Consider the following 60948-nt stretch of genomic DNA (forward strand, 5'->3'; position numbering starts at 1 on the left):
TTTTATACTTTATTTGGAAACAGGGTCTCATTAAGTTGCTTAGAGCCTCACTAAGTAAGTAGCTGAGGCTGGCTTCGAACTCTGCCATCCTATTGTCTCAGCCTCCCAAGCGCTGGGATTACAAGCATGCACCACCACGCCGACTATTCTTTATTTTGAAACAGGGTCTCTCTGAGTTGCAAAGGGCTTCATTAAGTAGCCGAGGCAGGCCGTGAACGGCCGTGAACAGTGATCCTCCTGTTTCAGCCTCCCAAATGCTGAGATTAAATCTTTTGAAATTCAGCTCCGATTCCCCTCCTTTAGAATGCCTGGTCCCGAGACATGATTCCTTTTTTTTTCGGTACTGGAGATGGAATCCAGGGGCATTTCTACCTTTGAGCTCCACCCCCAACCCTATGTTTTATTCTTTATTTAGAAACAGGGTCTCACTGAGTTGCAAAGGGTCTCATTAAGTAGCTGAAGCTGTCCGCGAACCGCGATTCCCCTGTCTCAGTCTCCCAAATGCTGGGATTACAAACGTGCGCCACGACGCCAGGCGCACGATTCTATTTTTTATCCCCAGTACCTAAGTCGCTGAAAAGCTGCGGGACGAGTATCCAACGACCTACAGGAGTGAGTTTCCACCAGGAGGCGCAAGGACATCATTACCATTCAGTGTCCACCTGGGGGCGCTGCCGCCCGCATCTAGCTGTCCCGGGGTCAACCTCGTAGATTAGCCCCGCCTGATTGGGAGAGGCACCGCGAAACTATTTGCATAACATTGAAAGGGCCTCACTGAATGGTTAGGATATAGAAGCCAAAGATGAAACGGTGCTTCTGATTGGCTAAAATTTCGCCCCTCGTTCTGTGCTCCCCCATCCTCACCAGACTGGACCCTGAGGTCAGTCGGAAGCTGAGGGTTAGTGGCGAGAGAGGACTCGGGTGTCCCGGCAGTGGGATCCTCGGGGTGAGTGCCGGGTCGGGGTGCGGGGGACCAGGGTAGGAGGCTGTTCGCCCCGCCCTGACTCCTCGCTCGCCTATTCACTTGTCCAGGAATTGGAGATGTGGACCTAGAGAGGCGCATCTGGGGACGGAATCTGGCCCTGCGACCCTTGCCATCTGCCTCTCCACCCACCCTGGCCCCAGTCATGCTGCCTTGAGGTAGGAAAAGGAGTTTCCTCAGCTGTAACTTCTGACCTCTTTGGGTACCTTTCAGAGCCTTAATAAAGACCTTAGTTCTGTTCCTCTGGGAAGTGAACCGGTGGTGCCACCATGGACCCCGACTTGCTCACCCACAGGCTTATTCTTGCAGAGTCGCTCCAAAGTGGCGCCCCAGGAAGAAGCATGGGCACCGAGAATGAAAGCCCAGAGCCGGACTGCCAGAAACAGTTCCAAGCTGCAGTCAGCGTCATTCAGAATCTGCCCAAGAATGGTGAGGCTGCCGGGACCCACGATTTGATTCCAGATGCTGGAGTCAGGCTTCAAGAAGTGGCCCTGATGCCCGCAGTGTTTGCAGACGAGCCCCTGTGTGGGCTGTCCTGGGGGTTCCCTGCACCTCCTGTCACCGTCCAGATGTCCTGGGTGGGACCCCTCACCATCTCTGCCCTTCCGGAGGGTGGTTCATCCCTCACTCCATCCCCCTGGAGCTGGGGGTGATGCTGTGCCCTCCGCTTCCCAAACCTCTGTCCAGGCTCTTATCGCCCTTCCTACGAAGAGATGTTGCGGTTCTACAGCTACTACAAGCAAGCCACCATGGGGCCCTGCCAGGTCCCCCGGCCCGGGTTCTGGGACCCCATTGGACGATATAAGTGGTGAGCGCCCCCTAGCGGGCAACCATGCCTCCGCTGCTAACCAGCCTCCTGACAGCCCCTGCCTCCTCCCCAGGGACGCCTGGAACAGCCTGGGCAAGATGAGTAGGGAGGAGGCCATGTCCGCCTACATCACTGAGATGAAGCTGGTGGCACAGAAGGTAGACAGGGCTATGGTTCTCTGTCCCCACACCTCAGCCAGATGGCCGGTCCCTCACCCTCCCAGCGCTGACCTCCACCATGTTTCATACACAGTGCTACTCCCTTGGGAATCACCTCCTTCCCGTTGCCCCTAACCCTGCCCTCTGGTCCCTAGCGGGGTGCAGGATCCCTGGGGCCAGGCCTAACTCAGCCCTGCTCCATTAGAGCCCCTTCCGCGCAGGTGATCGACACCGTGCCTCTGGGCAAGGTGGCAGAGGACATGTTTGGTTACTTCGAGCCCCTGTACCAGGTGATCCCTGACATGCCGAAGCCCCCAGAAAGCTTCCTGAGGAGGGTCACAGGTCAGATGCCCCAAGGGGAGCTCTGAAAGTTCAGGGGATCCGTTGAAGGTCTAGCTGAGGGGGCTGCTCAGTCGGGGAGGGGTGCAGGGGCGAAGGGCCCTCCGTAGGTGGGGTGTTGGACGGTGTCTGTGGCTAATGGGGACAAGGCACTTGATGTCATGGGAGCTGTCGGGCTCGTCCCAGCCCCACCTCTAGGTTGTGTCTTGACAGGCTGGAAAGAGCAGGTACTGAATGGAGATGACCAGGCTGTACCCGAGGCTCCCTGCCTCCCCAAGGAACCAGCACCCCCAAGCTCAGGTTGGTGCTTGAGCAAGACGGACAGAGGACCAAACCCAGGCTGGTGAGGGGCGCCTGCAGGAGGGGTGGAGGAGAGAAGGCTGGAGACCATGCTGTGCCCTGTACGCCGCTGTCCACGGATGCCAAGACCCCCAGAGGCCAGGGGCAGGCTCTGGGATCCCCGGGGCCTGTGGTGGCAGCCTTTCTACTGTCTCCTGAACAGGTGCTTCTGCCAGCTGCACCACCTTCCCCTCCAGGGCTTCCCCTTGACAGTAGCCCTACCTCCCCCTCCCCAGAGTCCCAGCCACCCCGAGACCTGGACTTGGAGATTTTCTGCGATTCCTTGGAGCAGCTAGAGCCGGAGACCAAGCTGATGAGACCACCCTCCATTCCCTCCCCTCCCGCGCCCCAACGTGCCCCGGTGGTCCCACCCCCACCTTGGACCTGTGACTCAACTCAGCAGGTTTGGGCAGAGCAGCAGGGAGCAGATGGAGGAGAAGCTGACAGCAGGAAGAGCCCTGAGCCCCCGGGAGAGAAAGGTGAGCTTCCCCGACCTTTCCCCCCTGGCCCTCCCGGGTTTTGGCACCCCGGCTTCCCTTGGCCACCCTCTTAGGGCAAAGGGGAAAGTCTAGTGCGGGCACCGTGAGCAGGAAGGGTTGTCACAGCCAGACACCTGCCCTGCCTCCTCTCCCGAGGGCCACCGGGAGTCCACACCCTCTGCCGGTGCTGAGTAAGGCAGCTCTGTAACCCAACTGCATGGTTTTGGGAAGTCAGCCTTTCTCTCTCAATAATGAATTCTGTGCTATACCCTTCTAGAACTTAGAAGGGACTTAATGAACTTCTAGAACTCCCTTCTAGAACTTCCATTCCCTTCTACAACTCCCTACTGCCAAGTCTCCAAAGGGTATGCTTTCTTAAGTATTATCTTGGAATAAGCTACTATTTATTTATTTATTTATTTATTTTGTGGTGCTGGGGTGGAGGGTGACCCAGGGGTATGTTACCTTCAAGCTACACACCCAGCCCTATTTCATTTTATTTACTTATTTTTGGAAACAGTATCATAAAGTTACTGAGAGCCTCACTAAATTGCCAAGGTTGGCTTTGAACCTGTAATCCTCCTGTCTCAGCCTCCCAAGTACTGGGATTGCAGACATGGGCCACCACGCCTGGCTAACAAGCAGCCCTTTGAGGAAGATAACATCTTCCTTTAATTTTAATTGTATTTATTTATTTATTTATTTATTCAATCATTCATACTGGGAATTGAATCTAGAGGCATTTTCCCTCCCAGCTACACCCCTAGTCTGATTGTGTGTGTGTGTGTGTGTGTGTGTGTGTGTGTGTGTGTGTGTGTGTTACTAGGGATGAAATCCAGGGGCCTTCTACCTCCAGGCTACACTCTCAGACCTATTTTATATTTTTTTGGGGAATGCCGTCAGCCTCAGCAGCTGAGACTGGCTTTGAACCTGCGTGATTCTCCTGTCTCAGGCTCCCACATACTGGAATTACAAGTGTGTACAACCATGCCCAGCTTCCTAGCCTGATTTTTTATCTCTGATTTGGAAACAGGGTCTCGCTAGGTTGTTACAAGTCTCACGAAGTTGCCAAGGCTGGCTTCAAGCCTGCCACACACCTGGCTCCTTTATGTATTTTTGTGGTGCTGGGGCTGGAACCCAGGGCCTGGTGCCTGCTAGGGGAACACTGTACTACAGAGCTAAACGGTTAGCCTTTTCCCTAATTTTCAGATGACAAAATAAGGTTCTGAAAAGTTAATGATTTGCCCAAAGTCATACAGCCAATCGGTGGTGAAACTGGGATTCAACCCCCACCCCCGGCCATTACTCAGCCTTGGTGGTGGACCAGCAAGAGTCACCCTTGAGACTAGGGGTCGAGCTCTACTTCACGGCCCTGGACCTGTACCAGCCTGTGCCTGGAGCTGAATTGCTTTCTGAGTGCCCTTCCCTGTGTGTCTGTGCTCTGCAGAGGGGTTGGGGGGCAGCCTGCTGGGGCCCCAGGAGCTGGATGCGTGGCTGAGGGGGACGGTACGGGCCCTGCAGGAGAACATGCGCGATGTCCAGGGGCGGTTGCGGAGCCTGGAGAGCAAGCCCCAGCCCCCTGAGCAGGTGAGTCCCCTCTCCCCCACTGCAGGGTCAGGCCAGGACTCTGTCTATACTATCCTCATCTATCCTCCTTTGTCTGTGCACAGCTCCGTGCAGAGAATGGTGTGGTGTCTATAGCAGGCAGGGAGGTCAGGGGCTCTGAAGTGCCTCCCCCTGGAGGGAGTAGGATAGGCCCTGCAAGAAAGGAGACCCTTTCCCGGCTCACACCCCTCTGCTGCCAAGAAACCCGCATGAGGCTGATCCCAAGAGTTAGAAGCACCTGGAGGTATCTGTTCCCTGCTGCCCCCTCATCCAGGACTCTGTTTCTGGAGTTAGGGTTTACTCCCAAGCAACCTAGCCCCGTGTTCTTTATCTGTCTTGGCTTGTGCAGAATAAATAACTGGAGCTCCGGCAGCTAAACACTTACATTCTCAGTGACCCTATGAAATAGGCTTTCTTTTCCTCTCCCTTTTTAAAAAAATTTTTTTGGTGGTACTGGGGATGGAAACCAGGGACTTTCTACCTCGGGCTACACTCCCAGACCTATTTCATATTTTATTTGGAAACAGGGTCTCTTAAGCCAGTTGAGGATGGCTTCGAACCTGCACGATCCTCCTGTCTCAGCCTCCCAAGTGCGGGGATTACAAGCGTGTGCCACCACGCACGGCTTCTTTTTCCTCTCCCTTTTACAGATGGGGAAACTAAGGCCCGGAGAGGTTGAGTAACTTGTATGCGGGCACACAGCCTGGGAGAACCTCATTGAGCTGCTCATGGGCACGTCTGTGTGCCCAGCAAGACCTCCCTCAATGAAGTCTGCTCGAATAATAATTACAATTATTAAGACTAAGGGATGGGGTTGGGTGTGGCCTTTGGCCGTCTTCCCTCTGTGTGAGTACCCACTGTCCTGCGTGGTCTGTTTTTGAGAAGCCTGAGGTGTCCAGAGCGGGAGAGGGCTGGTTGCAGTATTTGGGGATTTCTGGGGTGACCCCTAACCCACTGAGCTCGACGGGTCTGAGCCATGACAGGATTTCAACATCCCCTCCTCTCAGCACCACCTCCTCTACCCCCCACAGGGCATTCTTTCTTCTTTTTTTTTTAAATGCCAAGGACTTTATAGGCACAAGCTTGCAATCCCAGTACTTGGGAGGCTGAGACAGGAGGATCTGGGTTCACAACCAGCCTCAGCTACTTACTGAGCCCCCCCTGCAACTTAGTGAGACCCTGTTTCAAAACAAAGAATAAAAAATGGAGCTGGGGGTGTAGCTCAGAGGTAGAATGGCCCTGGGTTCCATCCCCAGCACCACACACACACACACACACACACACACACACACACATTAGAGGACACATGGTATCTAGATGTTCACAACTAGTGATTCTAACATGGACTGCTGGCATAAATGAAGGGTGATTTGATCCCCTCCATAGAGTTTTCCTTAGGAAATATCCAGCTGGGCGTGGTGGTGCACACTTGTAATCCCAGCATTTGGGAAGCTGAGACAGGAGGATGGTGGTTCGAGGACAGCCTCAGCTACTTAGTGAGGCCCGTTGCAACTCAGTGAGACCCTGTTTCAAAATAAAGAATAGCCGAGCGTGGTGGCGCACACTTGTAATCCCCGTGCTTGGGAGGCTGAGACAGGAGGATCGCACAGGTTTGAAGCTGGCCTCTGCTGGCTTAAGAGACCCTGTTTCCAAATAAATATAAAATAGGTCTAGGAGTATAACCTGGAGGTAGAAGGCCCCTTGGTTCCACCCCCAGTACCACCAAAAAAAAAAAAAGGAATAAAAAAATTAGGGCTGGGCGTGTAGCTTGGAGGTAGAATGCCCCTGGGTTCCATCCCCAGTACTGAAAAAAAAAAAAAAAAACAGTTCCTCATCCCCATTTGCCATACAGTTTTTAACAACAATTGATAATCTTTGCTTGAATCAGTTGTTTAATGATTGCAAAAAATTTAAATTTTAAACCCTAATAGTCCTATAATATGTGTGGGTGTATATGTACACACACACGCACACACACGCACACACACACACACACACATGTTGTGTGTGTATGGCAGTGTACTGGAGATGGAACCTGGAACCCAGGGGCATTCTACCTCAGAGCTATACCCTCAGCCTTTTTTTTTTTTTTTTTGCGGGTCTGGGGATGGAACCCAGGGGCATTCGACCTCTGAGCTACATACCCTGCCATATTTTTTTTATTATTTATTTCAAAACAGGGTGTTATTAACTCATTAAGTTGCAGAGGGCCTAAGTAGCTGAGGCTGTCCACGAATCGTAATCCTCTGGTCTCCACCTCCCGAATGCTAGGATTACACCACTCATCCTTATTTTTTATTCTTTGTTTTGAAACAGGGTCTCACTAAGTTTCGGAGGGCCTCACTAAGTAGCTGGGGCTGCTGTGAACCTGTGATCTTCCTGTCTCAGCCTCCCAAGTACTGGGATTACAGGTTTGCGCCACCACACCCAGCTCCTATAATATTAGCTAAGATTTTCCTTTAGAATTTCCCTGATCACCTTGAGTTGCCCTGTAATACAGTCTCTTATGAAAAAGCAGGATAAGTGCTTCTTTCTCTTTAATTATTAGTGTGTGAAGCCGGGCGTGGTGGTGCACACTTGTAATCCCAGCATTCAGGAGGCTGAGAACTGGAGGATCGCGGTTCGCGGACAGCCTCAGCTACTTAGTGATGCCCTTTGCAAATCAGTGAGACCCGGTTTCAAAATATTGGGCAGGGGGTGTAGCTCGGAGGTCAAATGCCCCTGGGTTCCATCCCCAGACACGCAAAAAAAAAAAAAAAAAAAAAATGAGTGTGTGTGTTGCTGGTGATGGAGCCCAGGTCCTTGTGGGTTTCTTTGCACGATTCTGCCATTGAGCTACATCCCCAGCCCTTAATTACCTATTTTTATTTTGGTACTGGGAATTGAATCCAGGGGCATTCTTCCTCCAAGCTATACTACCAGCCCTATTTTTATTTTGAAATGGGGTCTTGCTAGGTTGATGAGAGTCTTACTACTTGCTGAGGTTGTCCTCGAACCTGCCATCTTCCTGTCTCAGACTTCCAAGTACTTGGATTCCAGGGTTGCACCACCATGCCCAGCTCTTTATTTTATTATGTTTTTTGGTACTGAGGATGAAACACAGAGGCATTCTACCTCCCAGATATACCCCCAACCCAATCTTTTATTTAGAAACAGAGTCTCACTCTGTTTGCAGAAAGCCTTGCTAAGTTTCTGAGACTGGCTTTGAACCTGTGATCCTCCTTTCTCAACCTCCAAGTACTGGAATTACAAGTGTGTACCGCCATACCCGGCTCCTCTCTTTTTTTTTTTTTTTTTTTTTTTTTGTGGGTCTGGGGATGGAACCAAGAGGCATTTGACCTCTGAGCTATACCCCCTGCCCAATTTTTTATTCTTTATTTTGAAACAGGGTCTCACTGAGTTGCAGAGGGCCTAAATAGCTGAAGCTGTTCGCAAACCGTGATCCTCTGGTCTCAGCCTCCCAAATGCTGGGATTACAAGCGTGCGCCACCACGCCTGGCTCCTCTCTACCTATTTTTAAAGTAAGGAATTGACTTAAAAGCTTCAGTGGTGACAATCAGTTTTCTTTTTTGGATGTAATACAGGGGATTGAACCCAGCAGCGCTCCACTAAAGAGCTACATCCCCAGCTCATTTTATTTTATTTTTTGTGATACAGAGGATTAAACCCAAAGGCATGCTCCTCCAAGCTATACCCCAGCCCTTTAAAAGAAGTATTTATTATTTATTTATTTATTTATTTGTGATACTGGAGATTGAACCCAGGGGCATCTTACCTCTGAGCTACATCCTATTTTTATTATTTATTTATTTATTTATTTATTTATTTATTTATTTTGTGTGGTACTGGGGGGGGGTGGAACCCAAAGGCTTTCTACCTCTGGGCTACACCCCAGCCCTATTTTATAATTTATTTGGAAACAGGGTCTCACTAAGTTCCTGAGAGCCTCACTAAGTAGCTGAGGCTGGCTTTGAACCTGTGTGAGACTTCTGTCTCAGCCTCCCAACCACTGGAATTATAAGTGTGTGCCACCATGCCTGGCTGTTATTCTTTATTTTGAAACATGGTCTCACTAAATTGGTTTCAAACTTGTAGTCCTCCTGTCAGCCTCCCAAGTAATGGGATTAGAAGTGTGTGCCACCATGCCTGGCTCATTTTTGAGACAAAAGTTGTCAAGGCTGGTCTCAAATTTGCAGTACTGTCTCAGCCTCCACAGTAGGTGGGATAACAGCCTCTGTGCCTGACTAGTTTTTCTTTCTTTCTTCCTTTCCTTCTTCTTTTTTGAGTATCATTATGGACTCTTTTTTTTTAGACGATACTGAGGATGGAACCCATGGGCATTCTACCTCTGAGCTACACCCCCAGTCCTATTTTTTATCCTTTATTTTGAAACAGGGTCTCACTGAACTGCAAAGGGCCTAAGTAGCTGAGCCTGTCCAGGAACCGCAATCCTGTCTCAGCCTCCTGAATGCTGGGATTACAAGTGTGCACCACCATGCCAGGCTGGACTCATGAATTTTAAAGATGCAGTGTTCTCATTAGCTGTAATTCTTTTTTTTTTTTTTTTTTTTGGTATTGGGGATTGAACTCAGGGACGTTCTGCCTCTGGTGTGCCACCATGCCCTTTGATCATTCTTTTTGGTGCCCAGATTGTTATAACTTTGGCCACTGGAGACCCTTTCTTTCTTTTTTCTTTTTCTGCAGGTCTGGGGATGGAACCCAGGGGCATTCAACCTCTGAGCTACACTCCCTGCCCTAATTTTTATTCTTTTATTTTGAAACCGGGTCTCACTGAGTTGCAGAGGGCCTCACTAAGTGGCAGAGGCTGTCCATGAACCGAGATCCTCTGGTCTCAGCCTCCCGAATGCTGGGATTACACGCGTGCGCCACCACGCCAGGCACTGGAGACCCTTTCAAGCCAGGCCTTATGTTCTGACAATGTGATCACATTCATCTTTAGAAGCTACCTTGCTTTCTGGTACAGATGTTCCACATTCCCCATCCAAGGCCCCAGCCCTGGAATGAGCCACTCCTCCAAGAAACCCTGGCTCTTCCTAGAGGAAAATGATATTTAGAAACTAACATCTGGCTGGGCGTGGTGGCGCACGCTTGTAATCCCCATGCTTGGGAGGCGAAGACAGGAGGATCGCACAGGTTTGAAACCAGCCTCACTGGCTTAAGAGACCCTATTTCCAAATAAAAATATAAAATTGGGTCTGGTCTGGGAGTGTAGCCCAGAGGTAGAAGGGTTTCCAGGAACCCCAGTACCACCAAGAAATAAAGAAAGAAAGGAAGAAAGAAAGAAAGAAGAAAGATCAGGGTACCCAGGGTCCTCATTTGAAATATGTGGCATAGCAGGCATGGGGGCGTGCGCACTTGTAATCCTAGTACTTAGGAGGCTGGGACCGGAGGATCGAAGTTCACAACCAACCTCAGCTACTTAGTGAGGCCCTCTGCAACTTAGTGAGACCCTGTTTCAAAATAAAGAGTTAAAAATTGGGCTGAGGGTGTAGCTAGGAGGTAGAAGGACTCTGGATTCAGAGTGACATGTTCTTTACAACACAGGGGCTTCTGGCCCTTCTAACTAGAGTCATTGCTGTGTGGCCCAGAGAGCTCAGTGCCTCTTGGAACCTAGGATTGGAATTGTGGGAGGGCGTTGGGTTCAGTGTCAGGGGCACTACAGTAGGACAGAACCGGGAGGACCCTCCCAGTCTGGGGGAGGCGGGCTCCCTGAAGTTCTGGAAGCAGATTCCTGAGGAGGGCTGGCTGAGCTTGGGCAGGCCCCTGACTCCTTCCGTCTTGGCAGCAGCAGAGGCCCCGGCCTTGGCCTCTCGGGCTCTCGGCCCCCGCGCTGCTCTTCCTCCTCCTGTGGCCCTTCGCTGTCCAGTGGCTCTTCAGACAACTTCGGACCCAGAAGAGGTGACTCTCCGGGAAGGAGACTGCAGTCAGCCCAGGAGGCCAGGAGTCCCTGTCCTGCTGCCTTGAGCCTTACTGCGGTTTCAGAACAGCATTAGCACCCCGCTCCTCGCCTGCCCGGGCACCCCCTCCCCTGCGGGGCCCTTAAGACCCCACCCTTCCTGCAGCTCACTCGGCCAGTCCCGCTGGCCAGCCCGCCCGGGTTGGCTGCTCGGGAGGGGAGGCTGCGGCGGGGCCTGGCCTTCTGGCCCCACCCTCCGGGTCACTTGACTTTCCTCTCACCCCAGCTTCTCCCCGGGGAGGCTCTGCTCCTGGGCAAGTTGGGACCTGGCCGGGGCCTGGAGGGCCAATCGGCTGGGGGCGCGGACTCTGCTGCCCCCCCCCCCACGGCAGCCCGGCCCAGCACACACTCAGGACGTCTTCGCCGAAGATTCACTGAAAATGAATGTTTCACTAAATAAAATGAAGCCTCGATCTTCTGCCGCCTGGGCCCCACCCGGGGGGCCGCCAGCGAGTAGGGGGCGTGAGACTGTCCCTGTCCCCTCCCCAGTGCCCCGGGGACGCCCTCGGAGGCGGTGGTCAAAGTTTCTGAATGAGGAGTATTTTCCTTCCTCCCTGGCCAACCCAGAGAAAACAGCCCCCAGGCGGGAGACGGGAGAGGGGGCCGGCCCCGGATTCGGGGCTGGGGTCCCAGAGCCCGCAGAGGTGGAGGGGGCGGCGGGGGGTGGGCGAAGGCTGCGCTCCTGCCCCAGGGGAGGGCTCTGGCCTGGGGACGTGGGGCTGAGCCCCAAGCCCTCTGGGGCTCTCCCAACGTGCCCGCCCACCGCTCCCTTTAGCCGCTCTTCCCAAGGCTAACTCACCAGTGCCTCTGGGGGCCGGCGCCTTAGCCTTGCCCTGCTCCGCTGAGGGGGATGGCCCCGCGTGGCAGGGAGCCCAAGTCGGGGGACCAGAGCCTGCCTCGGCCTCGTGTGCTCCTTACTTCTGAACTTTTTTGCTAACTGCCCTGGCAGTCTTAGCCTCCCCTGGTCAGTGCCAGCCCTGTCGTCCCTGTGGGGCCTTCCTGGCTCCAGCCAGGAGACCAGCCTGTATTCAGCGTTAAACTGGCCACTCCTAGTGCCTTCTGGTGCCTGGTTAGGGTTCTGGGTGAGCCGAGGAGAAGAGCTGTGCAGAGGCAGGGAGCCCCTGCAGCGACCCACACACACAGGACCTTCCCTCCCTGCAGTCCGGGCTGGGGAGAGACCCTTCGCCTTCTGAGTTGCACCACCAGACCCTGGCTTTGTCCACCGCCCCGGGACTGGCCATCAGTTACCCCATGGAAGCCAGTCACTCTTTGGCCTTCAGTCTTCCGGAGGCAGGGAGGGCAGCTCTTAGGATAGACAGGGCATAGGTCCTGCAGCTTCAGGACACAAGCAGAGAAGCTGAATGAACGTCTTGTGATAAAGATGGACAGTAGCACCATTTTTGAAGTAGTAGACGCCCCAAATTGGTGCCCAGAAGCCAGGCCTGGTGGCGGACACTGGTAATCCCAGTACTTGGGTCATTGAGACAGGAGGGTCACAGCCAACCTCAGCAATTAAGTGAGGCCTCTGCAACTTAGTGAGATCCTATTTAAAAATCTTAAAAAAGAACAAAATGGGATTGGAGGTGTAGCTCTGAGATAGAATTTACTGGGTTCCATCTCCAACCAGGAAAAAATAAAAAGAAGAAATTGGTTTCTGTATTCAGAGAGGAGCTGAAGCCCTCTCCGGGTCCTGGATGCTGGCTGTGTAAGCCTGAGGGAGATTCTCAACTGCTCTGAGCTTGGGGTTTTTGTTTATGGAACAGGAATGATCACTTCATCATAAGGCATTTAATGCCGGGCGTGGTGGTGCACGCTTATAATCCCAGCACTCTGGGAGGCTGAGACCTGGAGGATCGCGGTTCGCAGACAGCCTCAACTACTTAGTGAGGCCCTCTGCAACTCAGTGAGACCTGGTTTCAAAATAAAGAATAAAAAATAGGGCAGGGGGTGTAGCTCGGAGGTCGAATGCCCGTGGGTTCTATCCCCAGACCCGCAAAAAAAAAAAAATTTAAAAAGGCATTTAACAATGATCGGAGCATGTAAAATGGCAGGTAGAGTGTTGGAACTCCAGCCAGGTGTGGTGACGCATGCCTGCAATCCCAGAATTTGGTTGAGACAGGAGGATCACAGGTTGGGGGCCAACCTCAGCTACTTAGGCCCTCCAAAACTTAATGATATTCCGTTTCAAAAATAAGCCGGGGCGTGGTGGTGCACGCTTGTAAGTAATCTCAGCATTTGCGAGGCTGAGAGAGGAAGATCAAGGTTCAAGGACAGCCTCAGCTACTCAGTGAGGTCCTTTGCAACTCAGTGAGACCCTGCTTCAAAATAAATAAAAAATAGGACTGGAGGTGTAGCTCGGAGGTAGAATGCTCCTGGGTTCCATCACTAGTACCGCAAAAACAAATAAAAAATAAAGCTGGGTGTGGTGGCACATGGTTGTAATCTCAGCATTTGGGAGGCTGAGACAGGAGGATTGTGGTTCCGGGACAGCCTCAGCTACTTAGTGAGGCTCTTTGCAAATCAGTGAGACCCTGTTTCAAAATAAAAAATAGGGGCTGGGGGGTGTCTCTTGGAGATAGAATGTCCCTGGGTTCCATCTCCAGTATAATAAATAAATAAATAAATAAATAAATAAATAAATAAATACGGCTGGGGGTGTAAGCTGAGGCTCCTGGCCCCTTGATGGCTAGAATTCTAGAATTTCCTACCCCATCAATCTGACCACCCTCACCCAATAAGACAAATGGGATCCTACAGCTGAGCCCTATCTAGGAAACTAAGGCTGGTTTCAGCCTTGGCATCCTAATCTCCTGACTGGGTCAGGAACTCGAGACTCCCCTGAAGCCTGGAAACAGGAAGAGACTGAAGGCTTGCAATCCCCAGTCCAGTTCTGCAATGACCCTCTTCCTCTGGTTCTTGCTCTCTGGAAGCTTCCTAAGGAATGGATGAAGAATCAGAGAGGGGCCAGGTATGATGGTGCACGCTTGTAATCCTAGAATTTGGGAGGCTGAGACAGAAGGATCACAGGTTCATGGCCAACCTCAGCAATTTAGTGAGACTGTTAAAAAAAAAAAAAGTATATATATACATGGCTGGGGCTGGTTATGGTGACACACACTTGTAATCCCAGCATTCAGGAGGCTGAGACAGGATTGCAGTTCAAGGACAGCCTCAGCTACTATTTAGTGAGGCCCTTTGCAACTCAGTGAGACCCTGTTTAAAGTATAAAAATAGGGCTGGGGGTGTAGCTAAGAGGTAGAATTTCCCTGGGTTTCATCCCCAGTACCACAAAAACAAAAACAGAGAGGAGGGGTTGTGTGTGTGTAGTACTGGGGATGGGGACATTCTATAACCCCAGAACTATATATTTTTAATATTTTATTTATGTATTTGTGGTATTCAGGATGAAACCCAGGGGTATTGTATCTCCGAGCTACATCCCCAGCCCTATTTTTTTAGTCCTTTTAATTTTTTGTGGGTCTGGGGATGGAACTCAGGGACATTCGACCTCCAAGCTACACCTCTTGCCCTATTTTTTTTTTTTTCTTGTACTGGAGGTGGAACCCAGAGGCTTTCTACCTCCAGGCTATACTCCCAGACCTATTTTATACTTTATTTGGAAACAGGGTCTCACTAAGTTGCTGAGAGCCTCACTAAGTAGCTGAGGCTGGCTTCAAACCTGTGCGATCCTCTCCCAAATGCTGGGATTACAAGCGTATGCCACCACGCCCGGCTCTTGCCCTATTTTTTATTCTTTATTTTGAAACAGGGTCTCACTAAGTTGCGGAGGGCCTCACTAAGTAGCTGAGGTTGTATGCGAACCACTATCCTCCTGTCTCAGCCTCCTAAGTACTGGGATTACAAGACTGCGCCACCATGCCAGGCTCCCTTTTATTTAATTAATTAATTAATTAATTTTTTGCAGTACTGGAAGACAGGGGCTTTCTATCTCTGGGCTACACTCCCAGACCTATTTTATATTATATTTAGAAACAGGGTCTCACTAAGTTGCTGAGAGCCTCACTAAATAGCTGAGGCTGGCTTCCAACCTGCCCGAGATCCTCTTATCTCAGCCTTCCAAGTGCTGGAATTACAAGCCTGTGCCACCACGCCTGGCTCTCGTCCTTTTATTTTTGAAACAGGGACTCACTGAGTTGCGAAGGGCCTCCCTAAGTAGCTGAGGCTGTCCATGAATGCTAGGATTACAAGTGTGCAACACCACACCTGGCCCAACTTTTTATTCTTTATTTTGAAACACAGTCTCACTGAATTGCAAAGAACCTCACTAAGTAGTAGTTGAGGCAAACTGCAATCCTCCCATCTAAGCCTCCCAAATGCCGGGATTAAAAGCGTGTGCCACCATGCCCGGCTTTATATTTTACTTTGAAAGAGGGTCTCACTAAATTGCGGAGGGCCTCACTGAGTAGCTGAGGCTGCCCATGAACCGGAGATCCTCCTGTCTCAGCCCCCCAAGTACTGGGATTACAAGCGGGGGGGCTTTTCACATACACATGAAGGCCCACGGAAAACAAGTGAGGGTAGTCATTTCCGAAGCACCTGGATGTGCCTCAGGAGCACTCCTGCTTGCTTTCCCTTTGGTCAATGGGATAGTGGCAATGAGCATGCGCGGTGCAGACCATTACCAATTTCCTTGCTTCTCACACGATACCTACTCCTCTAAAAATGCCTCTTTGCCAGGTATAGTGGCGAGCACCATAGGCCCAGCTACTCAGAGGGAGGATCACTTGAGTGCCGGAGTTTGAGGCCACCCGGGAAACATAGCAAGACTCATGCTCAAAACAAATTAAAGTGGTTGGCCTGAGGTATAGCTCCAAGATAGACTGTCCCTGAGTTCAATCCCCAATACCAAAAAGAAATAAAGCGAAATGTCCTTCTTCATGCCACTTTGCCTGAAAAGTCTCCTTCACAGCCAGCCAGGAATTAATTTCTCCATGAATCCCCAACTCCCAAGCAGCTTGGCTCACAAACTCCTACTGGGGTTTTCTTCACTTGCCATTTTGGTTCATCATGGTTTGGTGCTGTCCATGAGCAACTGAGGCAAGAATGACATTTCTCTTTGTGTCCTCCTAACAAATGGCTACCAGTGATAAAATAAGGGTCTGCATTAAGTGGAAGCTGTTTGAAGTAAAAAGGCACTCAAATCAGAGTTGTTCAGGAAAAAAGAGGATTTTGTGGCAGAGAGCCAGGCATGTTGGTGCAGGCTTGTAATCCCAGCATTTGGGAGGCTGAGACTGGAGAATTGCAGTTTGTGGATAGTCTCAGCTACTTAGTAAGGCCCTTTGCAACTCAGTGAGACTCTGATTCAAAAAGAAAGAATAAGAGCCAGGCACGGTGGTGCACGCTTGTAATCCCAGCATTGGGAAGGCTGAGACTGGAGGATCGCAGTTCGTGGACACCCTCAGCTACTTAGTAAAGCCCTCTGCAACTCAGTGAGACCCTGTTTCAAAATAAAGAAAAAAAATAGGGCTGGAGGTATAAGTCGGAGGTAGAATGCCCCTGGATTCCATCTCCAGTACAGAAAAAAATAAAATAAAAAAGAAGGCATTGGGGTCACAAAGACCTGAGATCCAGGCAGAACTGCCACTTAGTTGTCATGTGATCTTGGGTAAGTCACTTAGTGTTCAAGAATCAGATTTCTTACCTCTAAAATGGAAGCAGCAATTCCTACCCTACTTACCTCACTGGGCTGAGGTGAGGGGCAAAAGGTTCTGTGTGAAAGAACCTCCTAACAGTGCACAGGGGGCTGGAATGTAAGGAATTGCTATTACAGGAGGATGGGGCAGAAAATGGTTAGTGGTGATTGCCAAAGTGATCTGAGTGGAGGTTTTTTGGGTGGGGGCTTGGAGTCTGGAGAATTCCTCTAGGGCAAGAACCCCCCCACCCCCAGCATGAATAGATTCCGGAGTACCGGGCAAGAATCCCCCTACCCTCATTTCAGGACAAGGCCCTCCTCGGGAAGCCCCTGGCCCTGCTTCCCTCCCAGTCTCACCCAAGGCCCGCTGATGAGATAGGGTCTTTGTGGCCGATACCCGCTTCTCTTCCGGAAACCCACGATTTGTTTATTTGAACTCATTAATCTTCAACCTTCCCAAGAAAGACGTTCATCAGCTGGCCCGGCGTCCCTATCCTGGCTGGGGAAAGTGCCCCCCCCTCCGTGGAAGTGAAGGATCACGTCGGCCCCAGGAGGCCATTTTCTTAGAAGCCCAGGCTGGGGGCAAGTCCTTCACCCCCACCCCCTGCTTTCCACCTGGCCCAGGCTAGAGGTTCGGTCGCGGATCACCATTTTACGATAGGCCCTGAGGCAGAGACGGCTTTCAGAGACCAGGCAGGGGCTGTAACTCGCCACCTTCACCCAAGGATCCTGAGGGTAGTGGGCGATCAACGTCACCCGGGACTCGAACCCGCCCTCCGGTCTCCCGCGGCCTACTCGAAGGCTGCTCACAAAATGCGGTCACTGTCCCTTTAAGGCGGCACTTCTTGGTCTTCATTTGTTTACTTCTTCATGCGCTTTTCAGCTTTTGCAAAATTATGTTCACAATATCCTTCCGCAAATGTCGGCCCCAAGCTTTAACAACTCGCCTTGAAGCCATGACTGTAATCTTAGGAATCGAATGTTAGCAGCTCCGGCTAACATCTCTCTTTAGAGGATTTAATCCTCTTTTACACCTTAGGGACTACTTTTTAGGAATAAACCATTTTTGCTTTAGTTAAATGTTTGTGACCGTCAGAATCTTTCCGCCGAAGACACAATGCAGTAAAAATCTTTAAAACGCACCTTCTCATAAAAATATTCTGTGTGGGCTCTGTAGCCATGGAATCTTCTCGTATTCCTGAAGCAGAATGGTATGGTCCAGAACCCTCCCATCCTCCCTGCGATTGGCCTTCCTTCCTCAGCGAGACAAGTGACTCTTGACCAATGACCACTTACGTTTCTCCAGCGAGGGCTAAGCGGTGGAAGGCGACGACCTGGGAGACGCCCCCCACGCGGCCTGGGATTGGCTACGTCGCACGGCGCGCAAGGACGGCGGTCCTAGAAGATGGAAACTACGACTCCCGACATGCAGCGACAGGGACCTCATTACGCATGCGCATGGGCGGAGCGAACAAGCTTCTATATAAAAGGGGCAGCAGAGGGCTGGGAGGCAGCAGTTGGAAGTTGGCAGGTGGAGAGGCAGGTTGGGAGGGGAGCTCGGGGAAGGAGGCGGAAGAGGAGTCGTCTGAAAGGGGAGGAGGGAGGGAGGAAAAGAGGAGGCGGAGGAGAATTGAGCAGAGCTTCGAGCCAAAGGGGAGATGAGTTTGTCTGTCCTCGGCTAAGGCTCCGGCCGGGCCTAGGGAACTGGGAGCGCGGGTTGGAGCGACACTCGTGGAAGTGGGAGGAGGCGGCTCTGGGACTTTAACCCCTTGTGGGCTCTGCGGCAGGGGATTTAACCCTTTGTGGATTCGGCCCCTCGGAGGCAGCGTCATCGGGTAGTTTTAACTCCTTCGGGGTAGGGTTTAACCCATTGGACTTAACCTCATCTTGTCCACCAACTCCTCGACCTGGGGGCGCTCGGCGGGGAGGCTTGAAGCCCCCCCACTCTTGCACACTACGTCCTGTTCCTGCCGCTGCACCCCCCCCCCCGGACTTGCTAGCTGGCCGCGCTGTGGTCACTTAACCCTTTACTGACTCGAGCTCCCGAAGTTGCAACTGAAGTTTGCTGACAGAAGGCTAAAGGCGTCATTGCAGAAATTACAGACCGAAGAGGACTCTCTTGGGCATTTTTTAAAAGAAGAAAATCTCTCTCTTTTTCTTTCTCCTAAGGACTTATAGCCAAAATTCCTCAAACTTCGAGAAGAGGACTCTTCTAGCCATGGCCGAGCCACTCTTGTCAGAATATCAACACCAGCCTCAAACTAGCAACTGTACAGGTGCTGCTGTAGTCCACGAAGAACCGAACCCTGAGCGCCCCCCTGGCGCGGAGGAGCGGGTGCCCGAGGAGGACAGTAGGTGGCAATCGAGAGCGTCCCCCCAGGCGGGTGGCCGTCCGGGGCCCGAGGGGGAAGGGAGCCCGGACCCCCAGCCGCTTCCCATGCAGACCCAGGCCTGTCCAGAGTCTAGCTGCCTGGAAGCGGTGGAGATGGGCCAGAACGGGGACGACTTGTCCGCCGGCGGCCTCTCCCCGCCGGCGGGAGGAGAACCGACGTCCGAACCGCCCGCCCAGCCGTGTCAGGACTCCGAGGCCAACAAGTTGGGGGCTCCTGCCGCCGGGGGCGGGGAGGCGTGGGGACCTCAGCAGAGACAGCTGGGCAAGAAAAAACATAGGCGACGCCCCTCCAAGAAGAAGCGGCATTGGAAACCGTACTACAAGCTGACCTGGGAGGAGAAGAAAAAGTTCGACGAGAAGCAGAGCCTGCGAGCTTCACGGATTCGAGCCGAGATGTTCGCCAAGGGCCAGCCGGTCGCACCCTACAACACCACGCAGTTTCTCATGGATGATCACGACCAGGAGGAGCCGGACCTCAAAACTGGCCTCTACCCTAGGAGGGCCGCCGCCAAATCCGACGACACTAGCGATGAGGACTTTATGGAAGAAGCGGGCGAGGAAGACGGGGGCAGCGATGGGATGGGAGGGGACGGCAGCGAGTTTCTGCAGCGGGACTTCTCGGAGACCTACGAGCGGTACCACGCGGAGAGCCTGCAGAACATGAGTAAGCAGGAGCTCATCAAGGAGTACCTGGAGCTGGAGAAGTGCCTGTCGCGCCTGGAGGACGAGAACAACCGGCTGCGGCTGGAAAGCAAGCGGCTGGGTGGCGAGGACGCGCGCGTGCGGGAGCTGGAGCTGGAGCTGGACCGGCTGCGCGCCGAGAACCTCCAGCTGCTGACTGAGAAGGAACTGCATCGGCAGCAGGAGCGAGCGCCGCTTTCCAAGTTTGGAGACTAGCGAACTTTGGGGGGGAGGGGGCAAAAGGGGACTTTTTACAGTGCTGGAATGTAACATTATATACAGGTGTATATAAGACAGTGGACCTTTTTATGACACATAATCAGAAGAGAAAATCCCCTCCCGGCTTTGGTTGGTTCGGTAAATTTAGCTATGATGTAGCTTGCGTGCTTTTTCCTGTTCTTTAATTATGTAAAAAATGAAGAGTTGCTTTACTTGTTTTCATTTTTAGAAGCTTTTTTTCATGTGTGTGTAATCTGACCAAGTTATAATGCATTTTTGTTAGAAAAAAAATTCCCTTCTTTAAACGGAGCTATAAGGTGGCCAAATCTGAGAACCATTAAATTCATTCTAGTTATAATAAATTTAATGTTTGTAAATGTAACATAGTTTCAGTGTGATTTCTAGAGCTAATCCAAGATAGTATTGATTTGTGTAATGGCATTTGGAGGAGGGATGATGAAATTGTTAAATTTGTCAGTTTGAAAAAAGAAATTAATGGAAGAATTTCCAATTTGCCATTTTTTTTTTTCCTTGAATGGGTTTTAGTATGCTATATACATTTCAGGCAAAATATAAAGGTTTAATTATCTTCAATACTTAAGTGTGCTTGCTTTCTAGTGCCTTTTCTTTCTTGATATGGAGAAATAAACCAGTGTTGGGTATTTTGGGCAGTAGAGAGTGGCCATAATCAAAAGCTTAAGTTTTAATTCTGCTTGATGGCTATTCAAAAGTCTACTAACAAAAGTATAAATATACTTGGCAGTTCATTAGGATAACTGACAGCCTTACTTCATTTCCTACAAATCAGTTTTCTGTAATTCTCCTTTTCCTTGCCTTCCCTCCAATAAAGCTAGGAGCTCCTGGGTGCAGCTCTTGGTAAAAGCTAGGAGTTCCTGGGTGCAGCTCTTCGTAAACCTTGGTTTCTTAGTGCAAGCAGTGGTTTAGTTAAACTTGTGAGGCCAGCTCCTTATTTTTAAGATATTTAGAGGTAGGGAATACTGGACTTAAAAAATGGCTGGGGGATTCCAAGAACTTACTCTGTCCAGTATTTAAGTGTGCTATATACAGAGGGAAAGAAAAAAAAGTTGTCCATCTTTCCATGAGGGTCAAGCTAAAATTAGAAATGTGCCTCACTGCAAATCAAATGTATAGCTTCTGGTTCAGGAGCTAGATGAAGCCCTTATGCGTTGAATGAGGAACCCTGCAGCCTCTATTCTATTTTCAGTCTCAATTGTTTGATAGCCGCTTAGGGTAACATGGAGCCTTAGGAATCATGGGGCTTTATCCATGGACCCTGTAAGATTACATGTAGTCTGGTGTTATATGCAAATTTACTGGGGAGAGGGTTCAAGAGAAGCGTGAGACTGTCAAACTCCTTCAAGGTTTGGAATTTTACAGGAAGAGGAAGACGCCCCCTCCCATTGGAAAGCCTGCTTTTGCAGCTGTCAGTGGTGGAAACTTTTAAGAGTGACAAGTATCTTCTGATGCATAAGAGGGATACACCAATCAATAACCAAGGGAAATTATCCCAAGACTAGAATCAGGGCCTTCAACACTGGACTGTACCGGTCCTGTTCTGGCAGGTGGTCCACTGGAGACACTGTATGATCAGTTTTTTTTTTTTTTTCCTTTGGCCTAAATATTATATTAAATGTCTATTTTCAAAGTTTTCTTCGTGGTTTTTTCCCCCTGCTATGATGTAATGCAGCAGCCCTAGTAAAACTCCTGTTTTGTTGAAAAATGGCAGCAACAGTGCCCTCTGGCTTTACCATGCAGAGCCGTGCCTCATTTTGACTGCGCTACAGGATGCAGTAGTGATAACCTCTGATTTTAGATCCTCTTCCTAAGAATTCAACCAGAAAGAAACATTTCCTCTACTATTAGAAATGGGAGATTTCCAAAAATGAATCTGGGAAAGAGTATAAATACATCAGAAGAAGAAAAGTACATGTCTTATTTCAGAGGCAAATTCAGTCATCTTAAAAAATACAAATATTTAGTGCTAAAGTAACCCAAATTACTTTGATTTACCTTGAGTTATGCAACTTAGTCTAAATCTTGCTTTTAAAAGCACTGACATTTTACTATATTTGCTGAATTTATGTTCTCAGAATTTATGCAAAGCCCCAGTTTTCTATCAATACCTTCTACACTGAGCCAGCCTACTGCTCTCCCAAGCAGAGAAGACGCTGAGTTGCCTATAGTAACCAGGTTGTGATGACAAACGATCTCCAAGCCCCAGCTAGCCTTTCACTACCATCCTCTGCCAAACATTTCAACTGTGTTGCTCAAAAAAATGGGTTTAGGAATTAGCAATTTTGTTTTTTCTTTTATTTTTGCGGTTCTAGAGATTGAACCCAGGGGCACTCTTAACAATGAGCTACACCCCCAGCCCTTATTTTGAGATGATCTTTTTTTTGTGTGTGTGTGGTACTAGAGATTGAACCCAAGGGCATTCGACTTCCAAGCTACACCCCCAGCCCTATTTTTTATTCTTTATTTTGAAACAGGGTCTCACTAAGTTGTGGAGGGCCTCACTAAGTAGCTCAGGCTGACCAAGAATCTGTGATCCTCCTGTCTCAGCCTCCCACTACTGGGATTACAAGCATGTGCCACCGTGCCCAGCTTTGAGATGATCTTACTAAGTTGCCATGGCTGGCCTCAAACTTGCAATCTTACTATTTTAACATCCGTAGTAAATTAGATTACAGGCATGCAATTTCAGCTTTTTGCCTTTTTCATACTGAGGTTTAGTATCCAATCAGGGAAACTACTTCTCCACAGCACATTAGCTGGACAGTCCTTCATCCTTCTTTGAGTAAGGATAGCTTTTCCTGGGTAGCCTATAACATAGGCCCCAGGAAATACAGGTCCTTTATATTTTAGTTATTGGGGGACAGGGAACTCCAAATTGACTTAGTTCGAAAAAATAGACCAGGTATCTCTAAAGAGAGAAAATATAAGACTAGATGAAACTAGGAGTCAAAAAACCAGGGTGTTAGCCAAATCTCTGATAGGATTAGTGGAACTCCTGGGCACATCTCAAAAAAAAATTTTTATTTGAGGTATTAGGAACGGATTCTACCTCGGTGCTACACCCCCAGCCCTAGTTTTTATTCTTTATTTTGAAACAGGGTCTCACTGAGTTGCAAAGGACCTCACTAAGTAGCTGAGGCTGGCCGCGAACCGTGATCCTCCTGTCTCAGCTTCCCAAATGCTGGTATTACAAACGTGCCACCACGCCCGGGTACATCTCAAAAAATCTGAGTCTCATTTTTATCAGCAAAATAAAATACCTGCCATGTCTACTTCCCATAATTGCTAAAATTAAGAGATCCTGAAAATGTGTTAAACAAAAGTAAGGTGCTAGCTGGGCATGGTGGTACACACTTATAATCCCAGTACTTTCAAGGCTGAGACAGGAGGATTGCAGGCTGAAAGCCAGCCTCGGCAATTTAGCAAGGCCCTCCGCATCTTAAACCCTTTTATTTTTGCAGTAAATAAAATCAGGTTGGAGTCAGAATGCCCCTGAATTCAATCCCCAGTAGCCAAAAACAAAAACAAAAAACAAACAAAAAACCCACACAAAAAAACCTCCTTTTTCACACAAAATGTAATGGTTGTTAGAAATTCTGAGAGATGCCAGGTGTAATCCCCGCACTTGGGAGGCAGAGACAGGAGGATCGTGCAGGTTCGAAGCCAGCAGTGCTGGCTTAAGAGACCCTGTTTCCAAAAATAAAAAGAGGTCTGGGAGTTTAGCCTGCAGGCAGAAGGGCTTCCAGAAACCCCAGGACCACCAAAAAAAAAAAAAAAAAAATCAGTGAGACTTTTTTCAAAATGAAAAATAGGGCTGGGGAATAGCTTGAAGGTACAATGAATGCCCCTAGGTTCAATACCAAGTATCAAAATATAAAAAATAAAATTTTAAAACTTTGTGCTGGGCACAGTAGCACACACTTGTAATCTCAGTACTTGGGAGGATGAAGACAACAGGATCACAGGTTTGCAGCCAGCCTCACAATTTAGCGAAACCCTCTGCAACTTAGTGAGGCTGGCTGCAAATAAGAAATAAAATTGGGCTGAGTGTGTAGCTCAGAGGTAGAGTGCCTCTGGGTTCAATTCCCAGTGCCCCCCCCCCAAAATTGTATTTATTTATTTTTTGCAGCAGTCCTGTTTTTTTCTTTTCTTTCTTTCTTCCTTCCTTCCTTCCTTCCTTCCTTCCTTCCTTTCTTTCTTTTTCTTTTTTGGCGGTACTGGGGTTCCTGGAAGCCCTTCTATCTCTGGGCTACACTTCCAGGCCTATTTTATATTTTTTATTTGGAAACAGGGTCTCTTAAGCCAGAGCAAGCAGCTGGCTTCTAACCAGCGCGATCCCCTCCTGTCTCCGCCTCCCAAGCGCGGGGATTACAAGTGTGCACCACCACGCCCGGCCTTTTATTCTTTATTTTGAAACAGGGTCTCACTGAGTTGCAGAGGGCCTCACTAAGTAGCTGAGGCTGTCTGGGAACCATGATCCTCCTGTTTCAGCCACCCAAATGCTGGGATTACAAGCGTGCACCACCAAGCCTGGCTTGTATTTATTTTAAATTTTAGTTATATCACTGAGAGTTAAATCTCTAACCAGAAAAGTAATTTTTTATTTTTGGTATGGTACTGGGAATTGAGCTCAGGCACATTCTACCTCTGAGATACACCCCCCAGCCAAATTTTTATTTTTTATTGTTTGAAACAGTCTTTTTAGGTTACTGACAGGGATTACAGAAGTGTGCCACCAGTCCTGGCAGAAAAGTTTTTTGTTTTTGTTTTTGTACTAAGGATTTAATTGAGGGGCACTCTACCTCTGAGCTATACCCCCAACCATATTTTTAGGTTTTATTTTGAAACTGGTTCTCACTAAATTGTGGAGCTGAGGCTGGCCTGGAACCCGACTGTCCTGTCTTGGCCTTCCAAGTACTGGGATTACATGTGTGCAACACCACACCCAGCTAAAAAAAAGTAATTTTAAAAGAAAAAATAGGGCCTGGACATGGTATTGCATGCCTGTAATCACTGTACTTGGAAGGCTGAGACAAGAAGATAGCAAGTTCCTGGACATTCTCAGGAAGATGAGACCCATATCAATCTAGCAAGTCCATTTCCAGATAAATGAAATTGGGCTGGGGGGTGTAGCTCAAAGGGAGAATGCCTCTGGGTTCAATCCCCAGTACCACAATAAATAAATAAATAAATAGCCAGGCGTGGTAGTACATGCTTGTCAGCTACTTAGTGAGGCCCTCTGCAACTTACAGAGACCCTGTTTCAAAAAAATAAAAAAATAAAAACCAGGCGTGGTGGCACACACTTGTAATCTCAGCATTTGGGAGGCGGAGACCGGAGGATCACGGTTTGGATCACGGTTTGGTTTGTAGACAGCCTCAGCTACTTAGCGAGGCCTTCACAACTCAGTGAGACCCTGTTTCAAAAACTAAAAAAACTAAAAAAAAAGGGCTTGGGGATGTAGCTCAGAGGTAGAATGCCCCTGGGTTCCATCCCCAGTACCGCAAAATAAATAAATAAATAAATAAATAAATAAATAAATAAATAAATAAATAAATATAGGGCTGGGAGTGTAGCTCGCAAGTAGAATGCCCCTGGGGTTCAATCCCCAGTACTGCAAAAGATACATACATACATGATTGGACATGGTGGCACATACTTGTAATCCCAGTACTCAGGAGGCTGAGAAAGGAGGATATTATGTTCAAGAATAGCCTCGAAATTTAGCAAGACTCTCAACAACTTGGTGAGAGACCCTGACTCAAAATAAAAAATGAAAGCCTGGCGTGGTGGTGCATGCTTGTAAACCCAGCATTAGGGAGGCTGAGAGGAGGATGGCGGTTCAAGAACAGCCTCGGCTACTTAGTGAGGCCCTCTGCAACTCAGTGAGACCCTGTTTCCAAATAAAGAATAAAAAAAGTAGGGCTGGGTGTGTAGCTCGAGGTAGAATGTCCCTGGGTTCCCAAGTACCGCAAAAAAAACAAAACAACAACAAAAAAATGAACAGGTCAGTATGGTGGAACACACCTGTAAACAGGAAGATCAATGATTCAAGGACAGCTTCAGTAAGACTCTCATCAACCCAACAAGACCCTGTTTCAAAATAAAAATAGGGCCTGGCATGGTGGTGTATGCTTGTAATTCCTGCCCTTGGGAGGTGGAGACAGGAGGATCATGCTGGTTCAAAGCCAGCCTCGCTGGCTTAAGAGACCCTGTTTCCAAATAAAAATATAAAATAGGTCTGAGAGTGAAGCCCGGAGGTAGAAGGGTTTCCAGGAACCCCAGTACCACCAAAAAATTTTAAAAAAAAATTAGGGTTGAGAGTATAGCTCAGAGGTATTAAAAAAAAAAAAAAAAAGAAATTGAAATGTCAAATTCAGCAAGGCATAGTGGCTCACACCTATAATTCCAGTACTTGGGAGGCTGAGAAAGAAAGATGGCAAGTTTAAGGCCAGCCTCAGAAATTTAGCAAAGCCTGCAGCAACTTAACAGATCCTTTTTTTTTTTTTTTTTTTGCGGTACTGGGGATGGAACACAGAGGCATACTACTACACTCCCAGCCCTATTTTTTATTCTCTATTTTGAAACAGGGTCTCAATGAGTTGCAAAGACCTCACTAAGTAGTTGAGGCTATCGTGAACTGCCATCCTCCTGTCTCTGCCTCCCAAATGCTGGGATTACAAGCGTGCACCAACATGCCCGGCTGACCTTATTTCAAAACAAAAAATAGGGCTGAGGTAGCTCAGAGGTAGAATGTTCCTGGGTTCAGACACCAAGAATACAAAAAAAAAAAAAAAGTAGAGAAAACCCCTGGGTGTATAGTAAGCAAAAAGAAAAATGTGGGAGGCTCCGTACACAAGAATTTGTGAAAATGGTAGTATAACCTCTCTCATAAACTACTCTGCAACTTAGTGAGACCGCTTCAAAATAAAGAACGAAAAGTAGGGCCGGTGATGTAGCTTAGAGGTAGAATGCCCCTGGTTTCAATCCCTAGTACTGAAAAAAAAAAAAAAAGAAAAGAGAAAGAAAAAAAGAAAAAGGTCTAGGGGGTTTTGCCCAGAGATAAAATGCCCCTGGGTTCAATCTTCTGTACTCAAAACAAAAACAACACAGGAGTGTAAAGAACAGGCTCCATGCCTGTTATCTCAGTTACTTGGGAGGCTAAGGCAGGAAATCACAAGTTGAAGGCAAACTCAGGAAATTTAGGAAGACCCTGTCTAGGTGTGTAGCTCAATGGTAAGTAGAAAGCTTGCCTAGCATGGGGGGGGGGCAAGTTCAATCCCAAGTACCATATAAAAAAGAAAAGGAGAGATGGAAAAAAGAGAGGAACTGTGAACTGTTAAAAACATACTTCAAGCTGAGCGTGGTGGTGTACGCTTGTAATCCCCGCCCTTGGGAGGCAGAGACAGGAGGATGGCACAGGTTCGAAGCCAGCCTCACTGGCTTAAGAGACGGTTTCCAAATAAAAAATATAAAATAGGTCTGGGAGTATAGACTGGAGGTAGAAGGATTTCATCCCCAGTACCACCAAACAAACATACAAACAAAAAAAAATAGTTCAGAGCCGGGCGTGGTGGCGCATGCTTGTAATCCCAGCATTTGGGAGGCTGAGACCGGAGGATCGCTGTTCGCGGACAGCCTCAGCTACTTAGTGAGGCCCTCTGCAATTCAGTGAGACCCGGTTTCAAAATAAAAAACATAGGGTAGGGGGTGTAACTCGGAGATCAAATGCCCCTGGGTTTTCATCCCCAGACCTGCAAAAAAAAAAAAAAAGAAGAAGAAACAAACAAACAAAAACAAATAGTTCAGATCCTGAAGATGAATGCTGTAAAGACTCACTCCTACCCATCCATGAATGCTGCTCACACAGGACCACTGGTCTTCAGGGGTGGCCACTGGGCAAATATAAAGCATCCAGCAGCACTGGATATGGAACCCAGGGGCCTTCTACCTTCGACCTACACACCCAGCCCTATTTCTTTCTTTTTTCTTTTCTGTTTTTTTTTTGCAGGTCTGGGGATGGAATCCAGAGGCATTTGACCTCCTAGCTACATCCCCTGTCCAATTTTTCTTCCTTCCTTTCTTTCTTTCATGGTTCTGGGGATGGAACCCTTCTCCGGGCTATACTCCCAGACCTATTTTATATTTTTATTTGGAAACAGGGTCTCTTAAGCCTCAAGGCTGGGCGATACTGTCTCTGCCTCCCAAGTGCAGGGATTACAAAGCGTGCACCACCGTGCTCAGCTTTTTTCTTTATTTTGAAACAGGGTCTCACTGTGTTGCAGAGGGCCTAAGTAGCTGAGGCTGTCCATGAACCACAATCCTTCAGTCTCAGCCTCCCAAAATGCTAGGATTACAAGTCTGCACCACCAGCCCTGATCTATTTTTTATTCTTGATTTTGAAACAGAGTCTCACTGAGTTGCAGAGAGCCTAAGTAGCTGAGGCTGTCAGTGAACCTGGATCCTCCTGTCAGCCTCCTGAATGCTGGGATTACAAGCATGTGCCACCATGCCCAGCTCCCTTAATAACTTAAAACTGTGAAGTTCTCAAATAGCAAAGTTAGGAGGAATAGATGTTTACATAGCTACAGAAGAGCAGTTACTCTCAAGGTTTTTTTTTTTTTTTTGTAGTACTGGGGGTGGAACCCAGGGGCTTTTCTACCTCCGGGCTATACTCCCAGATGTATTTTATACTTTATTTGGAAACAGGGGTCTCACTAAGTTGCTGAGGGCCTAAGTAGCTGAGGTTGGCTTCAAACCTGTGTGAACCTCCTGTCTCAGCCTCCCCAGCACAGGGAATACAAATTTAGGGATTACAAACTTGCGCCACCATGCCCGGCTTCAAGGTATTTTTGTGTGTGTGTGTGTGTGTGTGTGTGTGTGTGTGTGTGTATGTGCGCGCGCGCGTGTGAGCGCGCGCGGGACTGGGTTTGAACTCAGGGGCATTCTACCACTGAGCTACAAACTCCAGCCCTTTTTTTTTTTTTTTTTTTAGTACTGGGGATGGAACCCAGAGGCATTCGACCTCCGAGCTATACCCCCAGCCCTATTTTTTAGTCCTTTTTATTTTTGTTTATTTGTTTGGTGGTACTAAGGGTGGAACCCAGGGGCTTTTCTACCTCTGGGCTATACTACCAGACCTATTTTTATATTTTATTGGAAACAGGGGTCTTACTAAGTTCCTGAGAGCCTAAGTAGCTGAGGCTAGCTTCGAACTTGTGTGATCCTCCTGTCTCAGTCTCCCAAGCTCGGGGATTACAAGCGTGCGCCACCATGCCTGGCTAGTCCTTTTATTTTTGAAACGGTCTCACTGAGTTGCAAAATGCCCTGCTAAGCAGCTGAGGCTGTCTGTGAACCACAATCCGATCGGGTCTCAACCTCCCGAATGCTGGGATTACAGGCACCACTAAGCCTCACTAAGCAGCTGAGGCTGTACTCAAATTGCGATCCTCCATCTCAGTCTCCAAAACGCTGGTATTACAGTGTGCACCACCATGTCTGGTTCTCCCGGCCTTATTTTGAAACGGGGTCTCACTAGTTTGATGAGTCTCACTACTTGCTGAGGCTGTCCTCAAACTTGCGATTCTCCTGTGTCAGCCTCCCAAGTACAGGCATACATATGCCCTCATGCCCAGCGTCTCAAGGTCTTTCTGAAAGAGGCAGCATTGATATAATTTTCACATTAGGAAACTGAGGCACAGTTTATAGAATTTAAGAACACGAAGGAACTCATCCAGCGGGGAGTGGGGGCTGAAGAGGAAACTAAGGGTCTGGTCAGACATTCGATGAACAGTAGACTCAAGTGATCAGTCTGGCCTGTCATCAGGATCTGGCCACTAGCCAAGCAGACCAAGTTGGAGGCACATACACGAAACACAACTTTGTTGTTGTGCGGAGTGAACCCAGGTGCATTCTACCTCCGCGTTGCACTCCCAGCCCTATTTTCTCTCTTTTTTTTTTTTCCGGCACTGGGGATGGAACCCAGAGGCATTCTACCTCCAAGCTACACAACCAGCCCTATTTTTTCTTCTTTATTTTGAACCAGGGTGTCACTGAGTAGCAAAGGGCCTCACTAGAGTAGTAGCTGAGGCTGGCTGAGAAAAGCGATCCTCCTGTCTCAGCCTCCCAAATGCAGAGATTACAAGCTTGCGCCACCACACCCAGTTTATTTCTTACTCTTTATTTGGAAACAGGATCTCACTAAATTGCAGAGGGAATCAAAAGTTGCTGAAGCTGGCCTTGAACCTTCAATCCTCCTATCTCAGCCTCCCAAATAATGGGATTACAAGCGTGTCCCATCTTGCCCGGCTCGAAATAGAGCTTCTGGGTTCATAATCTTCAATTCTCTGCTTTGCTCAGAAAACCAGGAAACCATCAATGAACTGTTGCTGTTTTTCCTTCTGAGCAAGGGTCTCACTATATTGCTGAATGCTACTGAACTCACAATACTACCACTGAAGTTTCTCAAACGCCTGCAATTATGGGCATATAGTGATGAACACCTGTAATCTCAGCAAGTTGAGAAACTGTAAAACCTCATAAATTTGAGGTTAGCCTCTGAAATGGAAGAAAACCTTGTGTCAAAATAAAAAAATGAAAAGGTCTGAGGATGCAGCTCAGTGGTAAAGCGCCTCTGAGTTCAACACCCAGTGTGGAGGTAAAAAAAGGCAGGAATGGTGGTAGTTTTTTTTTTTTTTTTTTGTGGTATTTCAAATGGAACCCAGGAAGAGGCCTTCTACATCTGGGGTACACTCCAGTCCTATTTTTTTTGGGGGGGTGGTGGTACTGGGGCTCCTGGAAACCATTTCTACCTCAGGGCTATACTCCCAGACCTATTTTTATACTTTTTTAATTTGGAAACAGGGTCTCTTAAGCCAGCGCGGCTGGCTTCGAACCTGCACGATCCTCCTGTCTCCATCTCCCAAGCACGGGGATTACAAGCGTGCGCCACCACACCGGGCTATTTTTTTTTTTTTTTAACTTGGAAACAGTCTCACTAAGTTGCTGAGAGCCTCACTAAATTCCTGAGGCTGACTTAACACCTGTGATACTTCCATTTCAGCCTTCCAAGTACTGGGATTACAATTGTGCATCACCACACCCAACTGGTGGTACAGGTTTATAATCCCAGTATTGGGAGGCTGAGACAGGAGGATGGCTGCTTTGAGGACAGCCTCAGCAATTTAGCAAGACCTTGTTTCAAAACAACAAGCTGGGTATGGTGACACACATTTGTAATCCAAGTTCTTGGGAAGCTGAGACAAGATCAAAGGTTTGAGGACAGTCCCAGCAAACAGTGAGACTCTCAGCAATGCAGCAAAAGACCCTGTTTCAAAAATCCAAAAATCAGCCGGGCGTGGTGGCGCACACTTGTGATCCCAGCATTCAGGAGGCTGAGACCGGAGGATCGCGGTTCACAGACTACCTCAGCTACTTAGTGAGGCCCTCCGCAACTTAGTGAGACCCTGTTTCAAAATAAAGAATAAAAAATAGAGCAGGGGTGTAGCCCAGAGGTCAAATGCCCCTAGGTTTCACCCCCAGACCTGCAAAATAAACAAATAAATAAACAAACAAAAATAAAAAGGGCTGGGGGTGTAGCTTAGAGATAGAATATCCCTAAATTGAATCCCCAGTACCAAAAAAGACAGGGGGCTTGTGGTAAATTTTTTTTTTTTTTTTTTGGTGGTACTGAGGGTGGAACCCAGAGGCCTTCTACCTCTGGGCTATATCTTAGACCTATTTTCTACTTTTATTTGGAAACAGGGTATCACTAAGTTGCTGAGGCTGGCTTCAAACCTGTGCGATCCTCCTGTCTCAGCCTCCCAAGCGCGGGGATTACAAGCGTGCGCCACCACGCCCGGCTGGTGCTAATAGTTTGGAGGTAGAATGATCCTGGGTTCAATCCCCAGTACCAGAAAAAAAGAACCTTAGTCAAAGGTGAACCTATTTTTGCAATTCAGTTTTAAGATTTTCTTTGAGAACATATATGGGGTGAAGGGAGAAAAGAGAAAAGCTATGGAGCTGTCATTCACACCACTAAGAACAACTTTTTTTTTTTTTTTGGTGGTGGTGGTACTGGGGTTCCTGGAAGCCCTTCTACCTCCGGACTACACTTCCAGACCTATTTTATTTTTGGAAACAGGGTCTCTTGCACAATCCTCCTGTCTCCACCTCCCAAGCGCAGGGATTACAAGCGTGTGTCACCACCACGCCCGGCCTAAGAACTACTTTATTGATAGGAGAGCAGCACTTTGGTTCTGAAGAAACTTTCAGAGTTCTTATTATTAAGACCAAAGGCCTGAGAATGAGTTGACCATCTATAATTTGTTTTTTGGGGTTTTTTTTTTTTGGTGGTACTGGGGTTCCTGGAAGCCCTTCTACCTCCGGGCTACGCTCCCAGACCTATTTTTACATTTTTATTTGGAAACAGGGTCTCCTAAGCCAGCACTGGCGGCTGGCTTTGTACCTGGGCGACCCTCCTGTCTCTGCTTTCCAAGCGCGGGGATTACAAGCGTGCGCCACCACGCCCGGCGACCATCTGTAATTTGTAATGAGATTCATCACAAGGTATCCATCCACAAAGGTAAAGTTCATGCCCATTTTCCTTCCTACTTCAAGGCCTACCTAGGAATATTTTTTTCTTTTTTGTGATACTGGGGATTGAACCCAGGGCCATTCTATCTCTGAGCTACACCCCCAACCCTATATTTTATTCTTTATTTTAAAACGGGGTCTAAGTTGCTGAGAAGCTCATTAAGTTGCTGAGGCTGGCTTTGAGCCTGCAATTCTCCTGTCTCTGCCTCCCAAGTACTGGGGTCAAAAGCATATGCCACTGTACCTGGCTTATAATTTTTCTTTTTCCCCACTATTGGGGATTGAACCCGGGGACATTCTACCTCTGAGCCCCACTACCAGCCTTACTTTATTTTGAAACAGGGTCTCACTAAGTTGCTAACAGCATCAGTAAGTTGCTGAGTCTGACTTGAGAACTGTGATAATTCTAACTCAGCCTACCAAGTACTGGAATTACAAGTTGGCACCACTATGCCCACCTTACACATAACTTTAGCATTTTAACACAAAACTGTCATCTGAAGATCTCCCTGTGGCACAAATCTCTCTGAAATTTAGATTCCAAGCAGAAGAAAACAAGATGGTTTAATCTACAACTCGGTAAGAGAGCTTCACATCAAACTTCAGTCTTTAAGAAACTGGTACAGCTGTAATTTAAGAGTTGAGTTTATTCTTTCAAAGCAGGTCTCTCCTAGCTTCTAAACACCAAATATATGAAATAGAAAAACTGTCATTTCTATTTTGGTAGCTACTAGATTCCCTGGTTAACAGTCACCAGTGGCATGCAAAAGGTTCTCCCATTTTGGTTAGTTTGGGAAACAATATACTTTAAGCTGGTTACGATGTTGTAGTCTTACAGAGATTACATTGGAATTAGTTTTCACTCTAGGAGGGCAGCCATTTCTCCAAATTTTGCTAAAAGTTAACAGCCCAGATTTCAAAATGCTAACAGATGTTTTGAAGCGGTTGAAATGGGCCACTCCACTTCTATTCTGGGACGTGGCTAACTCTGAATTATTTTGTGTTCCAACCCTGCAAGGGCCAGAACCCCATCCCTTTGGTATAAACTTTCAAGAGAAGTGGGACAGCATACTTTAAAAGAAAAAGAAAAAAAAATTCCAAAAAGTGTTGTGGCGGGAACCCGGGCTGGATGAGCGAAATCTTGAGGGCGAGAGCGCTCAAGGATGCCCGTGGCGCCGAGGCTCGAGAACGTCCACGTGTCCCCACCTCGCTCGCCGGGGACTGGTGGTGGCTACAGTCGTGGCCGGGGGGGCGCGGGAGAGGGGGCGCCGGCCTCGCCCCCCGCCCGGCCCGGCCGCGCCCCCGCCTCGCCGGCCCCCGCCGCCCGGGCCGCGTGGCCCCGGTGGAGGGCAGCAGAGGAGCCGCGCCCCGGCCTGTGCCGCCGGGGTCTCGGGAAGCACGCGGTACCGGCCCAAGATCCCTGCCCTGGTGAGAGGCGAGGCTGCGGGGCTGCCGGGACGGTTGGCGGACCGGGCTCGGCCGGGGAGACCCCAACCTTCACCCTCCCCGGCCCCCGGTCCCGCTCCCCGCCGTCTCCCGGCGCGGCCACTTCAGGCAGCCCGCTCGGCCCGGCCTCTCCCCGCGCCCGGACCACCCCCCATGGGGTGCTCTCACTGCGCAGCGAGTCCCTCCGCTGCCTCCTCCCAGCCCAAAATGGCGGCATCGGCGGCCACCGAGCTTCTCGTCGCCTTCCTCTAGGGCGGGGATCCCTCCGCGGCCCGGCCCCGCCCCCCGCCGGATCTACTTCGCGCCCGGTCAAGATTAACGCCATCAATGAACTCTTTAATTGACTCAGGAAGAGGGCGTGTCCGGTCGCGCTTCCGCACAGCTAATCGTTAATGAACGTGAGAGGATTGGCAGACGAATCGACCAATCAGAGGAGACTACGGTGAGCGCGGGACTCCACCCGCGCGAGGGCGGATGGGCTTTGGAGTTCCCGGGTGTGGTTGTTGACGTGACAGGACCTCGGGCGGCCTTCGCTGGCTGGAAGAACTACGATCCCCAGCAGGCACCGCGCTGCCAGGCTCTTCCCTTCCCCGCAACCTGAGTGCGGGAGCGGCTTGCCCACAACTGCTGCTACTGCAGCAGCGAGAGGTAGGGCTGAGGCATTAGGAGTTGCACAGACAGGCGCCCGCACAGAAAGACACACAGAAGGTAGTCGTGTGCATAGTCCCTGACAGCAAGTAGGTCAGTTCCACCTTTGCAAAACCGCCCTTTGATGACTCTTCCCCTCTTCCAAGAAATCCATCCGTATCCCAGTAGGGTTTCACCACCCAGTTGCATGTAGTGCGAAGACTTCTTCCCTCCTTCCTCTCAGGACAGGAATGAGAGGAAGGAGGGAGGCAGGCCAGGAAAAGACAAGAAGGCCTCAGCCCAGGCCCGGTCGGGCCCCAGCCGTGCTCCCAGAGGCTTTGCTTTTTGGAGCCCTGCCTGAGGAAGAGGCGGGGGCGGGACTGTGGTCAGGGCTGGGGCCTCCAGGAGCTTGCTCCCTGTTGTCTCGTGGGAGCCATTCCCAGCCTCCCCGGGCAGTCTCCTTTGATTATTAGGTGAACAAAGCTGGCTCAGCTGCCAGCCTGGGCCTCAGTGACTTCTAGGAGGAGAGTATAGAACACAAACCCTGGCTCGGGGCCTGGGGACCAAGCCTGGGAAGATGGCCCTGTGACCCCATTTGGCCCCAGGTTGGATGGAGGTGTGAAAACCAGGGCCTGACGGCAGGCTCTGTGGCTTTCATTTGACAGTGTAAGCCTGGTGCCACAAAATGGCTGCCGCTGCGTGGGCAAACAATCCCTGGGCAGCCAGATTCTTCCTTAGCATTTTCCTTCAGGGCTTAGGTTTCTGTTGTTGTTCAAAGCAGGTGTCACTAGTTAAAGGCATCTGCCGAGATACGGGGAGAGGAGGAGGATGGCCACTCTGAACCAGAACAACTGTAATATGGAGTCACCCGAAGCCCCAGAGGAGGCCAAGGTAAGCACCCATGCTCCCAGGCACCCGGCCACTCAGACATGGGACCTGCCAGCTGGGATCCTAGCTTCTTGTCTAGATTTGTTGGTAGATTAGGAAAACCTGGATTTTATTTTTATTTATCCTGTGTGTGTGTGTGTGTGTGTGTGTGTAGTACTGGAGATGGAACCCAGGGGCATTCTACCTCCAAGATAAAGATACAACCCCAGCCCTATTTTTTATTCTTTATTTCTTTTTTTTTTTTTTTTTTTTGGTGTGTGTATGGTAATATGGTAATGGGTATGGAATCCAGAGGCATTCTACCTCTGAGTTACACCCCCAGCCCTATTTTTTTATTCTTGACTTTGAAACAGGGTTTCACACAGTTGCAAAGTGCCTCACTAAATAGCTGAGGCTGTCTGCAAACCGCTATCCTCCTATTTCAGCCTCACAAATGCTGGGATTACAAATGTGTGCCACCACGCCCAGCTTTTATTTACATTTTGGCGACTGGAGATTGAACCCAGGGGCATTGTACCTTACAGCTACACACCCCCAGACCTATTTTATTTATTTATTTATTTATTTATTTATTTATTTATTTTTATTCTTTATTTTGGAACCGGGTCTCACTGAGTTGCAGAGGGCCTCACTAAGTAGCTGAGGCTGTCCGACAGCAAACCACTATTCTCCGGTCTCAGCCTCCCGAATGCTAGGATTACAAGAGTGCGCCACCACGCCCGGCTTTTATTTTTATTTTGAAACAGGATCTTGCTAGGTTAATGAGAGTCTCACTAGTTGCTGAGGCTGTCCTCTAACCTGTGATTTTCCTGTCTCAGCCCCCCAAATACTGGGATTACAGGCCTAGCTCTACCACACCTAGCTCCCCAGCCCTATTTTAGTTTTTCTTTAGAAACATGGTCTCACTAAGTTACTAAGGTTTGCCTTGAACCTGAGACGCCCTCCTCATCCTCCTAGTACTGAGGTTATAGGTGTGCACCACTAAGCTTAGTGAAAACCTGTATTTTTTTTTTTTTTTTTTGCGGTCCTGGGGATTGAATCCAGGGGTATTCTACCTCTGAGTTACTAGCCTTAGTTTTTTAAATTTTTTTATTTTGAAACAGGGTCTCACTAAGTTGCAGAGGGCCTCACTAAGTAGCTAAGGGTGACCACAAATCTGCCATCCTTCTGTCCCAAATACTGAGATTACAAGCATGTACCACCACACCTACATGGCATTCTATCTTTGTATTTTTTTTTAAACAGTGTCTTGCTAGGTTATTGTTGTTTTTTTTTTTTTTTAAACAGTGTCTCTCTACTTGTTGAGGCTGTCCTCAAACCTGAGTTCCTCCTGTCTCAGCCTCCTAAGTACTAGGATTATAGGCATGTGCCACCATACCTGGTGCAAACCTATATTTTCTTCTTTTTTTTTTTTCTTTTTTCTTTTTTGGTGTACTGGGGGTGGAACCCAGCGGCTTTCTACATCCGGGCTATACTCCCATACTTATTTTATTTGGAAATAGGGTCTCACTAAGTTGCTGAGAGCCTCACTAAATAGCTGAGGCTGGCTTTGAACCTGTGGGATCCTCCTGTCTCAGCCTCCCCAGTGCTGGGATTACAAGCTTGCGCCACCACGCCCGGCCCAAACCTATATTTTAAATGAGTCTCTCCTATCCTCTTGGTTATAGGCCAGGTGTAAATCTGTGCAGTCTTATGAACTCCTAATAGCCCTTCAATGTAGGAATTATTTTCAATCCACAGGCACTAAGCTTCTGAGAGATGAAATACCTTTTCAAGAACCATGCTGCCTAGAAGCAGTGAATCTGGTTTTTAAACTTAGAGCCCCAGACCACAGACCCTGGCTTTAATCTCAAGGACACACAATTTAGCTGAAACTTTGTATTTTGTCTAGGCTGGGAACCAAGTCTGAAGCAGAAAAAAGAGTTTTGGGTTCAAAAATTGGAATGGAGATGTTACTGGGCAGGAACCCCTTATATTACTAGGAAGCAAACCCTTTCTTGATTCTTCTGAGAGAAAGAATCCAAGTGAAAAGTATGAAGAGGCCAGGCATGGTGGCGCACGCTTGTAATCCCAGCACTCGGGAGGCTGAGACGGGAGGATGGCAGTTCACAGATAGCCTCAGATACTCAGTGAGGCCCTCGGCAACTCAGTGAGACCCTGTTTCAAAATAAAGAATAAAAAATAGGGCTGGGGGTGTAGCTTGGAGGTACAACGCCCCTGGGTTCCATCCCAGACTCTAAAGAAAAGAAAAGAAAAGAAAAAGCATAAAGAGGTGAATATAAGAGATGTATTTAGGAAATTGGGGGTCAGTGTAAAGAAGGCTGTGATATACAGGGTTAGCATCCAGAGGAAGAGAGTTCTGGAACAGCCTGTTTTCTGGAGTGGAAAATAGCGTGAGGCCGCTCCAGTGGGAGACCTTATATTCCTCCCTGGAAAGCTCTCCTGATGCCTTTGTGTTGGGGGAGGTCATTGTCTCTTTTCTCTCCCTAGCTTAGGTCTGAGCTGTTTTCACATGTCGGGAACTTTCCTGTGGGGGGCTGAGTGAAACCCTGCAGGGGTTTTAGCCTTCTGTTATTTCTGCAAGGTTTTTTTTTTTTTTTCCTTTTGTGTGTGTGTGTATGTGTGTGACACTGGGGATTAGAACACAAGATGTTCTACTTCTGAGTTACACCCTGAGCCCAGATTTATTCTTTTAAATTTGAAACAGGGTCTCACCAAGTTGCCGAGGCTTCAGTCCTCCTGTCTCAGCTTCCTAAGTACTGGGGTTATGTATGTGTGTGCTGCACCTGACTTCCCTGGGGACTGGACCCAGGGGCATTCTACCTCTGATCTACACCCTAGCCCTATTTTATTTATTTATTTATTATTTATTTTTGTGGTATTGGGGTTGAACCCAGGGCCATTCTACCTCTGAGCTGTACCTCCATCCCAAAACTTAATTAAATTAATTAATTTATTTATTGGCAGTACTGGGGATTGAACCCAGGGGCATTCTACCTCCGAGCTACACCCACCCCCTCCCCCCAGCCCTATTTTTTATTCTTTATTTTGAAACAGGGTCTCAAAATTTATTTTGCAAAGAGCCTAAGTAGCTGAGGCTGTCTGTGAACCTCGACCCTCCTCTCTCAGCCTCCCAAGTACTGGGATTGCAAGCCTGTGCCACCAAGCCCGGCTTTCTTTTTTCTTTCTTTCTTTCTTTCTTTCTTTCTTTCTTTTTTTTTTTTTTCCGGTACTGGGGATGGAACCTAAGGGTATTCTACCTTCGAGGTACACCCCCAGCCCTATTTTTTATTCTTTATTTTGAAACAGGGCCTCATTAGGTTGCAAAGGGCCTCACTAAGTAGCTGAGGCCGTCCAGGAACCATGATCCTCCTGTCTCAGCCTCTCAAACGTTGGGATTACAAGAGTGCGCCACCACGCCCAGCTCTGGCTTTTTATTTTGAAATGGTTTCACTAAGATGCTGAAACTGGCTTTGAACCCAGATTCTCCCGTCTCAGGGTCCCAAGGACTTGGATTTCGACCTGTGCCACCATGCTGGCGCCTGTTTCCATTCACGAGGGCCCGCTTAATTTGTTTCGTCAGGCGCATCAGGTTCCTCAGGTCCTTCCCAGTCTTGTCCACCTGCTCATTTCTATCCAGCTACCTAGTAAAAATGAGGGGTGGAATATAACTTAGGAGAGAGACAGTTAACTGGCTTTCAGAAGCTGGGCATGGGTGCACACACTCATCATCCCAGCACTTGGGAGGCTGAGACAGGAGGATGGAAGGCTCAAAGCCAGCCTCAGCAACTTAATGAGGCCCTCAGCAACTTAGTGAGACCCTATTTCTCACTATATTTAAAAAAAAATTTAAACAGGTTTGTAGCCCAGAGGTAGAAAGGCCTTGGGTTCCATCCCCAGAAGAAGAAGAAACAAAGAAGAAGAAGAAAAAAAAAGATTTCTGAGAACACCGCCTTTAAGTCTGGCAACAGGAACCCGAAGCCTCCCAGGGAGCACAGTTTCCCGCTGATCCATCTTACCCATCCTCCTCTCCTGCACCCTGTTCTATAGATGGAGAGCCCCGGGGTCAGAAGAGCTTATGGCCCACCCTACCCAGCCACTTCCACCCTTTCTTGGATTTATTTAATTTGGAGTTTGTGGCATGTCAGGGCTAGAAGGTTCAGCGAAGGCAGATGACTCACTCCGGTTACACAGCTTATCTTGGGTAGTGATGGTGGTAGACGGACAAGCCTTCAGGGGACAGGCAGCCTGTGGGGCTGGGGGCAGGGCTGGCTTGGGTTGGGGAAAGGATTACTAGGCGCACATTTTTTTTTTTTGGTGGTACTGGGGGTGGAACCCAGAGGCTTTCTATCTCCGGGCTATACTCCCAGACCTGTTTTATATTTTTTATTTGGAAACAGCGTCTCACTAAGTTGCTGAGAGCCTCACTAAGTAGCTGAGGCTGGCTTCAAACCTTTGCGATCCTCCTGTCTCAGCTTCCCAAGCGCCGGGATTACACGTCGTGAGCCACGACGCCCGGCAGGCACACATTTATTGAGGGCTGGGAACAGGTGAATGACGGTGCACACACCAAAAAGAGTCACCTGGCCCGGCATGGTGGCGCTTGCATGTCATCCCAGCATTCGGGAGGCCAAGGTAGAAACCAGAGGATTGTGGTTCAAGGACAGCCTCAGCTACTGAGGGAGGACCTTCGCAACTCAGTCAGACCCTGTTTCAAAAAATAAAAGACTGAAAAATAGGGCTGGGAGTATAGCTCGGAGGTAGAATGTCCCTGGGTTCCATCCCCAGTACTAAAAAAAAAAAAAAAAAGTCACCTGTCTTGCAGTTCCCAGTGACCTCGTCACTCCCAGGTGGGACAGCAGCTCTGCCTTAGTGGCCTAAGCCACTGGTAACAAGGGCTGTTGTTCATGAGTGTGGATTTCATGAGTGCAGCAAACATTGCACGCACACCCACATTCCTTGCAACACACCTGCTTTCCTTAAGTTCTCCTCAGGGTCTCCAAAGGACTTAGAACATACCCAGCTCTCCCAGGGCTTGCTGACATGCTCCAAGCATGCCCTGTGCTCCTGTGGACCCAGGCTCAGATGTCTATATACTGGATTGTATCTGGACCATGTTGTATTATGTATGTTGTTTGTATGTATGTATGTATGTATGTATGTATGTATGTATTTTGAGATATGGGGGATGGAACCCAGGGGCATTATATCTCCGAGCTGCACCCCCAACACTATTTTTTTTATTATTCTTTACCTTGAAACAGGGTCTCACTAAGTTGTAAAGGGCCTAAGTAGCTGAGGCTGTCCACAAACCACAATTCTCCTGTCTAAGCCTTCCAAATGCTGGGATTACAAGCATGCGCCACCATGCCCGGTGTTTGTATTTATTTTATATATTCCTTTTTTTTTTTTTTTTTTTTTTTGCAGAACTAGGGATTGATCCCAGGCAGGTACATTCTACCTCCGAGCTAACCCCAGTCCATTTTTATTCTTTCTTTCTTTCTTTCTTTCTTTCTTTCTTTCTTTCTTTCTTTATTATTTATTTATTTATTTATTTTGGTAGTACTGAAGCTTTTGTACCTCTGGGCTACACTCCCAGACCTATTTTTTTTTTTGCAACAGGGTCTCTTAAGCCAGAAAGGTTGGCATCGAACCTGCGAGATCCTCCTGTCTCCGCCTCCCAAGCACGGGGATAAGAAGCGTGCGACACCACACCCCGCTATTCTTTATTTTGAAATAGGGTCTTACTAAGTTGTGAAGGGCCTCACTAAGTAGCTGAGGCTGGCCACAAACCTGTGATCCTCCTGTCTCAGCCTCCTAAGTACTGGAATTATAAGCATGTGCCACCACACCAGATCCACGTTGTATTTTATAAAACAACATGCCAGTCTTAGTGGTTATTATTAGAAATCCCTCAAACCACAAACTTTGAGCAATTCACTCCTTCCCCCATACTCAGCGTGCCCACCCTCACCACAGCAGAGATAAACAGATGCCCTGAGTATACACAGGCTCTTTGTGTGTGTGTGTGTGTGTGTGTGTGTGTGTGTGTGTGTGTGTGTGTGGTACTGGGGAAGGAACCCAGGGGCATTCGCCCTCAGAGCTACACTCCCAGCCCTATTTTTTATTTTATTTTATTTCATTTTATTTTATTTTACTTTTTGGTGGTACTGGGGTTCCTGGAAGCCCTTATCCTCCGGGCTACACTCCCAGACCTATTTTATATTATTTGGAAACAGGGTCTCTTAAGCCAGCGCGTCTGGCTTCGAACCTGCGTGATCCTCCTGTCTCTGCCTCCCAAGCACGGGGATTACAAGCGTGCACCACCACGCCCGGCTCCTAGCCCTATTTTTTATTCTTTATTTTGAAACAGGGTCTGAGTTGCAAAGGGCCTCACTAAATAGCTGAGGCTGTCCATGAACCATTATCCTCCTATCTCAGCCTCCCAAATCCTGGGATTACAAGCTTGTGCCACTATGCCCAGTTTTTTTTTTTTTTTTTTGAAACAGGGTCTCATAAGTTGCAAAGGGCCTAAGTAACTGAGGCAGGTCATGAACCTGTGATCCTCCTGTCTCAGCCTCCCAAATACAGGGGATTACAAGCATTAGCTGCCACGCCCGGCTTGCACATGCTTCTTGACGAGGCCTTTCCACCCTGGTAGTTCCAGACCTCTCATTGCAAAGTGGAGCTGGCCCTTCCACTCCTTGGTAAGGACCTCTTTTTACCACTCATATAGAAGAGTGATATAGTTGGGCATGGCAGTGCATGCCTGTAATACCAGTACTTGGGAGGCTGAGACAGGAGAATCATAGGTTCAAAGCCAGCCTCAGCTACTTAGCTACTTAGTGAGGCCTTTTGCAACTTAGGCCCTGTTTCAAAATAAAGAATAAAAATATGACTGGGGGTGCAGCTCCCCCAATAATGTCCCTGAGTTCAATTCCCAGTAACACACACACACACACACACACACACACACACACACACATACACACACACACACACAAATATATATATGGCCAGATGTGGTGGCGCATGCTTGTAATCCCAGCACTTGGAAGGCTGAGATAGAATAATCGCCATTTGTGGCTAGCCTCAGCTACTTAGCGAGGCCCTTTGCAACTCAGTGAGACCTTTTTTCAAAAGAAAGAATAAAAAATAGGTCTGGGAGCTGGGTGTGGTGGCACACGCTTATAATCCCAGTATTTGGGAGGCTGAGACCAGAGGATTGTGGTTTGAGGACAGCCTCAGCTACTTAGCCCTTTGCAACTCAGTGAGACCCTGTTTCAAAAATAAAAAGACTAAAAAAATAGGGCTGGGGGCGTAGCTCGGAGGTACAATGCCCTTGGGGTTCATCCCCAGTACCGCAAAGAAATATATATATATATATATATATATATATATATATATATATATTTATTTATACATATGAAATATGTATGTTTTATGTATATATATTTTATGTATATTGCAGAGGGCCTACATATATATACATAAAATACCAGTACTTGGGAGGATTACAGGTTCCAGGCCAGCCTTCACAATTTAGTAAGACCCGGTTTCTTTTCCCTTTCTTTGTGGTACTGGGGATTTTACCCAGGGGCATTCTACCTCCAAACTACACCCCCAGCCATATTTTATTTTTACTTTGAACAGGTCTTGCTAGGTTGATGAGAGCCTCACCACTTGCTCAGTCTGTCCTGGAACCTGCCATCCTTCTGTCTCAGCCTCCTGAGTACTGGGATTACAAGAGTGTACCACCTCGCCCAGCTCCCCGTCCCTTTTAATCGTGTGTGGTACTGGAGATTGAATGCAGGGCCATTCTACTCCTGAGCTACACCTCCAGCCCTATTTGTTTTTATTTTTGAAACAAGTTCTCACTAGGTTGATGAGATTTTTGCTACATCTTGAGGCTGTCTTTGAACCTCAATTCTCCTTTCTCAGCCTCCCAAGTACTGAAATTTTTTTTTGTATGTGTGTGTGTGGTACTGGGGATGGAACCCAGGGACATTTTACCTCTGAGCTACACCCCCAGCCCTATTTTTCAGTCATTTATTTATTTATGCATTTAATTATTTTTTGCGGTACCAGGGATGGAACCCAGGGGAATAGTACCGCCAAGCTACAACCCAAGCCCTATTTCTGCCCCCCCCCACACCGTGGTACTGGGGATGGAACCCTGGGGCATTCTATCTCTGAGCTATACCCCCAGTCCTATTTTTTAGTCTATTTATTTATTTGTGGTACCAGGGATAGAACCCAGGAGCATTGTATCTCTGACCTATACCCCTAGCCCCCCCCCCTTTTATTGGTGGTATTCAGGATGGAACTCAGGGGCATTGTACCAAGTTATACCCTCAGCCCTATCTTTTATTCTTTAATTTTGAATCTGGGTCTCACTGAGTTGCAAAGGGCCTCACTAAGTAGCTGAGGCTGTCCACAAATCACGATCCTCCAGTCTCAGCCTCCCAAATGCTGGGATTACAAGCATGCATCACCATGCCTGGCTAGTCTTTTTATTTTTCTTTTTTGTGGGTCTGGAGATGGAACTCAGGGGCACTCAACTGCCCAGCCCAAGTACCAGTATTAATAGGTATGTGGCACCATAGTGGCTTTCTATAGCCCCCTTTTTTTGGGGGTATTGAAGGTTGAACCTACAGGCATTCTTTTACTCCAGCCCTATTTTATTTTTTTATTTTGAAACAAGGTCTCATTAAGTTATGGACATCCTCACTAAGTTGCTGAGGCTGGGCCATGATCCTTCTGTCTCAGCCTTCCAAGTACTGGGATTACAAGTTTGTGTCACCATGCCCAGCCCCCTGGCCCTGTTTTTTATTATTTATTTGTTTGTTTATTTATTTATTTAGTGGTTCTTAGATTTCTGGAAACCCTTCTATCTCCAGGCTACACTCCCAGACCTACTTTATATTATTTTTATTTGGAAACAGGGTCTCTTAAGCCAGTGTGGCTGACTTCAAACCTGCGCAATCCTCCTGTCTCCGCCTCCCAAGCGTGGGGATTACAAGCGTGCGCCACCACGCCCGGCCCTGTTTTTTATTTTGAAACAGGGTCTCACAAGTTGAGGAAGCTGCCCTTGAACCCATGATCTTTACCAGCCTCCCAAGTCTGGGATTACAGGCATGTGCCAGCATACTTCCATACTTGACTAAATGTTTTTGTTTATGCTACTGGGAATGAAACCTGGGGGCCTTCTACCTCCAGGCTAACACTCCCAGATACACACACACACACACACACACACACACAGACACTTATATATATATACACTTTTATTTATTTATTTTTGGTGGTACTGAGAGTGAAACCCAGGGGCCTCCAGGCTATACCCCCAGGTGTGTGTGTGTGTGTGTGTGTGTGTGTGTGTGTGTGTGTCTACAATTTTTTTTTTTTTTTTTTTTGGTGGTACTGGGGGTGGAACCCAGAGGCTTTCTACCTCCAGGCTATACTCCTAGACCGGTTTTATATTTTATTTGGAAATAGGGTCTCACTAAGTTGCTGAGAGCCTCACTAAGTAGCTGAGGCTGGCTTCAAACCCGTGCAATCCTCCTGTCTCAGCCTCCCTAGCGCGGGGATTACAAGCGTGCGCCACCACGCCCAGTTTACATTTTTTTTTTTTTTTTTTTTGCAGTACTGGGGATGGAACCCAGAGGCATTCTATCTCCAACCTATACCCCCAGCCCTATTTTTTATTTTTAATTTTGAAACAGGGTCTCACTGAGTTACAAAGGGCCTAAGTAGCAGAGGCTGTCCGTGAACTGCAGACCTCTGGTCTCAGCCTCCTCAGCCTCCTGAATGCTTGGATTACAAACATGCGCCACCATACCCAACTTTATATTTTATTAGAAAACAGGACCTCACTAAATTGCCAAGAGCCTCATTAAGTTGCTGAGGCTGACTTTGAACCTGCATTTCTCCTGTCTCAACCTCCTAAATCCTGGGATTACAAGTGTGCACCACCTCACCTGGCTCTTTCTCTATTTTTTTTTTTTTTTGGTATGTGATATTGGGATTGAACACAAGGTCATTTTACTTCTGAGCTATACTGCTAATCCTATTTTATTCTTTGTTTTGAAACAGGGTCTCACTAACTTGCTGAGAGCCTCACTACTAGCTGAGGCTGGCCTTGAACCTGTAGTCTTCCTGTCTCAGCCTCCCAAATACTGGAATTACAAGCTTGCATCACCAAGCCTGGCTTGTTTATTTTGAAACAGGTTCTTGGGTTTGGGTGTGGTAGTGTACACTTGTAATCCTAGTACATGGGAGATGAGACAAGAGGAGCCCAAGCTTGCAGTCAGCCTCAGCATCTTCATGAGGCCTTCTCCGATTAAGTGAGACCTTTTTTTGTGTGTGTGTCTGTGTGTGTGATGCTGGGGATGAAACCCAGGGGCATTCTACCCCTGAGCTACGCCCCCAGCCTGATTACTTATTTATTTTATATTTTGGTGGTACTGGGGTTCCTGGAAACCCTTCTACCTCCAGGCTACACTCCCAGACCTATTTTTATACTTTTTTATTTGGAAACAGGGTCTCTTAAGCCAGTGTGGCTGGCTTTGAACCTGCAGGATCCTCCTGTCTCGGCCTCCCAAGCAGGGGTGGGGGGAATTACAAGCGTGCGCCACCATGCCCAGCCTCTGATTATTTATTTATTTATTTATTTATTTGTTTATTTATTTTGGTACTGGGGATGGAACCCAGGGGCCAAGCTACATCCCTAGCCCTATTTTTATTTTTTATTTTGAAACAGGGTCTCACTGAATTGTAAAGGGCCTCACTAAGTAGTTGAGGCTGCCCGCAAACGTGATCCTCCAGTTTCAGCCTCCCAAAGACTGGGATTACAAGCATCCGCCACCATGCCCGGCTTTTATTTTTTATTATTGAAACAGGGTCTCACTTAGTTGCATAGGGACTAAGTAGCATAGGCTGGCTTCGAACCCGGATCCTCCTGTCTCTACCTTCCAAGTACTGGGATAACAAGCATGTGCCATCATGCCCAGTTGAGACCCTTTTTCCAAATAAAAAGTAAAATAGGCTGGGGGTATAGCCCAAAGATAGAATGCCCCTGGGTTTCATCCCCAGTACCAGACACACAAAACAAAGTTTTGCTAGGTTGTTGAGATATTCACCAGGTTGCTGAGACTGGTTTTGAACTTGCAGTCTTCCTGCCTCAGCCTCTCCAGTACTGGGATTACAGGCATGTGCCACCATGCCTGGCCAGGACCCTGTTTCAGAATTTAAAAAAAAGGCTAAATGGCTGAAGGAATAGCTCAAGAGTTAGAATAACCCTAGGTTCAATCCCCAATACAAAAATAAATAAATAAAATAAAATTTAAAAATGTTGGGCATGGTGGCGCACGCTTGTAATCCCCATGTTTAGGAGGTGGAGACAGGAGGATCACGTAGGTTCGAAGCCAGCCTTGCTGGCTTAAGAGACTCTCTTTCCAAATAAAAGTATACAATAGGTCTGGGAGTGTAGCATGGAGGTAGAAGGGTTTCCAGGAACCCCAGTACCACCAAAAAAAAATTAAAAAAAGGTAGAACAGCCGGGTGTGTGGCACATGCTATAATCCCCATGCTTGTGAGGCTGAGACAGGAGGATCACATGGGTTCGAAGCCAGCCTCAGCTGCTTAGTGAGGCTCTCAGCAACTTAGACCCTGTTTCAAAATAAAATATAAAATAGGTCTGGGAGTATAGCCCGGAGGTAGAAAGCCCCTGGGTTCCACCCCTAGTACCACCAAAAAAACAAAAAAGGTAGGACATCTGCCTGTGATAAGCATTCTGTATTCTTTACCCTAGAAGAATAAAAAGGAGAGAGTAGTCGTTTCCCATCATCTTCTGGCTCTCCCCGTTGATAATCTTTTAGTAATTTAACAAGCGCTCACTCGGCACTCACCTCGTGCCATGCACAGGGAGAGAGTGAACTGAACAGACAAGATGCTTCTCGGGGAAAGAAGCCGCACCGCGAGTGCTCGCGTGCTAAGTGCTTTGTGGGATGGTAAAGGGTGCTGGAGCCACTGGGGAGGGGTGGTGGGAAGTCCGCTCTAGGTAGAGTGGTTAAGGAGGCTTCTCTGAACACGTGACATTGGAACTGAGTGCCAAAAGATGAGAAAGAGTTAGATAGCTGGGTACAGTGGTGCTGGCCTGGAGTATCAGCCACTGGAAGGTGGAGGCAGAAGGATCAAAAATTTAGAGCTGTGGGGCGTGGTGGCGCCCCAGCATTCAGGAGGCGGAGACCCGGAGGACCACGGTTCACAGACAGCCTCAGCTGCTACTTAGTGAGGCCTTTTGCAACTCAGCAAGACCCTGTTTCAAAATAAAGAATAAAAAGTAGGGCTGGGGGTGTAGCTCGGAGGTAGAACGCCACTGGGCTTCATCCCCAGTACCATAAAAATAAATAAAATAATAAAATAGGGCCGGAGCTGGGCATGGTGGTACATGCTTGTATTCCCAGTACTTGGGGGGCTGAGACAGGAGGATCACAGGTTCGTGGCCAGCCTGGGTTACTTAGTGAGGCTCTCAACAACTAAGGAAGACCCTGTTTCAAAATAAAGAAAAAATAGGGCTGGGGTATATCTCAGAGGTAGAATGCCCCTGGGTTCCATCCCCAGTGCCACAATAAATAAGCCAGGCGTGGTGGTACAGGCCTGTAATCCCAGTACGCGGGATGCTAAGACAGGAGTCTTGCAGGTTCGAAGCCAGCCTCAGCAAAGTAGCAAGACTGTCATCAACCTAGTGAGACCCTGTTTCCAAATAAGAAATAAAAGTGGCCTGGGGGTGTAGCTCAAAGGCAGAATGCCTCTGGGTTCAATCCACAGTACCACAAAAATAAAGAGGACTAGCCCAGAGGCAGAGCATCCCTGGGTTCAATCCTCAGTCCTCCCACATACACAGAATAAAAAGGGCTGGGGATATAATTCAGTGATAAAGCTCCCCTACTACTGAGTTCAGTCCCCAGAGCTGTAAAAAACAAGTGTGTACTGTGTGTTGTGGTGCACACCTGACGTCCCAGTACTTGGGAGGATGAGACGCGATCACAGGTTCCAGGACAGTCTCAGCAAGGGATGGGGGGGTGTCTCGGAGGTAGAATCTGGGTTCAATCTCTAGTACCACTGGGGGGGGGGAGTTCAAGACAGAGATGGCAAGAAGCCAGGCGTGGTGGCACAAGCTTGTAATCCCAGAGTACTTGAGAGGCTGAGACAGGAGAATTCCATTTTGTGGCTAGCCTCAGCTACTTAGGGAAGCCCTCTGCAACTTAGTGAAACCCTGTTTCAAAATAAAGAATAAAATAAAATGGGGCTAGGGATGTAGCTCAGAGGTAAAATACCCCTGGGTTCAATTCCCAGTACAGAAAGAAAAAAAAAAAAAGATGGCAAAAGCATGTGTGGGGCTTTTCTGGACAGGCACACAAACCCAAGGTCCACCTAGCCAGCTCTATGTGAAAAAGACATGCTTTCCAGGAAGTGGGAGGCGCAAAAGCAACCTTTGTGCTTGTGACCAGGCAAGTGAGTCAGGACCCATCTTCCATCCCAGGTTGCTGCTTCTTTTTTTTCTTTTTTTCTTTTTTTTTTTGGTGGTACTGGGGTTCCTGGAAGCCCTTCTACCTCCGGGCTACACTCCCACGGGCTACACTCCCAGACCTATTTTTTTTTTTTAACTTTATGTGGAAACAGGGTCTCTTAAGCCAGCGAGGCTGGCTCCGAACCAGCGTGATCCTCCTGTCTCTGCCTCCCAAACGCGGGGATTACAAGCGTGTGCCACCACGCCCAGCAGCTGCTTCTCCTTTATTCAGAGTTTATGGAACACCTACGCGGTGCCAGGTAATGTTCTAAGCACTGGAATTACCAGTGGGACACTCAGGTAGAATGCTCTCACCCAGCTTCTCTTGGGGAAGACTGGGGAGCAGACAGTAGACCAGTTGCGGGGGGTCGGGGGCTGTAGAGTGGCCAGGCGAGCCTAGCATGGGAAGACTGGGTTCAGGCTGGGTGGTGATGGGCCTCCTGCCCCCTTCTCTTTAGACCTCTGGTGCTCCAGGGAGCCTCCGAACATCGGCCGAGCCTCATGATGGTGGTGGCTCCCTGTCCCTGACACCGCAAAAGGAGAGCCACTCGGAGGATGAAGATCTTGCCCGGGCTGGCAGTGGTAGGGGTTCCCGGGCCCAGAGCCCAGGGGGCTGCTCGACAGAGGCAGTGCTGGCCCGGAAGAAGCACCGGCGGCGGCCTTCCAGGCGCAAGCGGCACTGGCGGCCCTACCTGGAGCTCAGCTGGGCCGAGAAACAGCAACGAGACGAGAGGCAGGGCCAGAGGGCCTCCCGAGTCCGCCAGGAGATGTTCGCCAAAGGCCAGCCCGTGGCGCCCTACAACACCAACCAATTCCTCATGAACGACCGAGATCCAGAGGAGCCCAACCTCGAGGTGCCCCATGGGGTGTCCCACCCAGGTTCCAGCGCAGAGAGCGAGGCGGGGGACAGTGACGGGCAGGGCCAAGATCATGGTGAGTTCCAGCAGAGGGACTTCTCCGAGGCCTACGAGCGCTACCACACCGAGAGCCTGCAGGGCCGCAGCAAGGAGGAGCTGGTGCGGGACTACCTGGAGCTGGAGAGGCGGCTGACGCAGGCCGAGGAGGAGACGCGCAGGCTGCAGGGCCGCATCAGCCAGCAGCCCTGTCGCCAGGTGGAGGAGCTGGCTGCCGAGATAGAGAGACTGCGCACTGAGAACCAGCGGCTTCGGGAGGAGAAGGAGATGTGGAACCGCGGGAGCAGCCGCCCTGAAGAGGCGCCAGGCACCTAGGCCCTGCCAAGCCAGTCCGGCCAGGTGGACCCAGGGCCCGGCCCTGTTTCAGACCCACTCAAGGCAGCTGCGTGGCCGGGAGGCAGGTGAAAAACCACTCTTGGTACCACTGCGCCTCCCAAGAGCAGCTGAGACAGGCTCAGACCTCAGTCTCCTCGTTTCCACAATTGCTTATTTGATGTCATCTTACTTTTTGTTGAGAAATTAAATGGTCTTGGTGAGACACAATGGGAATGACTGGGACTGATTTCTCCAGGGCTCTTCTGAGAATCAAAACACTTTTAATCCCTCCTGGCTCCATGACACACACCTGTAATCCTGGTAATGGGGAGGATGAGATAGGATCACAGGTTTCAGGCCAGCCTCAGCAGTTTAGTGACACCCTCAGCAACTTTGTGAATCCTGTTTGAAAATTAAAAGGGCTGAGGGTGTAGATCCCCCTCGGAGTTCCATCCCCAGTACCACACACACAAAAGTCAAAACCCTGCTTTCATACCAAAGAGGTTGCCCCAATCTTGGGAGGACAGCAGACCCCTAGAGGGGTCACCAGGATGTTCGAATTCTGCCCTCTGTATTCTGGAGCAGCCAGCCCAAGCTGAGTGTTTACGGGTGGGAGGTGGGAAGAAGCGCAGTGAGCAGCTCCCAGGTGCCAGATGGCTGTGAGGGGCTGAGAGCCCCCCCAAGAGGAGAGGGAGCCGGGGCTCTGGAGGAGGCCCAAGCCTGGGGTCCCGCAGAGTTTGCGCCCAGGCTCTGTGTTCAGGGCTTGTGTAGGTGAGGTCCAAGCGGCTGTTCCTCCTTGTCCTTGACAGTCCCCCTCCCACAGGGGCAAAGCCCGAGGGTAGTCATCCTGCGTCTGTCCTCTTATTTCCTAGAACTCCCCCCCCCCCAGTACTGGGGATTGAACCCAGGGACAGTCTACCTTGGAGATACATCCCCAGCCCTATTTATTGTTATTATTATTATTAAATTTTTTTTTTCTGGTGGTACTGGGAGTGGAACCCAGGGGCTTTCTATCTCTGGGCTGTACTCCCAACCCTATTTTATACTTTATTTGGAAACAGGGTCTCACTAAGTTGCTGAGGGCCTCACTAAGTTGCTGAGGCTGGTCAAGAACCTGCGATCCTCCTGTCTTGGCCTCTCAAGTACTGGGATTATAAGTGTGCACTGCCATGCCCATTTATGAAAAGACACTTAGAAGTAAGCACTCCAGGGAAAGATAGAAAAGAATGCAGCAGGGCGTGGTGGTGTTTGCCTGTAATCCTGATATTTGGGAAATTGAGACAGGAGGATTGCAATTTCAAGGCCAGCCTCAGCAATTTTACGAGACCCTGTTTCAAAATAAAAGGGATGGGGTTGTAGCTCAGAGGTAGAATGCCTCTGGGTTGAATCCTCTGCACCAAAAAAAAAAAAAAAAAGACTACCACGGGGCAACGAGAGGGTAGTATGTGGCTCTCTGGTGCCAGCCCCTTTGTGAATGTCCTGCTCTTCCTGCCTAATCATGCTGTGGTCAGTTCTCTTCAAAATGTGAGCCCTTCCCCTGGCTGTGCACAGCGGAGAGCTAGTCAGCCCAGATATTACAGATAACCTCAGCATGCCAGCCACTGGCTCTGGAACCAGCTCACACCCCTCATGCTCAGACCCACCCTCCAGCGAACACCCTTCTCTCTCCTCCTTTTTTGCAGTATTAGGGATGGAACACAGGGGCATTCTACCTCCAAGCTACACTCTCAGCCCTATTTTTTATTCTTTATTTTGAAACAGGATCTCACGGAGTTGCAAAAGGCCTCACTAAGTAGCTGAGGCTCTCTGTGAACCGCGATCCTCCTGTCTCAGCCTCCCGAATGCTGGGATTACATGCATGCCCCACCACGCCCGGCTCACCCTGGTCTCTTCTGTCACCCTCCCATGTCCTTGCTGGCCGGCACCAGGTATCAGCCTGGCAACATGTAATTTGGGTGGCCTTGGGGGACATTAGCTCCACACTGAGCCGGCATAGCCTGCCACAGGGCACAGGGAGGAGCAGAGGCCTGGCCAGCCCAGCCTGGCTTCCCTCCTAGGTGATTATTGGCCACCACACTGGCGAGGCGAAAGGCTCGAGCCTGGGAGCTGGGGATGGAAACGTTGACGAAGCCTGTGTGTTGGCAGGGCAACTTTTATTTCTGCCTTGCCACACCCAGGCCTGGCCAGCACCTTCTACAATAAAGCAAGACAAGCACAGATTCTAGGAAGGGATAGGTTTCAAGAGAAAGCAAAAGTCCCATGGAGGGGAATCTGCCCCTGGGACCCAGGCCAAGGGCTTTGCCTCCATCCCCTTTGATCAGAAGACAGCTGTTAGGAAGGACGGGGGCATGATGTCCCCACTTTGTAGGTGGGGAGCCCAAGGACAGGAAGTGTTTTTCCCAGATTCCAGAGGCCTCCCTTCCCCTGTGGGATGCCATCCTGGGACCTAAGGCCCACAGCCTCCAGCTGCTGAATTCCTGAGAATGGCGCCTGGAGCTTGAGGGAAGGGGAGGGCCCAGATGAAGGTTGTTTATTCTGAACAGAGACTGTGAGTGTGTGAGTGTGTGTGTGTGTGTGTGTGTGTGTGTGTGTGTGTGTGTGTGTCACAGGAGGGGAGAGAGGATTCCAGAGAACTGCTGGAGTGTGGGGGAGGGGTGTGGGAGAGAGCACTGGGGGCCATGTGGAGAGATGCAGGCCTGGCGGGTCCATGAGGGGGCACAGCTACATGACAGATGCTGCGATGGGGACAGGTGAGGAGTTTGGCCCTTCCTGGCCCAGGAACTAAGGCCTGGGGAGGGAAAGCTGCCAGTACTCCCAACACACACACACACACACACACACACACACACACACACACACACACACAGTGACTGAAGGGCGCTTGGCCAGGGCAGCGCTGAGATGCTGCGTTAATTTTCCCAAGGCTGGTGGGGGTCAAGGTGATGGTGAGAGAGGAAGAAAATAAAGGAGAGGGCGCGAGCTGTAAAATGGTCCGGCTGGGCGGAGGGGAGGGTCAGTGAGGAGGGTTCCTGTCAGCCCCTGGCCCCATCTGGTTCCCTGACCTCAGGACCACAGCCCCGGGGTGAGGGGTGTGGAGGAAGATTATCATAAGGGCTCAAGACTGACGGGGGGGGGGGGTCCTAGACCCTTTTGTGCCCCAGATTTTCTTCTTTCCTATTTTTTCCTCCTGCTTTCTTTCCTGTTCCTCAAGGCATGGGCTTCCTTCAACGCCACTGCAAGGACAGAAGCTCCCTTTTACCACAGACACCTGCCAGCACACAGGCCCCCTCCTGGGGAGGGCGGCTTGGGTGTCCACTCCCAGACTTACTTTCCTCGGACCAACTGCTTCCTAGGACTCTCTAGGTCACCTGAGCCAGGGAAGGGATGCCCAGAGAGCAGCTACTTCACCCGAGGGAGGGCTGAAGCTTTCCACACCCCTGGCTGGCCGGCCTGGGATCTCCCTTTCTTCCCCAGCAGGACTCCCCAACTCAGGGGAAAACTCCTGCTGCAGTGGGCAGGGTCAGGGAGCAAGCCTTGGTGGTGGGTCAGGAGGAAGCTGCCAGGGAGTGGGGAATGGAGGCTAAAGTGAAGTGACCACACAGGGGACGCGTATCAGGTGTCTTTGCCCTTTGGGAGCAGCAAGGATGGCACTGGCCCTTTAAGTGGGGGTGCCACTCAGTGCCCTCCCCTGCCAGCCCATTTCATGGGCACACTGAGCATGTGCGAGTGGTGGGGAGGGGATAGATCCCCGAGGGAGCTTCCCACCCCCTCCTTCCTGTAGCTGCCCCCTCTCTCCTTCCTGGGTCTGACAAAAGAGCCCATGGTGCTCCCCAAGCCTCTTCCCTCATCCCAGACTCAGGGGTACTGAACCACCAAGGGTGCTGGGCAGGGTGGGGGGGCCTGGGAAGTCTCCCTGCCGCCTGGAGGTGGCACACTCACAGCCCGTGCCAGCCTCACTTCCCTGGTGTGGGCGGTGGCTAATCCTTCTGCTGCCAAACATGTTTGATTTCATTCCATTGGTGCCAGGGTTTTTTAAGAGGACCCTCAGATGCGGCTCTGAAAATTAAACACAGTGTAAAGGGTGAGGTCCCTGCCCTCATGGCTGGCAGCTTCCAGTCGGCTGAGATACAAGCACTTTGCCCCGGCCCCTCTCCGGGGGGGGGGGCTCTCCCTCCTTACCCTGCAGCCCAGAGGCCCCCAGTCCGGGAGATCAAAGTCTGCGTGAGGTCTGCCCCTCTCCTGCAGCCGGGAACATCTTCCTTCAAACCTTCCCCCAATTTAACAGTTTCTTCATCCCCCGCCACTCACCCAGACCTCACAGCCCCTCTAATGCTCCTTACCCCCTCTTCCTCTGACATCTGAGCTACAGCAACTATTTATTTATTTATTTATTTATTTATTTATTTATTGCAGTACTAGGGATTGAATCCAGGGACATTCTACCTCTGAGCTACACCCCCAGTTCTATTTTTTATTTTTTATCTTGAAACAGGGTCTCATTAAGTTGCAAAGGGCCTCACTAAGTAGCTGAGGCTGGCCATGTACCCACAATCCTCCTGTCTAGCCTCCTGAGTACTGGGATTACAAGCATGTGCCGCTATAGCCTGTTTCCATTACCTTTTTTTTTTTTTTTTTTTTGCAGGTCTGGGGATGGAACTCAGGTGCATTTGACCCCCGAGTCACACACCCCACCCTATTTTTATTCTTTATTTTGAACCTGGGCCTCACTAAGTAGCTGAGGCTGTCCGCGAACCGCGATCCTCTGGTCTCAGCCTCCCGAATGCTGGGATTACAAGTGTGCGCCACCACGCCCGGCTTCCATTACCTTTTTAAAATAGGTGCATAATTCTTATCACATGACAGTTCTTAAAAGGAGCAACTCAGGCTGGGGAAGTGGCACATGCCTGTAATGTGTACTTGGGAGGCTGAGACAGGCGGATTGCAAGTTCCACACTAGCCTCAAATATTTAGTGAGATTTTCAGCAATTTAATGACATCCTGTTTCAAAAAAATAATAACTTCTTTTTCTGGGGGGTTACTGAGGATGGGACTCAGGGGCATTCAACCTCCGAGCTACACCCCTAGCCCTAGTTTTTTATTCTTTATTTTTGAAACAGGGTCTCACTGAGTTGCAAAGGGCCTGCTAGAAGCTGAAGCTGTCCATGAACCAGGATCTTCCTGTTTCAGCCTCCCAATAATATTTTTTTGTGTGTGGTATTTGGGATGGAACCCAGGGTCATTCTACCTCCAAGCTATATCCCTAACCCTAGTTTATATTCTTTATTTTGAAACAGGGTCTCAGTAAGTTGCAAAGGGCTTCACTAAGTAGCTGAGGCTGTCTGTGAACCACGATCCTTCTGTCTCAGCCTCCCAAATGCTGGGATTACAAGTGTGCGCCACCATGCCCCTCTCCCAATAATAATTTTAAAAAAGGTTGGAGATAGGCATGGTGTCCCATGCTTGTAATCCCAGTTGAAAGACTGAGACTGAAGGAGTGCAGATTTGAGGACAGCTTCAGCAAGTGGACTTTCATCAACCTACCAAGACCTTGTTTCAAAGTAAAAAAAAAAAAATTTTATATACTGGGGATTGGACTCAAGGGCATTCTACTTCTGAGCCCCAGCTCCAGCTCTATTTTGTGTGTGTATGTGTGTGTGTGTGTGTGTGTGTGTGTGTGTGTGTGTGTGTGTTACCAGGGATGGAACCCAGGGGGCATTCTACCTCCAAGCTCCATCCCCATCCCTATTTTTTTATTTTTTTATTCCTTTTTGCGCATCTGGGGATGGAACCCAGGAGCATTTGGCCTCCAAGCTACACCCCCTGCCCTATTTTGTGTTCTTTATTTTGAAACAGGGTCTCACTAAGTTGCGGAGAGCCTCACTAAGTAGCTGAGGCTGTCTGCGAACTGCGATCCTTCTGTCTCAGCCTCCCGAATGCTGGGATTACAAGCCTGTGTGCCACTCGCCCAGGTTTTATTCCTTATTATTATTATTATTTTTTATTTATTTTATTTTTTTTTGGTGGTACTGGGAGTGGAACCCAGAGGCTTTCTACCTCCGGGCTATACTTACAAACCTATTTTCTATTTTATTTGGAAACAGGGTCTCACTAAGTAGCTGAAAGCCTCACTCAGTAGCTGAGGCTGGCTTCGAACCTGCGCGATCCTCCTGTCTCAGCCTCCCAAGCGCTGGGATTACAAGCGTGCGCCACCACGCCCAGCTTTATTATTCCTTATTTTGAAACAGTGTCTCACTGAATTGAAAGGAACTCACTAAGTAGGCACTGAAGCTGGGATCCTCTTGTCTCAGCTTCCTAAATCCTGGGATTACAGGCATAGCCACCGCTGCCTCTGTCCCTAGGTTCTACTCTTCTGGGATGTATTGTGGAATATACCCAGTCAAGAGGGAGAGGCTGGGTGTCTATAACCAAAAATCACAGTCTCTTAGAAGGCACTGCTGTGAAGGGAACACTGGACCAGGAACCCAGAGACCTGTGACCTATCCCAGGGGTCTCTCCCACAGAGTCCCCTTCTCTCACTTCTCCAAGGGGGTCAGGAGCTTCAGGCCAGCCCAGGGTCCTGTGCCCCCCGAGATTCTATTTCTACTTGGAGCTATGCTGCCTGGTCTGAAAAACATTCCCCTTTTTACCCTCCCAGTAGGGTCCCCCCCCCCCCCGCAGGGTCCCTGAAATGAAGGTGGCCTCAGGGGAGAGTGTGATTCATACTGTGAGACCTAGGGTAAGCCTCAGATGAGGAAACTTCAGCTCAGAGGTTGAGAAATTTGCCCAAGGCCACACAGCTCCTGTTGCACCCTTAGCCGCTTAGGTCTGACTGTAGTCTGAGCTCTGGACTGCTGTACTTTCAGGCTTCAAAGATAAAGCAAGTTGAGGGCTTAGCTGAGAGCCAGCTGTGTGGGAGGTGCTCTCAATGGAAGCAGCCATAAATTTTACTACTTTCAGGGCATTGCATAATGCTCCACTCCAAGGTGGGTCTCTTGAGTTCTCACTCCCCACCTCCCTTATCTTTTCTTTTCCTTTTTTGGGGGGCATTCTACCTCCGAGCTACACCTCCAGCCTTATTTTTTATTCTTTATTTTGAAACAGGGTCTCACTGAGTTGCAAAGGGCCTCACTCAGTAACTGAGGCTGTCCGTGAACCGCGATCCTCCTGTCTCAGCCTCCCGAATGCTGGGATTACATGCGTGCGCCACCACGCCCGCTTTCCTTATCTTTTGAGTGGGGTTTCCTCTCTGCCTTCTCTACTGGCCTTTCTAGGATGACAGCTTTTGTGGGGTCAAGAGGGGCCTGAGGCCTGTGGGCAGGTGGGGCTGGGGAACCGGCTCCCCTCCCCTCCAAGGAGGAGGAGATGTTATTGTCCTTTACCCATATCGCCATGGCTGAGTGTCCGCCCCTGCCCTCCAAACAGAAAGTCCTTTGTGGATCCAGAGCAGGGAGAACACAGGCCTTGCCTGGCGGGGGCAGGCTGAGCAGCTGGCCTCCAGTTGGCCACTGTGTCCCAGCTGCCTGTGGGCATGGCCATTCCAGAGACCACCTGCTCCAGAGACTCTCTCTGGATCCTGTCCAAGATGGATGCCTGAAACTAGTACCCTTCAGGCACCTGCTATCTCCTGCCTCAGGGAAACCAGGATGGGCCCCTCTCCTGCTCCCTCCTGACCCCAAAGGTTCCAAGAGGGAGCTCCAAGGCGACAAGTTGTGAGGAGGCCACTGGGACCCCTGTGGGCCTCCAGAGACCACCTGTGCCACAGCCCTGTGTTCACAGAGAAGGAAGGCAGTCAGTCTCCTTGGGCCGCCGTGTGTGTGTGGTTGTGTGTGTGTGGTGTGGTTGTGTGTGCGTGTGTGTGGTGTGTGTGTGTATGTGTGGTGTGTGTGTGTGGTGTGTGGTGTGTGGTGTGTGTGTGGTGTGTGTGTGGTGTGTGTGTGGTGTGTGTGTGTGGTTGTGTATGTGTGTGTGGTGTGTGTGTGTGTGGTGTGTGTGTATGTGGTGTGTGTGGTTGTGTGTGTGTGGTGTGTGTGTGGTGTGTGTGTGTGTGTGCGTGTGTGTGGTGTGTGTGTATGTGGTGTGTGTGGTGTGTGGTGTGTGTGTGGTGTGTGTGTGGTGTGTGTGTGGTGTGTGTGGTGTGTGTGGTTGTGTGGTCGTGTGTGGGGTGTATGTGTGTGGTGTGTGTGGTTGTGTGGTTGTGTATGTGTGTGTGGTTGTGTGTGTGGTGTGTGTGCGCGTGTGTGGTGTGTGTGTGTGTTTGTGGTTGTGTGTGTGTGGTGTGTGTATGTGTGTGTGTGTGGTGTTTGTGGTTGTGTGTGTGGTGTGTGTGTGTGTGTGTGTGTGTGTGTGTATGTGTATGTGTTTTACTGGGGATTGAGCCTAGGGGCATCCTACCTCTGAGCTACATTCCTAGCCCTATTTTTATTTTTATTTATTTTTTGTGGTACAGAGAATGGAACCCAGGGACCTTGTACCTCCAAGCTACACCCCCAGCCCTATTTTTTAAAATTTTTGCGGTGATGGGGATAGAACCCCGGGGCCTTCTACCTCCAAGCTACACCCCCAGCCCTATTTTTTCTTCTTTCTTTCTTTCTTTATTTATTTATTTTGGTGGTACTGGGGTTCCTGGAAGCCCTTCTTCCTCCGGGCTACACTCCCAGACCTATTTTATATTTTTGAAACAGGGTCTCCTACGCCAGCGCGGCTGGCTTCGAACCTGCGCGATCCTCCTGTCTCCGCCTCCCAAGCGCGGGGATTACAAGCGTGCGCCACCACGCGCGGCTTTTTTTCTTCTTTATTTTGAACCAGGGTGTCACTGAGTTGCAGAGGGCCTCCGTGAGTAGTAGCTGTGGTCCTCCCGTCTCAGCCTTCCAGGTACTGGGATTACAGAGACATGAGCCACCACGCCCAGCTTATTTATTTATTCTTAAAATTTTGCAATAGGGTATGGATAAGTTGCCAGGGGTCTTGCTAAATTGCCGAGCCTGACCTAAATCAGCAATCACCCCATTTCACCTTCCCAAGTACTGGGATTACAAGGGTGCGCAACCATACCAGGCAACTTTAACCTTTTTTTTTTTTCCAGTACTGTGGATGGAATCCAAGGGCATTCGACCTCTGAGCTACACCCCCAGCCCTATTTTGTATTCTTTCTTTCTTTCTTTCTTTCTTTCTTTCTTTCTTTCTTTCTTTCTTTCTTTCTTTCTTTCTTTCTTTCTTTCTTTCTTCTTCTTCTTCTTCTTCTTCTTATTATTATTATTATTATTATTATTTTATTTATTTATTTATTTTTTTGGTACTGGGGGAGGAACCCAGAGGCTTTCTACCTCCGGGCTATACTCCCAGACCTTTTTTATATTTTATTTGGAAACAGGGTCTCACTAAGTTGCTGAGAGCCTCACTAAGTAACTGAGGCTGGCTTCGAATCCGTGCGATCCTCCTGTCTCAGCCTCCCAAGCACGGGGATTACAAGCGTGCGACACCACGCCTGGCCATTGTATTCTTTATTTTGAAACAGGGTCTCACTGAGTTGCAGAGGGCCTCACTAAGTAGCTGAGGCTGGCCTCGAACTATGATCCTCCTGTCTCAGCCTCCCGAATGCTGGGATTACGAGGGTGCGCCACCGCCTTCACTTTGACCATTTTTAAGTGTACACTGAGTGGCATTTTATACACCCACATGGTGTGAATCTCTTACCATCCTCCATCTCCAGGACTCATCTTCTCAAATTGGGACTCTTACATGTCAAACAATAACTCCCTGCACCCCCTACCCCAGCTCCTGGCAACCACCACTCAACTGTTCTGGAAGCTTCCCTACGGCGGCCCTCTTGCTGGAGTGCAGGCTGCCTCCCCTTTCAGTGTCCACTAAATCACTGCTTCCCAACCTGGCCACCCATTAAGAAATTTTCTCATTGGAATCACTTGGGAAAGATGTTTTGTGTGGGTGATGGAACCCAGGGACATTCTACCTCTGAGCTATGCCCTCACACATATATATAATATATATATGTATATGTATATGTATACGTATACGTATATGTATATGTATATGTATATATTACATAATATATAATATATTTACATAATATTATATATGTACATATTTTATATAACATAAAATATATATAGCTGGGCGTGGTGGCTCACGCTTGTAATCCCCGCACTTGGGAGGCAGAGACAGGAGGATCGCGCAGGTTCGAAGCCAGCTGCGCGCGCTGGCTTAGGAGACCCTGTTTCCAAATAAAAATGTAAAAATAGGTCTGGGAGTGTAGTCCGGAGATAGAAGGGCTTCCAGGAACCCCAGTACCACCAAAAAAAAAAAAAAAAAAAAAAAAAAATATATATATATATATATATATATATTTATACACACACACACACACACACACACACACACACACACACACACACATATATATATTGTGTGTGTGGTACTGGGGTTCCTGGAAACCCTTCTGCCTCCGGGCTACACTCCCAGACCTATTTTATACTTTTTATTTGGAAACAGGGTCTCTTAAACCAGCGTAGCTGGCTTTGAACCTGTGTGATCCTCCTGTCTCCGCCTCCCAAGCGTGGGGGGATTACAAGCCTGCGCCACCACGCCCGGCCCATCCATATATATATATATATATATATTTATTTATTTAAAACAGGGTCTCACTAAATTGCAGGGCCTCACTAACTTGCTGAGGCTGGCCTTGAACCTGAAATCCTCCTGTCTCAGCTTCCCCAAGTACTGATATTACAGCCGTATACCACCATGTCTGGCTGGGAAAGTCTAAAAAGTTCCAGTGCTTGGATATCATGCCCAGAAATCCTAATTTAATTGTTATGGGGAGCAGTCTAGGCAATTTTTGTTTTTGGCCATTGTTGTGTTGCTGTTTTTGTACTGGCGATTGACCCCGGGGCCTCACACATACCAAGC

The 60948-nt window shown here is 49.0% G+C and overlaps 3 protein-coding genes across 3 annotated transcripts; all 3 read left to right on the top strand.

Annotated features, from left to right (window-relative positions):
* Window positions 1-1323: 1323 nt before the first annotated feature.
* On the top strand, window positions 1324-10633 carry ACBD4 (acyl-CoA binding domain containing 4; the record flags this gene model as incomplete). Its single annotated transcript, XM_080713420.1, has 8 exons — window positions 1324-1411; window positions 1670-1790; window positions 1864-1948; window positions 2170-2290; window positions 2501-2587; window positions 2863-3105; window positions 4553-4692; window positions 10523-10633. 8 exons carry the CDS (start codon window positions 1324-1326, stop codon window positions 10631-10633), a joined length of 996 nt encoding a protein of 331 aa, XP_080569546.1.
* A 7925-nt stretch (window positions 10634-18558) lies between these two features.
* Window positions 18559-19629, top strand: HEXIM1 (HEXIM P-TEFb complex subunit 1; the record flags this gene model as incomplete). Its single annotated transcript, XM_080712724.1, has 1 exon — window positions 18559-19629. One exon carries the CDS (start codon window positions 18559-18561, stop codon window positions 19627-19629), a length of 1071 nt encoding a protein of 356 aa, XP_080568850.1.
* A 15534-nt stretch (window positions 19630-35163) lies between these two features.
* On the top strand, window positions 35164-50159 carry HEXIM2 (HEXIM P-TEFb complex subunit 2; the record flags this gene model as incomplete). The annotated part of the gene is made up of 2 exons (XM_080713738.1): window positions 35164-35226; window positions 49255-50159. 2 exons carry the CDS (start codon window positions 35164-35166, stop codon window positions 50023-50025), a joined length of 834 nt encoding a protein of 277 aa, XP_080569864.1. The 3' UTR covers window positions 50026-50159.
* Between the last annotated feature and the right edge of the window lie 10789 nt (window positions 50160-60948).

Source organism: Muscardinus avellanarius (assembly GCF_963383645.1).
Source record: "Muscardinus avellanarius genome assembly, chromosome: 16".
NCBI classification, from domain to species: domain Eukaryota; kingdom Metazoa; phylum Chordata; class Mammalia; order Rodentia; family Gliridae; genus Muscardinus; species Muscardinus avellanarius.